The sequence below is a fragment of the Leucoraja erinacea genome, chromosome 3 (assembly GCF_028641065.1).
Source record: "Leucoraja erinacea ecotype New England chromosome 3, Leri_hhj_1, whole genome shotgun sequence".
Taxonomy (NCBI): Eukaryota; Metazoa; Chordata; class Chondrichthyes; order Rajiformes; family Rajidae; genus Leucoraja; species Leucoraja erinaceus.
In genome coordinates, this window is record NC_073379.1 from 10092248 (window position 1) to 10164336 (window position 72089).

General features: G+C 45.6%; 1 protein-coding gene across 1 annotated transcript; it reads right to left on the minus strand.

Annotated features, from left to right (window-relative positions):
- Positions 1 to 7886: 7886 nt before the first annotated feature.
- LOC129695261 (uncharacterized) lies at positions 7887 to 42666 on the minus strand. Its single transcript, XM_055632054.1, has 8 exons — positions 35790 to 42666; positions 31713 to 31824; positions 27378 to 27541; positions 22101 to 22208; positions 19368 to 19490; positions 15160 to 15211; positions 11211 to 11284; positions 7887 to 9838 (listed from the first exon to the last, which is right to left on the minus strand). Exons 1-8 carry the CDS (start codon positions 41928 to 41930, stop codon positions 9614 to 9616), a joined length of 6999 nt encoding a protein of 2332 aa, XP_055488029.1. The 5' UTR covers positions 41931 to 42666; the 3' UTR covers positions 7887 to 9613.
- Between the last annotated feature and the right edge of the window lie 29423 nt (positions 42667 to 72089).

Below are 72089 nucleotides of genomic sequence, written 5' to 3' on the forward strand. Positions count from 1 at the left end.
CATGACTGATGTGGTCAACCTTGCCCACAGGCAAGGAAGGATAGGCCAAATCGATTCATGGAGGTATACAGTTTGGAAACAGGTCTTTTGGCCCACCGTGTCCATGCAGACCAAGTTGGCATACTTGACAAGCCCCATTTATCTGCATTTGGCCCATAGCCCTCACCCACAGCACGGTGGCGCAATGGTAGTTGCTGCCTTCCAGCACTTACAGCGCCAGAGACCGGGTTCGATCCTGACTACGGGTGCTGTCTGTACGGAGTTTGCACATTCTCCTCCTGACCAAGGTGGCACCAGCAACAGCCGCCTCGCCAACAGTCTCAGTCCCTTCCTTCTTTGGTGTTTTTTTAGTATAAATATATGTTTTCATTGTTCTTTAGCTTGTTTTACGTGGGGGGTGGTGTGGGGGGTTGGAGCAACACTTTTTTTTCATCTCTTACGTCGACGGAGATGCAATTTTTTTTCGTATGGTATCTGCGGCCTAACATCGAGGAGCTGGAGGCCTTTGCTGGAGACCATCGAGAGCTCCACCATGAGGAGCCTGCAGAAACTTACTCAGCTTTTTCCTATGGTCGTTAGTATCAGGTTTCTTCACATTTGATGTCATATTTCACAAGTTATAGATATTTAAAGTTTTACAAAAGCCAACTTTGAAAATAACAACTGCCTGTGAGTGGGAGACTTTTTCTAGCAGCTTCCAGTGATGATGTCACAATGCCATCTCACTGTCCACCAATTTATGAGCTGCAGAGTCATTGTTGCCAACTGGGCCACTCCCCGGGGGGGGGGGGGGGGGGGGGGGGGAGAGAGAGAGAGAGAGAGAGAGAGGGAGAGAGAGAGAGAGGGAGAGAGAGAGAGAGAGAGAGAGAGAGAGAGAGAGGTCCGATAGAGAGGGATAGATAGATAGGGATAGAGTAGATGGGAAAGAGAGATGGATAGATAGAGAGAGAGGGAGACGAGGGAGAGAGAGAGAGAGAGAGGTGAGAGAGAGAGAGAGAGGGAGAGGGAGAGAGAGAGAGAGAGAGAGAGAGAGAGAGAGAGAGAGAGAGAGAGAGAGAGAGAGAGAGAGAGAGAGAGAGAGAGAGGGAGACAGAGAGAGAGACAGAGAGAGAGAGAGAGAGACAGAGAGAGAGACAGAGAGAGAGACAGAGAGACAGAGAGAGGCAGATATGGAACTGGAGAGACAGCGAGATACAGAGGCTGACAGAGAGACAGAGATGCAGGGGAGGTTAGTGTGTGTGGGCGGGCGGTTAGTGTGTGGGGAGGGGTTAATGTGTGTGAGTGGGTGTTAGTGTGTGGTGGGGTTTAGAGTGTGGACGGGGGGTTAATGTGTGTGAATGGGGTTACTGTGAGTGTGTGGGGGGGGGCTAGTGTGTGTGGAGGAATTACGTCACAGCGGGAACCCATCAACCGTGCCTACTCAGTTGTGGGCTCTGGGTGACTGGTGGAATATTATGTACGGGGACCAGCCCCCCCATGTGAAGCACACCACCCCCCACCCCCCCTGCCCGCGTTGAGGGACAGGGCCAAACGGGTCCTACTTGGTCTAGTCTATATTACTAAAAGTCTGCAGGACAAGAGGATTTTTTCCATTGATGAAAAATAAAAGAGTTATTAGTGCTTAAAGAATGTTGAGATTCTCTCTCCTGAATGCCACGCCCCTTCCGGAGGGACTATAAAACCCGGAAGTGTTGAGTGCCTCAGTCAGTCTCTGCAAGATGGGGAAGAGCGAGAGGGTCACGTCTCTCGGTCTGAGATGTGAATAACACTGAACACATGTTTACTGAACTGTGAGTGGTTTTACTGACCAGTCAGTGCCCTTAATGTGGTTTGAAAATATAGTTTGGAAATGCTAAAGCTGCATTGCCTTAGGTTTGGTTCAATGGCAGCGCTTTGCAGCAGTGGCCCATTGCAGTCCGTCTGTCCTTTTTTTTTGTTTTTGTCCCATTTAATATGTATTTATATTGTTTTTGACTGTGTATATGTGGGGGGCGGGGATGGGGGAAACTTTTAAATCTCTTCCCTGCACGGGAGACCCGACCTTTTCCCTGTCGATTTTCCGTTCTCGTTGGGGCCTAGCACCGTGGAGTAGCCTCCAGCCGGAATGACCTGGGGGCTCCAGCGGCAGGCCTGTGGACGGTGACATCGGGAGCTCGCGGGTCCCTGGTGGGAGAACGCATTTCGGAGCTTCCGTGGCAGTAGCTTCTCCCGCCCGAGTTGCGGGGCTAAAAACGCCCCGGAGTGGGGCCTGACATCGCCCGGCATGGACTTAACGGCCGCGGGACTTGCCATCGCCCACCGGGGGCTCCAACATTAAGACACGGAGCAGGGCCTTACATCGCCGGCGCGGCCTTAACGGCCGCAGGACTTGCTATCGCCCGCCGGGGGCTTTAACATTGGGAGAGGAAGGAGAGGAGTGGAGAGACAAGACTGCCTTCCATCACAGTGATGAGGAGGAGATTCACTGTGATGGATGTCTGTGTGAATTGAGTTGTAAAATTGTTTCGTTTTGTTGTATGGCTGCAGAAACCAAAGTTCCTAACAGAAAAATAAATTTAATTTGAATTTGAATTGAATTTGAATTGAAATGCTAAAGCTGTGTTGCCTGTGGTTTGGAAATGCTAAAGCTGTGTTACCTGTGGTTTGGAAATGCTAAAGCTGTGTTGCCTGTGGTTTGGAAATGCTAAAGCTGTGTTACCTGTGGTTTGGAAATGCTAAAGCTGTGTTGCATTTGGTTTGGAAATTATGAAGCTGTGTTGCCTAATTAAAGTTGCCTTGCCTAATTAAAGTTGCTTTGCCTAATTAAAATTTCCTTGCTTAATTAAAGTTGCCTTGCCTTCTATATATTTATAAGTTTAATCCTGACCACTTCATGCTTGCGCTTGATATTGATTTTAGAAAAAACTCTACCACATACGGCTGTGATTCTTGGCCATCTTACTCAGAATTCACCTCCGCTCATCAGGTGCCGAGGATTTTTCCCATCGATGAAAAATAAAAGAGTTATTAGTGTTCAATCACGCCATGAAGGTCATGCCCCTTCTGGTGGGAGGGGGAGGGACTATAAAACCTAGAAGTGTGGATGTGGCTCAGTCTCTGCAAGATGGAGGAGGGAGAGAGGGCACTATGCTTGAAATGGTATGAAACTGCACTTGGATTTGGTGGCCTTGCACCCTGCTTGAAATGGTAAGAAACTGCACTTGAATTTGGTGGCCTTGCACCCTGCTTGAAATGGAATTTCAAGGAATGGCCGTGAGTCAACTGCCAGCCCACCAACCGTGAGTCAGTAAGCTGTCAGCACAACAGGCTTGAGTGACTGAGCCGCCAGCCCACTAATCCATTCGGCCCACAATATCCATACTAGCCCTCTGGAAACCAGTCCCTTCAACCCATAACATACTAGCGCTCCAGAAAGCCCCCTCCCCATTGGCCACCAATATTGGAATTGGTGGAGAGGTGGAATATTGCGTTGGTGGACCAGCCCTCCCATGTGATGCTGGGACCCAACGTGTCCCACTTAGTCTAGTATATTACTAAAACTCTAATTTTGTTTGTTTCTATCTATCTACGCGCACGTATGTGGACCCGGAACTATTCCAAAACAGTACATGAAGTGCTAAAATCTTTGCACCACCTTACTCACAATTGTCCTGTGGTCGTTTGTGTCAAGTTTCGTTCAGATTGATGTTATGTTTTACAAGTTATTGACATTTTTAGATTTACAAAACCCCAATTTGAGAAAAGATTCTTACCCTGTGCTTACAGCTATGACGTCACAATGGGATTGTAGCCCTGCTCGCAACATTGTTGCTATCCATGTACACTGAGGCCTGCTAGCTAGCAAGTGCAATTGCATTTTTTTTAAATTTAAAAATGAGGGAGGGTGAATACGGCGAAATGAGCAGCCCCTGCGCAGTGGGGGGCTATGGGTGAGTGGTGGAATATTGCATTGGGGGAACGGGTTACATTGGGGAAACAGATGAGTGCTGGAATATTGCCTTGGGCAACGGGTTGCGTTGGGGGACCAGGCCTCCCGTGGGGGCTATGGGTGAATGGTGGAATATTGCGTTGGGTGGAATATTGCCTTGAATAAGGCAAAATGAGCAGTGCCTGTGCAGTTGGGCCTATTGGTGAGTCGTGGAATATTGTGTTGGGGAACGGGTTGTGTTGGGGAACAGGTGAGTGGTGGAATCTTACGTTAGGGAACGGATTGCGTTGGGGGACCAGGCCTCCCGTGTGACAGGGACCCAATGCGTCCCACTTGGTGTAAAACTCTCATCTTGTCTGTTACTACATGTGTGTGTGTCTGCCTGTGTGTACATGTGATTCTGGACCTATGCCACAACGGTAGTGCTACCATTTTGAACCACCTTACTCACAATTGTCCTGGGTATCAAGTTTCAGTCAGATTGATGTTATATTTTACAATTTACATTTTACATTTCTAACTTTAAAAAATAAAACAGTGCCCCCACTAGTGGGGTACCGCAAGGCTCGGTGGTGGGACCGCAGCTATTTACAATATACATCAATGATTAGAATGAAGGGATTCAAAGTAACATTAGCAAATTTGCAGATGACACATAGCGGGGTGGCAGTGTGAACTGTGAGGAGGATGCTATGAGAATGCAGGGTGACTTGGACAGGTTGGAGGAGTGGGCAGATGCATGGCAGATGTAGTTTATTGCGGATAAATGTGAGGTTATCCACTTTGGTAGCAAAAACAGGAAGGCAGGAAACATGTTCCCCCACGTGGGAAGGATTGATTGTCTCCAGGGAGCGCTGACGCCGATCCAAAAGTCGAGTCCATTCATTGGCTCTGTGAAGCGCCAACGGCCCCCCCATGGGAAGAATTGATTGCCTCAAGGGAGCGCCAACGCCGATCCAAAAGTCGAGTCCATACATTGGCTCCAGGAAGTGCCGACTGCCCCACCCCCCCCCCTCCCCCCCAGCGGGAAGTATTGATCGCGTTAGGGGAACAGGTTACACTGGGGGAATGGGTGAGTGGTGGAAATGGGTTGAGTGGGGGAAATTGTTTTGGGAAAACGGGGCCCAACGGAAATGGGGGGTAGGGAGGAAAGAGGGGTTATGGGGGGTGGGAGGGAGTGACTGAGGATAGGGGAAAGGAGAGGGAGGTAGAGGTGAAGGTGGGAATGGAGGAGGGGAGGAGGTTAGTGGAGCAAAGAGGGAGGGTGAAGTGGAGGGGAAGGAAGTGTTGGAAGGTCATGTTTGACTAATCTTCTTGAATTTATTGAAGAGGTTACTATGGAAATTGATGAGGGTAAAGCAGTGGATGTTGTATATATGGACTTCAGTAAGGCCTTTGACAAGGTTCCACATGGAAGGTTGGTTAAGAAGGTATTGTTGGGTATTAATGGTGGAGTAGCAAGATGGATTCAACAGTGGCTGAATGGGAAATACCAGAGAGTAATAGTGGATAACTGTTTGTCAGGTTGAAGGCCGGTGACTAGTGGGGTGTCTCAGGGATCTGTGTTGGGTCCACTGTTGCTTGTCATATACATCAATGATCTGGATGATGGTGTGGTAAATTGGATTAGTATGCAGATGATACTAAGATAGGTGGTGTTGTGGATAATGAAGTACATTTTCTAAGACTACAGAGAAATTTAGACCATTTGGAAGAGTGGGCTGAAAGATAGCAGGTGGAGTTTAATGCTGATAAGTGTGAGGTGCTACATCTTGGAAGGACTTGAGGAGAGGGATAGACAGAGTTAACGTGGATAAGCTTTTTCCATTGAGAGTAGGGGACAGGGCCCAACGGGTCCCACTTGGTCTAGTATATATAACTTTGGTTTAATGTTTATTTTATTAGAAGCAATTGTACAAGAATAAAGCAATCGGCATAATAATTATACAATTTTCGTACAGCTTCATTTTTAACATTTTATAAATTGATACATAAATCGGGAAAAAGAGTAAAAGGGAAAGAATGAAGAAAAAGAAGAAAGATACAAAAAAGAGAGAAAAAACGGAGATATGTCCCACTATCCTTCAGAAGAAATTCAGTGAAAGGAGACCATGTTCTGTAGAATTGGTCTGATTTGTCAGCCAAAACAAGCCTAATTTTTTCTAAATGTAGTGCCTCGGTCATTTCAGTGATCCACATCTTCACTGTGGGAACTGTTATCCTTTTCCAGAATTTGAGTATGTTTTTTCGCTGTTATTAAGCCGTAGTCAAGGAAACGTCTTTGGAATGTCGTTAACTTAGAACTGCTCTCTGACATTCCTAAAATTATTAGTTTTGCGTCCGACTCCAGCTGAATTTTAAGTGTTTTACAGATGATATCGAATATTCCCATCCAGAAATTATGTATTTTTATACAGGATGCAAAGGAATGGGTTAAGGTAGCTTCTTGGAGGTGACATTTATCACAGATAGGGGAGACAGTTGGGAAGATCTTATTCAATTTAGTCTCTGAATAGTATAACCTATGCAATATTCTGAATTGTATCAGGCAATGCCTGACTTTTGAACATGAACAGTAATATATGTATAGTCGGCTTTCCTCCCATATATCTTTTGAAATAGATAAACCCAACTCGTCTTCCCATGCTCACCTATACATCTCAGAAGGTGGGGTATCAACATTTAAGAGAGTGTTATAAATGTAAGATATTAACTTACTTGTATCGGCATGTCTATCCAGAAATCGTCTAATATATCTGGACCCATAAAAGGACAATCTTTTGTGTATATTTTCACATAATCTCGGATTTGAAGGTATCTAAAAAGATTGCTTGCTTTAAAATGATATTTCTCCTGTAATTCTTGAAAAGAAAAGAAAGTCCCCTTCTTATAGAGGTCTCCCACAGTATTAATTCCTAGGTTTTTCCATTGAACAAACACCCTATCTAAAGTAGACGGGTTTAAACAAGGGATTGTTAGCAATAGGCAGGAGAGACAAATTTCTCAGTTGAAGACTTAATTTCAACTGTCTGTTAATTTTAACTAAAAGTCTCATCTTGTATGTATGTAATTTCCCGAAATACAGCCAAAATGATACAGAATAGCGCAACAATTTTAGGGGCACCATACTCACCATTCACCTGTGGTGTGCAGTGGCAAGTTTCATTTGATTTTACAAATTAATTCCCATAATAAACTTTAATTAACCGCTTGCCGGGCCCATCAGCCACATCACAATTGAAACTTAAAGAAATCAATATGCATACTATAAAGGTAGTAAGGCTAAAATTACCCTCCCCCAACTGTGCAGGTGCGGCTGACAGGATGAGATTGTCATTTTCACATTGCCATTTTGATTTAATACTTCCGTGTGTCCTTGACTGGTATCACAACGGGGACCCAACGGGTCCACAGGCCATCTAGTATCGTTCAAAAGCAATAACTATCCATTTCTATAGCTTTCTCCGGTAGCTCATTCCAGATACAGATTACCCTGGGTTACACAGAAAAGCTGGAGAAACTCAGCGGGTGCAGCAGCATCTATGGAGCGAAGGAAATAGGCAACGTTTCGGGCCGAAACCCTTCTTCAGACTGATCAGGGGTGGGGGTGGGTGGGGACAAGAAAGGGAAAAGGAGGAGTAGCCGGAAGGCTGGAGGGTGGGAGGAGACAGCAGGGGAGCTGAGGAAGGGTTTCGGCCCGAAACGTTGCCTATTTCCTTCGCTCCATAGATGCTGCTGCACCCGCTGAGTTTCTCCAGCTTTTCTGTGTAACCTTCGATTCTCCAGCATCTGCAGTTCCCTCTTAAACACAGATTACCCTGTATCCTTTGAATCCTTTGATCCTTTGAATCTCTCCCCTCTCTCGTAAACACTCGAGTTTTACAATCCTCTACCCTGGGATAAGGACTGTGTTGAGTTTCCCTTTGCCTCCGAGACTGTCAGATGGTGGAAATTGAAGGGCAACACGTGGTTTTGAACATTTTAAGAGCACTCGTTGGCGACAGAAACAATAAAGGCACCTGCCATCATCTCTGTTTCAAAACATGCATTTTCCTGTTGCACATAATTTATTTCAAGAAATTAACATAACTAAAACTAAATGTTCAATACATTCGTTACAGCTTAATTTTACAAAGGTCTCATCTTGTCTACCGAAAAAAGGTCAAAATTTAAAAAATATAACATTCATCTGAGGATATTCTAAAAAATACAAAAGCAAGTGTTTTTGCAGCTGTGAAACCTGATTGTGTTATTTGATAAATGGTGACAAGAGTTCCATCATCCTTCCTTCAGCCAAACCTCGCCCATTTTGTGTAAGAACAAACTGCAGATGCTGGTTTAAACCAAAGATAGACACAGGAGTAAGAGACTGAGTCAGAGGAAAGGGAAATGAGAGATATAGATGGTGATGTAGAGAGATATAGAACAAATGAATGTAAGATGTTAAAAAAAGTAACAATGATAAAGGGAACAGGCCATTGATAGTCATAAAGTTATAGAGTGATACAGCATGGAAACAGGCCCTTCGGCCCAACTTGCCCACACTGGCCAACATGTCGCAGCTACACTAGTCCCACCTGCCCTTGTTTGGTCCATATCCCTCCAAGCCTGTCCTAGCCATGTACCTGTCTAACTGGTTCTTAAATGTTGGGGTAGTCCCTGCCTCAACTACCTCCTCTGGAAGCTTGTTCCATACACCCACCACCTTTTGTGTGAAAAGGTTACCCCTCAGATTCCTATTAAATCTATTCCCCTTCACCTTGAACCTGTGACCTCTGGTTAGCTGTGTGCTAGGTGAGAACGAGTACAGTCAATGAGACTCAACAAGACAACTTTGACTAGGAAGGAACTGCAGATGCCAGTTTATATTGAAGATAGACACAGAATGCTGGAATAACTCAGAGGGACAGGCAGCATCTCTGGAGAGAAGGAATGTTTCAGGTCGAGAACGTTTCGGGTCGAGACCTTTCTTCAGGCTGAGGGGTTTGAAGCTGGTATGACTCGGGTGGGTGATGGATGGGGAGAACGGGAACATAAGGGTTAGTTGAGTTGATTGTATTTATGTATAGTATTGGATACCATGCAAAACAAAGCTTTTCACCGTGGCTCGGTACGGTAATAAACCAAAACCTAAACCTAGAGTCGATTAGTCATAAAATCAAAATAGAGCAGGAATTGACAAATATATATTGATGCAGAGTAGATATGCATGCCAGCCAGCACCTTTGTTTGTGTCTACATATAAGCAGTGCCTGGCATAACTGCAGTTGTGAAGGGATATTTGTAATGTACATGATACTCCAGCAGACTGCCTGTGTTGCACTGGGCTGAACTATGACGTCTGGTACTAGAATGTCCCATCTCAGAGCTATGCTGCGGCTGTCAGTCTCTGCTGACATATTGAAATTTACACTTTTGACCAACTGAGATTGGCATGTTTCCAGAAAAGAACAAGATTTATCAGAAACTTTGATCTGTCATGCAACTATGTCACTAGATTTTTCACAAACTGGTTCTGAACCACACAGAGGAGAAAAAGTGAACAGCACGGATTTATTCAGCAACTATGATTTCACTACCACTCACACCGTTTGAAAGCCACTGTCCCTTCAGGCAGCTGTCCAGATTCTCTTTGTCCTTTTTGTTAAACGGGACGAGGAGCCTTGTCCGACCTTTTTGCACCGGTCACTTCTCCAGTTCCGAATCCGTGCAGTTGCTCATCCTACACCGGCAGGAAACCGGCTCGGCAATGGTGTGCCTGCGGGTTTTGCCGTTGGTGCAGGTCAGGATGACCTCCGTGGATTTGGCCATGTTGGGCAAGCAGCAGCTGCACTCTGTCGCCATGCGCTCCAGTGCTGGGTTGTAGCAGGTGATGGAGGAGCACTGCCCTTCACAAACAGTGATGACCACCTGCACAGGTACACAGCAGACGATGAGCCCTCAGCAAAACCTGCACTAACAGCGCAAATCGTTCCCCCATAGGATGGAACTGCAGGCGCTGATTTACACCGAGGATAGACACAAAATGCTGGAGTAACGATAGGATATGGTAGAACTTTAATTATTGTTCCCAGGAGGGAAATTGGTCGGCCAAAAGTTATAAATACCCAAATTACATGAAATTAAAATGATGAGTGGAAAGGATTGATGATGTGCAGAGATTGGGAAGGGTGGCGGGGGGGGAGGGGTTGTGGTCGAGGGAGAGTCAGGCACGACAGGAGGTGGAGAAGGTCACTCAGCGGGTCAGGCAGCATCTCTGGAGATAAGGAATAGGTGATGTTTCGGGTTGGGATCTTCAGACTGAGAGTCCAGAGCGAGGGGAACTAGAAGTATGAAAAGGTTCAGAACAAATCAGAGCAGGTGGAGGAAAGGTGGAGGAAAGGTGGAGCCCACAATGGTCCATTGTTGGCAGTGGAAAAGTTGATATCGCAGGGATACTAACAATGAAACTAGCAGGATGATTGGGGAGGGGGAGGGACGGAGAGAGGGGGAATGCAAGGATTATTTGAAATTCGAGAAATCAATATTCATACTAAAGATAGTAAGGCTAAAGATATTCTTACAGCTGGATTATAAACTGGCAAGTGAAATATGAGGTGATGTTCCTCTGATTTGCACGTAGCCTCATGCTGACAGTGAAGGAGGCCCAGGACAGAAAGGTCAGTGTGGGAATGGGAGGGGGAGTTAAAGTTAAGGCTCAGGAAGTTTGGCATGTCTTCAACAACTCTCGCCAACTTCTACAAATGCGCCATGGGAAGCGTTTTATCGGGATGCATCACAGCTCGGTTTGGGAACAGCTCCATCCAAGACCACAAGATATTGCAGAGTTATGGAAGCAGCCCAGACCATCACACAAACCATCCTCCCTTCCATTGACTCCATTTATACCTCACGCTGCCTCGGCAAGGGCGAGTCTCTCGATGGACACTCCCTTTCCTCCCTGTCTCCCATCAGGCAAGCAGCACAGAAAACGCACATCTCCAGATTCAGGGAGTTTCTTCCCAGCCGTTATCAGGCAAATGAAATATCCTATCACCATCTAGAGAACAGTCCTGACCTACTATCTACCTCATTGGAGACACTCGGACTATCTTTAATCGGACTTTGCTGCAATTTATCCTGAACTAAACCTTTTCCCCATTATCCTGTATCTGCACACTGTGGACGGCTCGATTGTAATCATGTATAGTCTTCCCGCCGACTGGATAGCACGCAACATAAAAGCATTTCCAGGCATTTTGGTACACGTGACATTAAACTAAACTAAACTAAACTAAATTACCTGTGCAGAACAGGACCCATCCGTCAGTTTGATGCTTTTCATCATCGTACCACACTGTGAGATCATCTGTTTATCTGGAACCAGAACACAATGCATCAGAAATGGAAGCAGGAGTTGGCTGAGGCAAGCAATCATTTCACCGTTCCATCGCCGGTACACATTGCAATTAATATCTTGACCCTCTTTCCATTCTTGATTTGGCCCCAATTGCCTGGTCTAGATTTCAAATAGATCCATGGCTGATCGCACCCAGGAACCACTTTTCCACGCTCTCACCATTCCCTGACTATTTTAAAAGATGGACTCGCGCGTGCTGATCGTTTGCCCTTCCAGCAACATTAAAACCGAGAGTTACATAGAAACATAGAAAATAGGTGGAGGAGGAGGCCACTGGCCCTTTGAGCCAGCACCGCCATTCATTGTGATCATTGTGATCATGGCTGTTTAATTTATTGAAAGCTTCTGCTGTAGAAATGCTTCAAACTGTTGAGGATGTCTCCAGGATTTGCTGCACATAAAAACAAACACAATCACCCTCCCTTCCTGAGTTCCCGACTTGGCAGAGATTGCTGGCGAGTGTGTCAGAGTAGACAACCCTGACACTAGTGGACAGGGGTGCCTCAGTAGATGATTGTCCAAGGTGATGGATGGGGGGGGCTGTGGATAGGGACCTGTGGAGACAGTGATGTGTAGGAAGGAACTGCAGATGCTGGTTTAAACCCAAAGATAAACACAAGATGCTGGAGTAACTCAGCAGGACAGGCAACATCTCTGGGGAGAAGGGATAGGTCACCTTTCAGGTCGAGAACTTTCTTGAGTCTGAAGTAGGGTTTCAACCCATTCCTTCTCTCCAGATATGCTGCCTGTCCCGCTGAGTTTCTCCAGCATCTTGTGCCTATGGTGCAGTTCCCTTCCTACACATGATAAAAAATGAGACTGATGTTGGGTTAATGTAAATGGACGCTTGATAGTTGGTACAGATATGGTGGTCTGAAGGGCCTATATCTCACATGACTCTCCCTGCCTTAACTCCCTCTGTGCATGCTGCCATCCCAGCCCTGGTCTTCATTCCTTTTATTATTCCCCCCAACTTTATCCATGACACACAATAGGGTCATAGAGTGGAGTTATACTGCATGGACACAGGCCATTCAGCCCAACTTGTCGATGCCAACCAAGCTGCCCCATCTACACTAGTCCCACCCAACCCCGCATTCGCCCCATATCCCACTAAACATTTCCTGTCCATTTATCAGTCCAAATGTCTTATAAATGTTGTTACAGTGTCTGCCTCAACTACCTCTGCTAGTAGCAATGTTACAAAACTTTGAGATTTTAAAAATCAAGTCTGCAATTTATCTCAATTATCAACTCGGTGGCTAAAATCCTCGAGAAACTAGTGTTCAACCAGCTATCACATTATGTCTCAACTTTCAACATTCTATCTCCATGCCAGTCTGGGTTCAGACCTAATCACTCCACAACTACAGCTCTGTTAAAACTCACCAGCGATGTGTTCACTGCTTCTGAGGATGGTAAACTCACCGGTGCCATCTTTCTTGATCTAACCAAGGCCTTTGATGTTGTTGACCACTACCTACTGCTTGATAAACTTTACTCTATTGGTCTTTCTCAAAACAATCTACTGTGGTTTAACTCATACCTTCATAACAGACGCCAATGTGGCACCTTTAATGGAAGTCAATCCAATTCCTTAATTGTTGAGAAGGGGGTCCCGCAAGGTTCGTCCTTGGGACCACTCCTTTTCTCTATTTTCATAAACGACTTCCCTAATATCTGTTCTGACTGTCAAACACAACTATATGCCGATGATGCGGTGCTATATACATCTAGTACTAGCAAATCAGAAATTGAAAGAATCCTTCAATCAGATCTTTCTTCTGTTCAGAAATGGCTATTATTTAACAAATTAATTTAAAATAAAAATAAATCATGCAGTATGTTATTTGGTACCAGACAAGGCCTTGGTAATTCTGTAGATCTGACTATATCATTTAATGAAGGATCACCATTAGAACAAGTATTGAACTTCAAATATCTTGGTGTTTGGCTCGACCCAATGCTTTCATTTACGCAACATAGTGAGACGATTACTAAAAAATTCAGCTGTAATCTAGCTATTCCTTACCGCCATATGAATTGTTTCACCTTTCAGATGAGAAAAAGAATTGTCTCTCAACAACTACTACCAACACTGGATTATGCTGATATTCTCTATCAGAATACATTTGATATACATCTTCAACCCCTTAATGTAGTTTATAATAGTCTTTGCAGATTTATTTTAAGGTGTCCATATATAACTCACCACTGTTCTATGTACGAAACTCTAAACTGGTTATCCCCCCACGCTCGAAGATGCTACCACTGGTTCCAGTTCATCTTTAAATGCATCCACCTCAATTACCCTTCTTATTTAAAACAAGACCTATTACCATACACACCCTCATATTCACTAAGACATATTACCATATATAACCATATAACAATTACAGCACGGAAACAGGCCATCTCGGCCCTACAAGTCCATGCCGAACAAATTTTGTTCCCCTTAGTCCCACCTGCCTGCACTCGTACCATAACCCTCCATTCCCTTCTCATCCATATGCCTATCCAATTTATTTTTAAATGATACCAACGAACCTGCCTCCACCACTTCCACTGGGAGCTCATTCCACACCGCCACCACTCTCTGCGTAAAGAAGTTCCCCCTCATATTACCCCTAAACTTCTGTCCCTTAATTCTGAAGTCATGTCCTCTTGTTTGAATCTTCCCTATTCTCAAAGGGAAAAGCTTGTCCACATCAACTCTGTCTATCCCTCTCATCATTTTAAAGACCTCTATCAGGTCCCCCCTTAACCTTCTGCGCTCCAGAGAATAAAGACCTAACTTATTCAACCTATCTCTGTAACTTAGTTGTTGAAACCCAGGCAACATTCAGCAACATATTCAGCAACCCTTCTTTTTCATTCCCCCCCCCAAAGGTGCAAAAGTCCCACACACGGCCAGTGGCAGAACTGCAGCGCTGCTGAAGGTAAGTTTTGTAACATCGCTTCCTCTAGCAGCTCGTTCCATACACCCACCACCCTCCATGTGAAAAACTTACCCCCCACGTTCCTATTAAATCTTTCCCCTCTTACCTTAAACCTATGCCCTCTGGTTCCTGATTGCCCTGCCCTGGGTAAAGTCCCACATGATTATATGCATCTCTATAAGATCACCCCTCACCCTCCTGCACGTCAAGGACACAGATACTACATCTCCTTTCATCACATTTCTTTGTTGCTGGCACAAAAGAAAACAAGTTGGATTTATGAGACGTGATCTCTCGTGCTGACTGCCCCCGATCAGTCTCTGCTTTTCCAAATGGACACAAATCCTGTCCTTCGGAATCTTTCCCAATAACTTCCCTAGTGCTGATGTAAGGCTCACAGGCCTGTCTGTAGTCTCCAGACTTGTCCCTACTACTATTTTTGTTTTGTACAGGTTAGCACGGAAACAGGCCCTGCGGCCCACCGAGTCCACGCCGACTAACAATCACCCCGTACACCCATCATAATAGGGACAATTTACTGAATCCCATTAACCAACAAGCCGGTACGTCTTTAGAGTCTAGGAGGAAACGGGAGCACTCAGAGAAAACCCACGCGGTCACAGGAGGAACGTGCAAACTCCATACAGACAGCGCCCGTGGTCAGGGTGTAACCTGGGTCTCTGGCGCTGTGAAGCAGTAATTCTACCGCTGTGCCTCTGTTGATGCACAGTTCCAGAAGGATCAGATATATAAATAGGCCAGGTTTGCAGACCGTGAGGACAGATCAGAGAGTGGGACTAATTGGAGTGGGACTCAAGGGATAGTACTGGCTTGAAGGAGTAAAAGGCTGCGTGTGGTGCTGTATAACTTGAATAAAAAATGTATTTGCTTACAGATGCAATATCGACAACAGCCGAAGGTATCGTCAACCACCTCGCCGCCAGACTGGGGAGAAAATACAGAAGTAACAGGTTATTTATTTATCTGCCTCCTCAGCTAGTCCCTTTGCCAATCATTATTCTTACAGACCCTCCTCCGTGAATCCATGGTAAACACAGCAACACAGAGTTGTACGCACTGCCCTAGGGAATCATAGAGTGATACAGTGTGGAAACAGGCCCCTCGGCCCAACTTGCCCGCACCGGCCAACACGTCCCAGCTACACTAGTCCCATCTGCCCGAGTTTATTCCTTGTCCCTCCAAACCTGTCCTGTCCTGTTTCTTAAATGTTGGGATAGTCCCTGCCTCAACTACCTTCACTAGCAGCTTGTTCCATACACCCATCACCCTTTGTGTGAATAAGTTACTCCTCAGATTCCTAATAATTCTTTTCCCCTTCCCCTTACATCTATGTCCTCTGGTCCTCGATTCACCTACTCTGGGCGAGAGACTCGGTGCATCTACCCGATCTATTCCTCTTGTGATTTTATACATGTGGTGGTGAAGGCTAGATTGCAGACAGAGTATAAGATGATTATTGATGAACATTTGACCCAGGCATAAAGGGCTGTGGACCAAGTACTGGGAGATGGGATTGATACGGATGTTTATTGGTCTGTGTGCACGGGTTAGACCGAGTGTTGAAACGTTCGGGTTGAAACCTGGAAATGCCTCAAACTGCGCATGGACACCTCTAACACAACGGGGCTCAGCTAACAAACAGCAGGAGACTCACAATCAAATGTACATCTCACCTGAGACCTGAGGAGTGGGACGTAGAACTGGAACTTTAATATGAAGGAAGTGACTGCAGATGCCGATTTAAACTGAAGATTGACACCAAAAGCTGTAGTACCTCAGTGGGACAGGCAGCATCTCTGGAGAAAAGTAACAGGTGACGTTTTGGGTCAAGACCCTTCTTCAGACTGAGAGTCATGGGCAAGGGAAACGAGAGATATAGATGGTGAAGTAGAGAGATATAGAACAAATGAATGAAAGATATGCAAAAAAGTAACGATGATCAAGGAAACAGGCCATTAGCTGAGGGCTAGGTGAAAACGAGTTACAAACAATGAGACTCAACAAGACGACTTTGGAGCTATTACGACTTGGGTTGGGGAGGGACTGCAAGGAGAGGAAATGCAAGGGTTACGAAGTCAGAGAAATCAATATTCATACTGAATATTGTCTGACCCGCTGAGTTACACCAGCTTTTTGTGTCTATCTTTGGCACTTTAATATGTCAGTGTCAAATTAGTAAAGAGTTTGAAAAAGATCAAATATGACACCATTAAGGCAGGAAAGTATTGGGTGGTGACGATTGGATTAAATTTCCCCCTCTCTTATAGCAGTTCACTCCAAATTACAATCTACAGTCATAGAGAGCCATAGAGTGACATAGCTTGGAAACAGGCCCTTCGGCCCAACTTACCCACACTGGCAAACATGTCCCAGCTGCACTAGTCCCACCTGCCTGCGTTTGGCACATATCCCTCCAAACCTGTCCTATCCATGTACCTGTCTAAATGTTTCTTAAACATTGCGATCGTCCCTGCCTCAACTACCTCCTCTAGAGAAAAATAATATTGATTACATTCAAATTATAAAATTCAAAAATTATAAATAGCCATTGGTAAAATAAGTCCTATAAAATAATTTAAATTATGATGAACAGGGTGATTTACATCAACCAGATTTGCCCGAAGGAAATTCACCTCAGAGTTGATGTTGTTGGATCTGTGGGCTATGTGATGTATCAGGGAGAGTTCATAAATGATAGGAGCAGAATTAGTCCATTTGGCCCATCAAGTCCACTCGTTTAGTTTAGTTCAGAGATACAGCGCAGAAACAGGCCCTTCGGCCCACCGAGTCCGCACCGACCAGCGATCCCCGCACACGAACACAATCCTACACACGCTAGGGATAATTTACATTTATACCAAGCTAATTAACTTACAAACCTGTACGTCTTTGGAGTGTGGGAGGAAACGGAAGATCTCGGAGGAAACTCACGCAGGTCACGGGGAGAACGTACAAACTCTGTACAGACTGAGCACCCGTAGTCAGGATCGAACCCGGGTCTCTGGGGCTGTAAGATGGTAACTCTACTGCGGCGCCACCGTGCCGCCTGATCTATCTCTACCTCTTAACCCCATTCTCCTGCAGAGAGAACATCACCTGGATACTTTGCTTCAGAATACAGTCACACACTTTAGATTAAAGACTGTAGGTTTTACCATTGATCCTGAGCAGGAGATGATGAAAGTGTGACAGAGAGGGCAACAGGAATAGAGCTTCATAAAGCAGAGCTGGGGGCGCCTCAGCCCATCCAATAGTTTCTTGCAGGACGGAAAGCAAACTGACCATAGGTTAGTGAGAGATGGGGTATTCACGTGGGCGAGTGGGAACGAAGGTGGGATGCAAGTGAGGGAGATATCAGTCTGTGCATCCTGGAGTCCCAAAGGTTATGTTGTCTCTTGGTGCTAGGTTTGAGGTCAGCTCGGATGAAGAAACAGACGCTGCCCAGAGTTTGATGATTGTCGATACTGTGAGCCATGGGTCTGGCTGGAAATCTAATTAACCAACAAAGCATAGAACAGTGCAGCACAGGAACAGGCCCTTCGTCCAACAATCTCTGTGCTGACCATGATGCCAATTAAACTAATTTCCTCTGCCGGCAAATCCCTCCATTCCATGTATATCCAAGTGCCTATATAAAAGCCTCTTAAAAGGCACGATTGTATCTGCCTCCACCACCACCCTGGCGCCCACAACTCAGTGACTAGTGGGGTACCGCAAGGCTCGGTGCTGGGACCACAGCTATTTACAATATACATCAATGATTTAGATGAAGGGATTCAAAGTGACATTAGCAAATTTGCAGATGACACAAAGCTGAGTGGTAGTGTGAACTGTGAGGAGGATGCTATGAGAATGCAGGGTGACTTGGACAGGTTGGGTGAGTGGGAAGATGCATGGCAGATGCAGTTTAATGTGGATAAATGTGAGATTATCCACTATGGTACCAAAAACAGGAAGGCAGATTACTATCTAAATGGAGTGAAATTGGGAAAAGGGGAAGTACAATGGGATCTGGGGTCCTTGTGCATCAGTCTATGAAAGTAAGCATGCAGGTACAGCAGGAGGTGAAGAAAGCGAATGGCATGTTGGCCTATATAACAAGAGAAGTTGAGTATAGGAGCAAAGAGGCCCTTCTTCAGTTGTATAGGGCCCTAGTGAGGAATTTGAGGAAGGACATTCTTGCTATTGAGGGAGTGCAGCGTAGGTTTACAAGGTTACATAGAAACATAGAAACATAGAAATTAGGTGCAGGAGTAGGCCATTCGGCCCTTCCCCGGGACTGTCATATGCTGAGAGAATGGAGCGGCTTGGCTTGTGTACTCTGGAGTTTAGAAGGATGAGAGGGGATCTTATTGAAACATATAAGATTATTAAAGGTTTGGACATGCTAGAGGCAGGAAACATGCTCCCGATGTTGGGGGAGTCCAGAACAAGGGGCCACAGTTTAAGAATAAGGGGTAAGCCATTTTGAATGGAGACGAGGAAACACTTTTTCTCACAGAGAGTTGTGAGTCTGTGGAATTCTCTGCCTCAGAGGGCGATGGGGGCCGGTTCTCAGGATACTTTCAAGAGGGAGCTAGATAGGGCTCTTAAAGATGGCGGAGTCAGGGGATATGGGGAGAAGGCAGGAACGGGGTACTGATTGGGGATTATCTGCCATGATAAAGTTGAAAGGCAGTGCTGATTCGAAGGGCCGAATGGCCTTCTCCTGCACCTATTGTCTTTTATCTATAGTCTCTCTGAATAAAAAAAACTTGCTTTGCACAACTCCTTCAAACGTCCCTCTTCTGATTTTAAAGCTATGCCCTCTAGTCTTTAACATTTCCACCTTGCCGATCAATGCCTCTCGTAATTTTATAGACTTCTATTAGATCTCCCCTCACCCTCTAGGACTTCAGAGAAAACATTCCAAGTTTTTAAAATTTGAGGTCCTAAAGCCTCTAATCCAAGCAGCATTATGGCAAATCTCTTCTGCACCATCTCAAAAGCTTCCACGTCCTTCCTGGAATGTTACAGTACAAATTTCCTGCTTTTGTTCAGTTTATAACATGCAGTTAAAGATGATCACCCTCATCCTTACCACTCTGCAGACTGCTTCATCTAGTTCCGGGCAAAGGGCAGACTCCACTTCTGTGACAAGGTAACCATCAAATTCCTTACAGATGATATGGGTGCAGTTATTGATTGTGTGTTTCTGATGCAACTGAAAGAACAGGCAGAAATTCCAGTTTAGTTGAATAGTTTTAAGCATTAGGTTTGCAAATACATGGCTCCATTAAAAACAATCTTGGTTTAAGAAAACGTGAATGGTTCAGAATACATCATCTTTATTTACTGAAAAGCAACTTTCACCGATATGTAACTTGTTACTGACAGCTCTCAAGCATTGTACTAGTCACCACATTGCCCCAACCAAGATATCTCCAAAGTTAGTGGCTTGAAATAGTCTGTGTAGGAAGGAACTGCGGATGCTGGTTTACACCATAGAAGGTGTAACAAATTGCTGGAGTAACTCAGCAGGACAGGCAGCACCTCTGAAGAGAAGGGTGAGGTCTCAACTCAAATCTGAAGAAGGGTCTTGACCCGAAGCGTAACCAATATCTTCTATCCAGAGATGCTGCCTGTCCCTCTGAGTTACTCCAGCTTTTTGTATCTATCTTAGCTGGAAATAGGTAGCTTGTCTGTGTTCAGGGCCCAAATCGGTGTTGGCCAAGGTTCACCGAAAACTGATTCCAAGCATCATTTGAGGAATGGAGATAAGCACTAATGCCTGTCTCTCTTCAAGGGTGACTCACTAGACACAGTGGATGACATTCACTCTGACAGTGGCTCATCAATCACTGTATACTATTTCTAATACCATCCAACCCAAACAGAACACCTTCTAAAACCACAAATCCCTTAGCGAACATCCTCAAACAACATGTCCCCACACCGAAGATAGTGGTGTACTGAGTAATTTCCTGGTGAGCATGTCTAACATAAAGGGCCTGTCCCACTTGCGTGTCCTTGGCACGCTAATTACACGACCTCGGCGTCGCCTTGAGCCACGACGGTCCCGCGAAGGTCGCGTGCAATTACATGCTTCCGCACAGCCGTCTGGAGCGCGTGATGTCATTTGAAGATGGACACAAAATGCTGGAGTAACTCAGCGGAACCAGCAGCACCGCTGGAGAGAAGCAATGGATGACGTTAAGTGTCGACTCGCTTCTTCAGTCTGAAAAGAAGGGTCTTGACCCGAAACGTCACCCATTGCTTCTCTCCAGAGATGCTGCCGGCCCCGCTGAGTTACTCCTGCATTTTGTGTCCATCTTCAATTTTCTTGGCCCTGCTCTGGGAGTAGAAGTGGGGGCGGATCCGGACCGCAATGGCTGTGAGCCCCATACACCCACCATCTTTGTATTAAAAAGTTACCCCTTAGATTCATATTAAATCATTTCCCCTCCACCTTAAACCTTTGTCCTCTGGTCCCCAGTTCACCGACTCTGGGCAAGAAACTCTGTGCATCTACCCAATCATCCTGGTCCATCAAGTCCACAGTGACCATTGATCACCCAGACACACAAGTTCTATTCTATCCCACTTTCGCTCAGTGGGCAAAAGGGTTCCAGGCTGTAACTTTCAATCCATAAATAAATGCAAGTTGCCATTCCAGTTGGATTAAGCATTGCTGGAGGAAAGTCGTCTCTTCCGTGCAACATGACATCCTTGGCACTTGTTACTGTTGCTTCCCACGCAGTCTGCTCTGTTCTCCACCTACCGCAGGAATTCTTGACAAATTGCAAGATGTCTTTTGCTTGCCTTGTGATTTATTATGTAAATCCCCACTAAGGTCCAATACCAGGATTGGGAGCCATTCCAGCACATCGATCGCACAGACTGGACTTTGGACGTTTGTAAATGGTGCCAAAATGTGACACCTCATGCATGTCCGATCTATGTTGTACACACGTGACAATAGACCATCACTGAACCATTATCTAACATCAGTGGGTATTTTTGTGGCAAACTAGAGCCAGTGCAATTATCAATGAAAAATTAGGCTATATTTATGCACAACTTTATTTCATAAATATATCCATCTTTGAAGCAAATTTAACGTAGTATAAGAGCTCAACTCTGTTTAAACTAATAAATAGAGTCATAGAGTGATACAGGCTCTTCAGCCCAACTTGCCCACATCGGCCAACATGTCCCAGCTACACTAGTCCCACAAGCCAGCATTTGGTCCATATCCCTCCAAACCTGTCCTATCCATGTACCTGTCTAACTGTTTCTTAAATGTTTGGATAGTCCCTGCCTCAACTACCTCCTCTGGCAGCCCCTCAGATTCCTATTAAACATTTTCCCCTTCACTTTAAACCTATGCCATCTAGTCCTCAATTCACTTACTCTGGGCAAGAGATAGTGCATCTACCCGATGTATTCATCTCATGATCTTGTACACCTCTATAAGATCACCCCTCATCCTCCTGCGCTCCATGGAATAGAGTCCCAGTCTACTCAACCTCTGCCAAAAGCCCAGTCCTGGCAATGTCTACGTAAGTATTCTCTGTGCCCTTCTAATGTTTTGATCCATTCACACGCTATCCGTTAGCTAAGCACAACTAATAAACATGCGTGTCAGAGGAGCAGGCATGTTGTACAAGCATTGTCTATGATCATATCCAGCACACCTTGATATCCACATGTGTTGCAGTCCCAATTGCTTCCTCCAACCAAATGTTTTACAAGTCCTTCCTCCTCCCACACTGGGGTTAGAATTTCTGATCTATTAGCAGTGTTGTTGGATAGCCTGGGAGTAGAATCATACCTTGATCACTATGTCTTCAGCAGATGGCGACGCGGTGTATACACAGCTTTCTTGGACACATTCCGAACAACATACATTAGTGTCCTTAGACCTCCTTAACTCAAAACCCTGGGGGAAAATGAGCAAATCTTGAAGAAGTTATCTGTATTTATTTTTCTTGCAGAGTTCTGTTTTCGTCATGTATGTTTATCTAACCATGCTCCAGAAGAGAATTTTGGGATTGTTCGATCATACACATATTTGGTTTGAATATTGATTTCTCTAACTTCAAATAACCCTTGCATCCCCTCTCTCGCCATCCCTCCCCCACCCATGTCATACCTGCTTCAGTCATCTTGTTAAGTCTCATTGTCTGTAGCTCATTTTCACCTAGGCCACATCCTTTTTCCTTTATCATCACTACATTTTTTTGCATATCTTTCATTCACATGTTCATTATCTCTCTACATCACCATCTATATCTCTCATTTCCCTTTCCCCTGACTCTCAGTCTGAAGAAGGGTCTCGCCCCGAAACGTCAGCTATTCCTTTTCTCCAGAGATGCTGTCTGACCTGCTGAGTTACTCCAGCTTTTTGTGTCCATCTTCACACATTTCCAAATTGAATACAGCATCCAAAAAAGAGCAATGTGAATGAAACAGGGTGGCAGCAATAACAAGATAGTGCAGGAAGTTACAGAGGCAGCTACAAAATAACATTTAAAAGATCAGTCTGAAGAAGGGTCTCGACCCGAAACTTCACTCCTTCTTTCTCTCCAGAGATGCTGCCTGTCCTGCTGAGTTACCCCAGCATTTTGTGTCCACCAACATTTAAAAGATATTTGGAGAGGGATGGGTTGGAAAGGTTCAGAGGGATATGGGCCAAACGTGGGTAAATATGATTAGCTTAGATGGTGTGTTTCAGTCAGCATGGATGCGTTAGGTCGTAGAGCCTCTTTCCATGTGTAGGAAGGAACTGTAGATGCTGGTTTACACCGAAGATAGACACATAAATGGAGTAACTCAGCGGGACAGGCTGCATCTCTGGAATGGGTGATGTTGGGTCTTGACCAGAAACATCACCCATTCCTTCTCTCCAGAGATGCTGCCTGTCCCGCCGAGTAACTCCAGCATTTTGTGTCTATATTCGGCTTCTTTCCAAGCTGTGTGAGATTGTGGCTAAATGCTGACAAAATTCTTTAAAAGATCCATACAACAAGTAACCTGGAAAGTCGACAGCCTCTGTGGTTAAAAGGAGAAATTGGTGCTAGTGCCCTAGGCATGAATCAAATTTACCCACAGTGTTCCTGAACCTCTACATGTCCTTTCCAATGAGCACAGAATGATATATCTCAGACATAAGATGCAAACGTTGTTTCAAATTCTTAGGGACTCAGGACAAACCCTAAGCATTCACAGGTGCATGCTTCAATGCAACCACAACATACAGAGACACTGTGATGTTCTGAAGGAGAAAATAGGCTTTAGTGATTCCATGCAGTTTCAACTGAGCGAATGTGAAGTGCTGCACTTTGGGAGGTCAAATTGGAGCGGAGTATGGGGCTTGTTTATATCCTGACTACTGGTGCTGTCTGTATGGAGTTTGTACGTCACCTCCCCAGACCTGCATGGTTTTGTCCGGGTGCTTCGGTTTCCTCCCACACACCAAAGATGTACAGGTTTGAAGGTTAATTGGCTTGGTAAAAAATAAATATTGTCCCTAATGTGGATAGGATAGTGTTAATGTGCGGGGATCGCTGGTCGGTGCGGGCTCGGTGGGCTAAGGGGCCTGTTTCAGTGACGTGTCTCTGAACTAAACTAAACTAAATGTAAGGGTAAAGCATACAGTTAATAACAGGACGCTTAATAGCATTGAAGTGCAGAAGTATCTCAGGTTTTAAATCCATAGCTCCCTGAAGGTGGCAACACAAGTAGATAAATTAGTGGTAAAAGAGGCATATACTATGCTTGCCTTCAGAGGTCGGGGCGTTGAGGATAAGAGTCAGCAAGTCCTACAGTCGTTTCATTGGGATTTTAGTTAGGCTGCATTTGGAGTATTGCTTGCAGTACTGGTCAGCCCTTTTTTCCACGGTGGAAAGACTAGTCCGGCACAGGCTTAAGATCAGAGGGGGAAAGTTTAAGGGAGATGAGCAGGGGCAGATTTTTTTACATAGAGGGGTGGGTGCCCGGGACACGCGGCTAGTGGTGGCGTTTACAGGTACGGTAGTGATGTTTAAGAGCCTATTAAATGGGCACATGGGTGTGCAGGGAATGGAGGGATAAGGATCACCTTCAGACAGAAGGATTAGTTTAACTTGTGTAGGAAAGAACTGCAGATGCTGATGTAAATCGAAGGGAGACACAAAATGCTGTATTAACTCAGCGGGCCAGGGCAGCATCTCTGGAGAGAAGGTGACATTTCGGGTCGAGACCCTCCAGTCTTCGGGTCGAGACCCTCCAGTCTAAAGAAGGGTCTCGACCCAAAACGTCACCCATTCCTTCGCTCCAGAGACGCTGCATGACCCGCTGACCCACTGAGTTACTCCAGCGTTTTGTGTTTATCTTAGTTGGACTGTGTTCAGCTCAGACATTGTGGCCTGAAGGGCCTGTTCCTGTGCTGTACTGTTCTATGTTCTATGAAACAGGAATGTGCTACTGATCAAGACCATTGATCCCTTCTGGGTGAGACCCAGAGGATGTTCAAATGACACTGATCAGGAAATCATCTGCAATTATGATGTAGGAGGAGGCTGTTTGGAGCATGACCATTATGGACGTATGTGAAATGTGTGGGAAGGAACTGCAGATGCTGGTTTAAATCAAAGATAGACACAAAAAGCTAGAGTAACTCAGCGGATCAAACAGCATCTCTGGAGAAAAGGAATAGGTGACATTTCGGGCCGAGACCCTTCTTCAGGATGAGAGTCAGGCGAAAGGGAAACGAGAGATATAGATGGTGGTGTAGAGAAATATAGAACAAATGAATGAAGATATGCAAAAAAGTAACAATGATAAAGGAAACGGGCCATTGTGAGCTGTGGGCTAGGTGAAAATGAGTTACAGACAATGAGACGCAACAAGACAACTTTGAAGCTGGTATGACTTGGGTGGGGGAGGAGGGATGGAGAGAAGGCGAATGCAAGGGTTACTTGAAGTTAGAGAAATCAGTATTCATACCACTGGGGTGTAAACAGCCCAAGCGAAATATGAGGTGCTGTTCCTCCAATTTGCATTTGGCCTCACTCTGACAGTGGAGGCCTTGGATAGAAAGGTCAGGGCAGGAATGGGAAGGGGAATTAAAGTGCTTGGCAACTGTGAGATCTGGTAGGTCCAGACGGACAGAGGCAGACTCCAGCTTTTTGTGTCTATCTATGGAGGTAAGTGATCTGTAGTTACTTGATGAACATGGGGAGAGTTTCTCCCTCCATTGCCCTTCAGGCAGAGAGTTCTAGTTCCTCACCCCCTTTGGCAGAAGAGTTTTTTCATCAACTCCCTGCTGATCATCCTCACACATAATTCCCATCTCTGTTCCTTATTTACCAAGGGAACAAGATCTTGTTTACTCTCATAATTTTATACATCTCAATTAAATGTCCCCCAGCCTTCTTTGCTCTTAAGAAAACAACTCCATGGTGTACAGTTTTTCTTCATAACTAATTATGGTGAATCTCCTCTGCAGCGCTCCAGTGTAAGTGTTGAATCAACTGAAGGCCAGTGAACCATCCTACTGCAACTGAAGTCCAGTGCTGAACTACTATCTACCCCTTTGGAGAACTTCGGACTATCCTTGATCAGACTTTGCTGACTTTATCTTGCCCTAAACGTTATTCCCTTATCATGTATAGGTTAAGGGGGGACCTGATAGAGGTCTTTAAAATGATGAGAGGGATAGACAGAGTTGATGTGGACAAGCTTTTCCTTTTGAGAATAGGGAAGATTCAAACAAGAGGACATGACTTCAGAATTAAGGGACAGAAGTTTAGGGGTAATATGAGGGGGAACTTCTTTACTCAGAGAGTGGTAGCGGTGTGGAATGAGCTTCCAGTGGAAGTGCTGGAGGCAGGTTCATTGGTATCATTTAAAAATAAATTGGATAGGCATATGGATGAGAAGGGAATGGAGGGTTATCGTATAAGTGCAGGCAGGTGGGACTAAGGGGAAAAAAATGTTGTTCGGCACGGACTTGTAGGGCAGAGATGGCCTGTTTCCGTGCTGTAATTGTTATATGGTTATATGTTTATATGTATCTGTACACGGAGGATTGTTCGATTGTAATCACGTATTGTCTTTCTGCTGACTGGTTAGCACGCAATAAAAGCTTTTCACTGTACCTTGGTACACGTGACAATAAACTAAACTAAACTTATTACACAGAGAGTGGTGAGTATGCGGACAAACTACCAGAGGAAGCTGTAAAGGTGGCTACAGGTGGCTAAAGCTATGACAATCCCTGTATGCATGACAATAAACTCATTCAAGTAATGTTATCTACAGCTAAATTATCACTCAATATTTTAGTTCAGTTCAGTTTATTGTCATGTGTACAGAGGTACAGTGAAAAATCCTCCTTGTCGCAGGCTATCCAGTCAGCGGAGAGATAATACCTATTTACAATCAAGCTGCCCACAGTGTTTAGTTAAAGGATAAAGGGAATAACGTTTTAATGCAAGATAACGTCATAAAGTCTTAAAGGACAGGAGTATAATTGGGCCAATCGGCCCATCAAGTCTACTCTGACATTCAATCATGGCTGATCTATCTCTCCCTCCTAACCCCATTCTCCTGCCTTCTCCCCATAGCCAAAATCCAGGAAAGTCCGATTAAGATAGTCCGAGGGTCTCCAATGAGGTGGATAGTAGTTCAGGACTGCCCTCTGGTTGCAGTTGGATGGTTCAGTTGCCTGATAACAGCTGGAAAGAAACTGTCCCTGAATCTGGAGGTGTGCGTTTTCGCACTTCCGTACCTTTTGCCCCATGGGAGAAGAGGGGAGTGGCCAGGGTGCGACTGGTCTTTGATTTTGCTGCTTACAGTACATCCTTGCGAACGGTGGAACTGTTCAACTGACTTTTAGTGGAGGACTGGGGGTTGGTCAGAACCTCTCTCCATTGGTGATAGGATGGTTGCATTTTGGTGGAATCTCCTCTCCAGTGAACTTTTATTGTTTTATGTTTTATTGAGATCTAGGCCAATAGTTATGTGTCCAGTGCTAGGACCATGGCGTAACATGCCATGTGACGTTTTCTCACTGAGCAAGTTGACAGCAGCAGCGTTGCCGGAGAATGAGAGCATACCACTGTACCTGTTTACAAGCTGTCTCACAGCTCTGCACAGATACGTTGAGGGTCAGGAATCCACCACTGCTGATCTCGTTGGTGCAGGTGAATGTCATACAGTTTTGGCTGTCCTGGTGTTGTATGGTTTGGCCGGGCAGCATGTAGGTGTTGTTGAAGGAACACACGTGGCCTGTGGGAAGAAGAAACATGCTTCATTTCTCTGTGAGTGGGGCCCAGTGCAAATTGGAGAAACAGTATCTCATATTTTGCTTGTGTAGCTAACACCCCAGCGGTATGAATATTGACTTCTCTAACTTCAAGTAACCCTTGCTTTCCCTCTCTCTCCATCCACCCTCCCCCTTCCCAGTTCTCTGACCATTTTATCCGTTTGCTTTGATGTTACCAAGCTGACAATGATCTATTCCACATTTTCCTTGAACCTCATCTCTTTTGATGTATTTTTTTCACACATTACCCTTCCTTATCTTTGTGTATCCCACTCGCCCGACTCTCAGGCTGAAGAAGGGTCTCGACCCGAAACGTCATTCATTCCCTCTCTCCAGAGATGTTGCCTGTCCCGCTGAGTTACCCCAGCATTTTGTCTGTCTTCATTTCCCTGCCTCTTGCCATGCTGTGTGAACAGATCAACAGACTGGGAAATGTGGGAAGTGTACGCATTGTCTTTCCAAATCGTAATTCCACATTTGAATTTAGTTCAACAGGGAGCGATTCAGAAGATGGCACAAGGAAAGTGTTCCTCCTCTGATGGACAAAATAAAAAAAATACTGTAACAGCAGCAAAAGGCTAGGAGCAAGGAAGACACTCAACACTCTCTTCACAGACGCTGCCTGGTTTGTTCAGTATTTCCAATATTGTCAGTTTTTATTTCAGGTTTGCAGCAGTTGGAGTTTTTGATTTTCATTTACGAAGCAGAAAGCTACCTCTTTGCAGTGAGAAAGGTTTGGTGGCAGGTAGAGGTGGGCAAGAAATGTGGGTAACATAGTATATGAGTGTCTCTCCCACTATTGCTTACCACCGTACCAAACTGGAAACTATTGGTGTGCTGAGGAATGGCTGAAGGCAGGCATGAGTGACAAGGTGGTACAGCGGTAGAGTTGCTGTCTTACATTATGCTGTGCTTATCACCATCTGCACAGGTAGACTGTATACTCAGAGCCTGTAATGCCTAAAATACAGGCTACGTGCTGGAGTTTAGAAGGATTGAAACTTACCGAATAGTGAAAGGCCTGGATAGAGTGGATGTGGAGAGGATGTTTCCACTAGTGGGAGAGTCTAGGACCAGAGGACACAGCCTCAGAATTAAAAGGCATTCGTTTAGGAAGGAGATGAGGAGGAATTTCTTTAGTCAGGGGGTGGTGAATCTGTGGAATTCATTGCCACAGAAGGCTGTGGAGGCCAAGTCAGTGGATATTTTTAAGGCAGAGATAAATAGATTCTTGATTAGTACAGGTGTCAAGGATTATGGGGAGTGGGCTGTAGAATGGGGTAATAGGGAAAGATAGATTAGCCATGATTGAATGGCGGAGTAGAATTGATGGGCCGAATGGCCTAATTCCATTCCTATCACTTAAGAACTTATGAACTTCTTCCTTTCGTTTTCCATTGGGCTGCTGAGACATTTGGACAGATATTGGGATAGGGAGGGTTTAGAAGACTTCGAGCCAATGTAGATCCATAGTCCTCTAATCAACATCTGATTCAGATAGACACAAAAAGCTGGAGTAACTCAACGGGACAGGCAGCATCTCTGGAGGCAATGATTGGGTGATATGTCAGGTCGAGATGAGAAAGTTTAAAGATTTAATATTTACAAAATGGATTCAGCTGTAGATTTATAAGCAATAAAATGAATGTTTTCACCTTTCTCCTATTGCACTAGCAAGGCTGCTGTTCAAGAAGGAACTGCAGATGCTGGAAAATCGAAGGTAGACAAAAGTGCTGGAGAAACTCAGCAGGTGCGGCAGCATCTATAGACCGAAGGAAATAGGCAACGTTTCGGGCCGAAACCCTTCTTCAGATGTTCAGACTCTTGGCTCGTACTCTTTACTCTATAAGATTATAATGTGCGTCAATTAGGTAAAAAAAACAAATGCTAGATCTGCAGAAAATAGCTTCTTCAGCAAATGGGTTAACCTTTCCTCTCTCGGAAGAACCGGTCAATCTAAACAGGCAAGAGGCTGTAGAATGCTCTGAAGAAGGGTTTCAGCCCGAAACGTTGCCTATTTCCTTCGCTCCATAGATGCTGCCACACCCGCTGAGTTTCTCCAGCACCTTTGCCTACACTAGCAAGGTTAACAGAAATGCTTTTACCTTTCTCCCATAACACTAGCATGGCTAACAGAACTGTTTTCGCCTTTCTTCCATTATACTAGCGAGATAACAGCACAAATACATGAATGTAACAAGTAACAAGTAGCCTTTATTGTCATTCAGGCCTTGCGGTATGAACAAAATTTAGTTGCCTTGCAGTCCTACATATAGTAAAAATGACAAAACACACAATAAACACAAATTAACATCCACCACAGTGAGTTCACCAGGCACCTCCTCACTGTGATGGAAGGCAAAAGTCTTAAGTCTTTGTCTCATCCCTTCTTATTCTCCCTCTGTGCCGAGGCCGCTGCCGCTGTCCCAGCCGCCGCTGTCGTTCCACTGGGCCCGCGGTCGGGTCGAGTGGCCGCTGCTGCCGGAACGTACCCCAGCTCCGAATTCTGGTCGCCACTGTCCCAGCTCCGAGGCCAGGCCGCCGCTGCCGCTGCTCCAGCTCCGATGCCGTGTGGCCGCTGCCGCTGCCCCCGCTCCGAGGCCAGGCCGCCGCTGCCGCTGCTCCAGCTCCGATGCCGTGTGGCCGCTGCTGCTGCCACTGCCCCCGCTCCGAGGCCAGGCCGCCGCTGTCGCTGCTGTTGCTGTCCCCGCTCCGAGGCCAGGTCGCCGCTATCGCTGCTGCTACCGCCGTCCCAGCTGCTGCCGCCGCCGTCCCAGCTCCGATGCCGGGTGGCCGCTGCCGCTGCCCAGCTCCGAGGCTGCCAGCTCCGCCATTAGACGGGGGATACGACAAATGAAGTCGCATCCCTCGAAGGAAGAGACCAAAAACGTGTCCACCCACCCCCCCCCACCCCCTTTATATCCCCCCACATACACAACATAATAAACCAAAAATCAACTAAACAGGACAAAAGAACAACACAAAAAAAGAAAGAGAAAACAGACAGACTGCAGATTATAATGCGAGCCGCAGTAAAATAAAACAAATGCTCAATCTGCAGAAAAATAGTTTCTTCAGCATAACCATATATAGACTAACCTTTCCTCTCTCGGAAGAATCTGTCAATTTAAACAGGCAAGAGGCAGTACAATGCTCTGTAAGATAAAGTATTGCTGAATCTCTGATTATTGGGGTATAAATATATCTGATTGAACATTACCTCTTTGTGTGTGGAGTGAACCTATAGTCTGTATTTTACATACTGTAAGTGTTTACTGCCATACCCGCCTGGCGAAATAAAGATATTAATGCTTTATTACTAATCTTTGTTTTGTTATCTGTTTGAAGTAAAAACTAACCTTTACAGAGACCCTTCTTCAAAGTCATCCATTCCTTCTCTCCAAAGATGCTGCCTGTCCCACTGAGTTACTCCTGCATTTTGTGTCTATCTTTGGTGTAAGCTAGCATCTGCAGTTCCTTCCTCCACTCTTCAGACATCCGATTGAAGAAGTGTCCTGACCCAAAACGTCGTCTGTCCATTTACATACCCTCTGCAGTTGCTGCCTGACCAGCAAAGTTCCCCCAGTACTTTGTGTTTTACTCAAGATGCCAGCATGGGCATTCTCCTGGCTCCCCATGTTACTGATCATGCCTAACTGCGGGATCCCATAATTTTGTCCACAGAGCACTGTTGAAGCAACAGCTCGTACAGGAAGAAATACTAGAAGCATGCAAGTCTCCTACTTAAATTTAGTTTAGTTTAAAAATACAGAATGGAAACAAGCCCCTCAGCCCACCCAGTCCATGCCGACCATCGATCACCCGTTCACGCTAATTCTATGTTATCCCACTTTCTCATCCACTCCCTACACTCCACGGGAAATTTACAGCAGCCAATTAAACTACAAACCCGCACGTATTTGGGATGTAGGAGGAAACGGGAGCACTCGGAGGAAACCACGCGGTCACAGGAAGAACATGCAAACTCCAAACAGACAGCACCTGAGGTCAGGATCGAACCTGGGTCTCTGGCGCTGTGAGACAGCAGTTCTACCAGCTGCGTCGCTGTGTTGCCAATTTGTGTTAACCAACAACCTATAGTTGAAACATATAAATGTAAAAAGTAATATTTACCGCAGACTGTGACATTGCAACAGGGATCGCTGGCGTTCACATATACAATGAGGGCCTCACCATGTTTATCACATGTGGGAGGAGGGGGGCACACACGGTCTTCACAGCAAAGCTGATGAAAGAGAAAAGAAAAGAACATTTACTAGAGCCAATGCATTTCTATTGCACCTTTCACTAACTCAGAATTCTCCAAAGTGTCGTCCTGCCACTAAAGTGCAGACATGGTTATGAGGCAGCAAATGCAGCATGCGATTTAAGTGCAGCAAACTGCCACAAACAGCAATAAGATGCAGGAACATGGATGAGGTGCATTGAGAGATGGACCGAGTGCTGCTGGAAGGTCATCAACTCCGTGAAAGATGCCCTTTGGTCTGCCCGAGCTTTGTTGATCTCCCAGCAGAGCAAGATGTCCGTCGGGGGAATGTTGCTGAATGGCCCGCTGCAGACTGCAGGAGTACGTGTAGAGGGACACACTGAAGCTTGGTGCAGCCAATGCCAAGGCTCTGTGGGGGAGGATCACAGTCTAAGGTCCTTCCGCTGCTGGACATGGGGGGCAGGATGTGGTGGAGATGCCCCTCAAAATAAGGGAAGGGATTTCACGCCAGTGGGCCACATGAGTGGTAAGGGTGTGGGGTAAAATTGCGATTTGGGTAAACAGTATTGTATGTATGTATAGCCTCTGAGAATGTCAGATGAAGTTTTTTGCACGGTTCCTGTATTGTATATATTTATGTACTTGAATAAAGTCTATTTTGAAATATTAAAACAATGTTGGATGAGATGCATCTTGTCCTCTATCACAGAGGTCTTGGAGGACAGCAAGCGGGAGAGTCTGGACCAACCACTGACCCTAGAGGAGCTGACTGGCTCCATCCGTTCCTTTGACTCAAGTAAAACTCCCGGAAGTGATGTCTTACCGGCCGAGTTGTATTCGGCTCTGTGGGACTGGGTGGGCCCGGACCTGCTGGAAGTGTACAATGACATGCTTCTAGCAGGCAGCATGTCAGACTCTATGAGGAAAGGCAGCATCACCCTAATCTACAGGCAGAAGGGGAAGATTAAGGATATAAGGAATTGGAGACCCATCGCATTGTTGAATGTTAATTACAAGATCCTGTCTAAGGCCATCGCCAACCGGGTCAAGTCTGCTCTGGGACGGGTGATCCACCCGGACCAAACCTGTGCTGTACCTGGCAGGAAAATCTCAGACAGCCTGGCGCTGCTGAGAGATACCATCACCTATGTGCAGGACAGAGGGGTGGAAGCCTGCCAAGTCAGCTTAGACCAGGAAAAGGCCTTCGACAGGATATCACACTCGTACATAGAAACATAGAAATTAGGTGCAGGAGTAGGCCATTCGGCCCTTCGAGCCTGCACCGCCATTCAATATGATCATGGCTGATCATCCAACTCAGTATCCCGTACCTGCCTTCTCTCCATACCCTCTGATCCCGTTAGCCACAAGTGCCACATCTAACTCCCTCTTAAATATAGCCAATGAACTGGCCTCGACTACCCTCTTTGGCAGAGAGTTCCAGAGATTCACCACTCTCTGTGTGAAAAAAGTTCTTCTCATCTCGGTTTTAAAGGATTTCCCCCTTATCCTTAAGCTGTGGCCCCTTGTCCTGGACTTCCCCAACATCGGGAGCAATCTTCCTGCATCTAGCCTGTCCAACCCCTTAAGAATCTTTTAAGGTTCTATAAGATCCCCTCTCAATCTCCTAAACTCTAGAGAGTATAAACCAAGTCTATCCAGTCTTTCTTCATAAGACAGTCCTGACATCCCAGGAATCAGTCTGGTGAACCTTCTCTGCACTCCTTCTATGGCAATAATGTCCTTCCTCAGATTTGGAGACCAAAACTGTACGCAATACTCCAGGTGTGGTCTCACCAAGACCCTGTACAACTGCAGTAGAACCTCCCTGCTCCTATACTCAAATCCTTTTGCTATGAAAGCTAACATACCATTCACTTTCTTCACTGCCTGCTGTACCTGCATGCCTACTTTCAATGACTGATGTACCATGACACCCAGGTCTCGCTGCATCTCCCCTTTTCCTAGTCGGCCAACATTTAGATAATGGTGCATGAGGGACGTGCTCTCCAAAATGGGCTTTGGGGAGGGAATCATTAATTGGATCCAACTGTTCTACACCAATATCTGTAGTGCAGTCCAAATCAATGGGTGGGAATCAGACAGCTTCCCCGTCAGGTCTGGAGTCAGGCAGGGTTGCCCTCTCTCCCTTGTCTTGTTCATCTGTTGTATTGAACCTTTTGCCGGGTCCATCAGGAAGGATGCAAGCATAAGAGGAGTGACATTGCCAGGCAGTGTGGGCACTCAAGTCAAAACCTCCCTGTACATGGACGATGTCGCCGTCTTCTGCTCGGATCCAGAGACAGCCCGCAAATTGATGAGTGTCTGCGACTATTTTAAGAGGGTAAAGGGAGCCAGGGTGAACCGCAGGAAGAGCGAGGCCATGCTCGTTGGCAACTGGCCCGACCGATCTTCCGTCCCCTTCACCATCAAGCCTGACGTCTTGTGGTTGCTGGGGAGCTGGTTCGGGGGGGCTGAGGTGTGTGACAAGAATTGGCTGGAGCGGATAGCCAAGGTGGGGAAGAAACTGGAGCTGTGGAGGCAGCGCTCCCTCTCTTAGGGGAAACAATTTGGTCATCGGGTGTGAGATGCTCTCTGGGCTGCTGTACTTGATGCTAGTGTGGCCTGTCCCTCCCTCCTACATCACAGGGAACACCCGGGCTGTCTTCCAGTTCACCTGGGGGTTGAGGATGGACCGGGTGCGACCGGCCACAATATACGTCGGCAGACAATGGGGATAAAAACGTGCCCAACATCGCCCTCACCCTGATGGCCACCTTCGTGTGTGGCTGCATCAGGCGGAGCATGGAACCAAGGCACCAAGTGTCCCTACCTGCTGAGGATCTACCTGTCCCTGGTGTTGCGAAGGATGGGCTTGGCGCAAATGCCACGCAATGTGTCAGTCAGCTGGACACTGCTGCCCCATCTGTCATTCGTGGAAAAGTTCTTCCGGACCAACACCTTTGACCACAAGTCCATTGGGCAGTGGTCAGCATGGCATTGCAGGGAAATGACTCCATGGATCCGGTGGCGTGGTTCCCAGAGCAGACTGCCCAGCTTGTCTGGCAAAATGCCTCCTCGCCAGAACTCACCAACAAGCACCAAGACCTGGCTTGGCTGGTGGTGAGGGGAGCCCTCCCAGTTAGATCCTTCCTGCACCGTCGGAACCTCACTACCAGCACACGCTGCCCTTGGGATGGCTGCCATGGAGAGTGCGGATTGGCAAAGAAAGTCTGGAGTGGTTTGCAAGGGTCCCTGTCACGGTTTATACTGAACAACTCCGTAACAGAGGACTCTCTGATTTACAGACTGTTCCCAGGAACACGTTTGGATGTGGAGTGTTGGCAGAAGTTCATCAACTCGTTGAAAGATGTTCTTTGATCGGCCCAAAACTCGTTGACCTCCCAGCAGACCAAGATGTCCGTCAGGGAATGTTGCCCACCAGCCCGCTCCACACAGGGGGCGTGCTGAGGGACGCACTGAAGCTTGGTGCAGCCAATGCCAAGGCTCTGCACGGGATGACCACAGTCTAGGGTCCTTACGCAGCTGCATATTGCGGGGGGTGGGGAGGGGGCAGTGGAGACGCCCCTCGAATGATGAAAGGGATATCACCCATTCCTCCTCTCCAGACGTGCTGCTTGTCCCGCTGAGTTACTCCAGCATTTTGTGTGTTTCTTAGGTGTAAACCACCATTTGCAGTTCCTTCCTAAACAACTCCTTAGCCCCGGGATCTATCTATCTTTCTCAGATCACTTCACAATGGCAGTGAAGCATGATTTTGGTCTATTAACTGTGTCAGCATATTTCTAGAGAACATAATGTTCTGGTCAATCTGAAATTCTGCAGCAGCTTGCCCATGAAAATATACTAAATTGATCTCAGAAATTGTTACTTCAGTATTGAAACATGTACTTTCAGAAACTGCCACTTAAGATGCCAATGTCTCCAGTACCTGGAGTGGTCAAACTGATCTTAATACTCACAGTTTCAGGAGTTGTTGTATTGGTGGAGATACCGCTAGTTCCATGAGTGGTTGAGTTAGTCTCAATATCCATAGGCTCAGTTGTTGTGTTGGTGGAGATATCTCCAGGTCTAGGTCTGGTTGAGTTGGTCTCAATGTCCACAGGTTCAGTTGTTGTGTTGTTAGATATATCATTAGTTCCAGGTCTGGTTGAGTTGGTTTCAATGTCCACAGGTCCAGTTGTTGTGTTGTTAGAGATATCATTTGTTGCTGGGCTGGTTGAATTGGTCTCAACATCCACAGGTCCAGTTGTTGTGTTATTAGAGATATCATTTGTTGCTGGGCTGGTTGAATTGGTCTCAACATCCACAGGTCCAGTTGTATTGTTGGTGGTTATATCACTAGTTTCAGCGGCAGTTGAATTGTTCTCAATGTCCACAGGTTCAGTTGTGTTGGCGGAGATATCACTAGCTCCAGGGCTGGTTGAGTTGGTCTTGATATCCATAGGGTCAATTGTTATGTTAGTGGAGATGCCTATAATTCCAGGAGTGGTGGAATTCGTCCCACTGGCTGTACTTTTCGGGTTATTGTCCATTGTAATAGGACTGTTTACGCCAGTGTCACTGTCTATGGTGTCTGTCATTGGTGTTTTGGGCTGCGTGCATGGGGCGCCAGATATCATTGTATCATTGCTGATCCCCGCAGGTTCAGCAGTGGTTCGGTTAGCGTTGATGCCCATCGACTTCACAACAGTTACATTGGTGTTGGTGCCTATAGACATGTTTGCACTCATGTTTTTAGATGCTACAAAGCCAATAGTTTCAATCAGGCTTGAACCACTGCAATTGCTTATGGTTTCCACGATGGTTGCATTGAACGAAACGTCCTTCATCTGTGAAGAAGCTCTGTCGATTGTACCAGGCAGAGTGTCAACTGCAGATGCATTGATGGTGTTAACTGGTGGCTCTGTGGTGGCAGGTATGACCACAGCAGTGTCATTACCTGCAGGTGGCACAGCGTATGGGTTTGGCTGGGGATCACTATTGGTGGCATTATTCATAGATTCCGGGGTGGTTTTGTTTGCTTCTTTAGAACAAGTTGAATTTGTGATGGTGTTTGCAGCCTTACGAGAAGTTGAATTGATCTTGGTCTCGCTAGTTGCAAGAGTGATTACTTCAGCGATATTGTCTTTAATTGCACGGATAGCCCTATTGCTATCAATGCCTACGGCACTTAATCCTTTGCGAATGTTTCTGGTTGCACGAGCCGCTAAGGTATTGGTTCCCACCAGCTCATCGTCCGTTGCCTCAGGAGCAATGGAAATGCTATTATCTCTAGTTTCTGGGGTAGTCGACTTTGGACTGGAGCCCTCGGTCTCAGTGGTGCTTGCATAGATTTGGACGGCTGCAGCTTTATGTCCTGCTTGCACCGGGCTTGTATACTGCAAATCCAGTGTGGTCACGTTGGGCCTGGCTTCCCTTGAATTCTGACCAATGAAGGTGATGAGGTTGTTCATAATTAGACGGATGCTGGTGTTCCTGTGGTCACTGAGAATGTCGTGAAATTTCACGTATGAGGAAGGGTCCCTGACTTCAACATCTACTGCATTGCTGTCGATGCTAAAACTTTCACGAACCTTCGCATTAATGTCCATATACTCCGTCCTTTGATCTGTGGTACTGAGCTCATGGTCCATAGTTTCAGGGGATGATGTATTAGACGTTCTACTCAAAGGAACCGAGGCCGTTTTATTCGCACCAACTTCTTTTGGGTCAACAGCTGCCAGTCGGTTGTTAATGTCAGCCATTTCACCAGGAACCTCAAGGTCCTTAATGTCAGGGGCACGCATCTTGACAAAGGCGTTCTTACTTTCAGGAGCTGTTGTGTTGCTGTGGTTGAACCCAGTTTCCTGAGCAATCACGTGAATCTGGATGGAAGTGGTTTCAGGATCAGTTGCACTGGGGCGCACGATACAAGATTCAGAACTGGTTGCATTGGTGTGGGTGACATTAGCATCAAGAAAGGTTGCATTAATGCTCATTTCACCTCCTGTGCATGCGATGCTATTTTTTGGACCTGTTACATCGGTGTGTGTGATATTCATTTCAGAAGACGTTGTATTAAGGAAAGTGATACTAGTTTCAAGAACTGTTACAGTAGCGCCATAGATGGTAACTTTAGTAGCAGTTCCATTCCTGTCAGGACTGATAGCTTCAGGAGAACTTGTGTTGATGTCTTGGATATTCATTTCACTGGTTACGTTACTGTGAGAGGATTTGGTCTTAATAACAGCTGCATCAGCATCAATGACATTGGAATCAAAAGCTGATGCATTGGTCTGCGGACTGCCGATCTCAAGAGAGCTTACATTGATGGGAGTGAGCCCTTTATCAGGTGCATAGCTGTGGGAGACATTAGTTTCAGGAGCTGATGCATTACTGTGGGGTGCATTAGTTTCTGGCATTGGATTGTTGCTGGTGATAGTTTCAACTTTACTTGCATTGGTAATTTTAGGACTGCTTGCATTGGCAGAGGTGGTACTATTATTGAAAACAAGTGCTTTGCTTTGAAGCTGGTTACTTTCAGCATTTGCATTGCTTTCACTTTTTGCTGCATGGTTCTGACTTTGAGATTCACTTGAGGATGTATTGCTGTGCGTAATGCTAATGTCAGGATCAGAAGAATTGGTGTGGGTGACATTAGTATCCTTAGCACTTGCATTATTTTGCATTGCATTCATTTCAGGAGCCATTGCATTGACATGGTGATCACTAGATTCAAGAGCAGTGGCGTTAGTGTGGATGAAACTCATTTCGCCAGCAGCTGCCCCGTTGTGATGGTCTCCCATTTCAGTAGAATTCCCATTGATGTGGGCAGTGCTGTTTACAAGAGGGGTCACGCTGACAATGAGATCATCAGCTTTTCCATCAGTCTGGGTTACTATAGTTGCAGGATCTGTTACATTGGTCTGAATAAAACTAGTTTCGAGAGCTGTAGTATTGGTACGGTTGGTTTCAGTATCAGGGACATTTGTATTGCTATGGGTGGTGTCAGTATCAGGTGTGGTAATATTACTATGGGCGGTTTCGGTATCAAGTGCTGTTGTATTACAATGGGTAGTTTCAGTATCAGTGGCCGTTGTATTACTCTGGTTGGTTTCAGTATCAGAGGCTCTTCCATTACTGTGGGTGGTGTTGGTATCAAATGTTGTATTACTATGGGGGGTGTTGGTATCAAATGTTGTATTACTGTGGGTGGTGTTGGTATCAAATGTTGTATTACTATGGGGAGTGTTGGTATCAAATGTTGTATTACTATGGGGAGTGTTGGTATCAAATGTTGTATTACTATGGGGGGTGTTGGTATCAAATGTTGTATTACTATGGGTAGTGTTAGTATCAGAGGCCGTTGTGTTACTATGGGTGGTATCAGTATCAGGAGCTGTATTATGAGTGGTGTCTGTATCAGGTGTTGTGTTACTATGGGTGGTGTTGGTATCAGGGGCTGTTGTATTACTGTGGGCAGTGTCAGTATTAGAGGCAGATGTATTACTATGGGTGGCGTCAGTATCAGAGGTCGTTGTATTACTGTGGGTGGTGTTGCCATCATGTGTAGTTGTATTGGTATTGGTGATAGTAGCTTCAGTAGTATTCGTAGTGGTGTGGGTGATGTTGGCCTGAAGGACACTTGCATTGGTGTGGTTAAAGCTTGTATCGGGAGGGGTTGGGCTGGAATGGATAAGTACAGCGTCAGTTCCATTAGTGTGCATCATGTTTGGTTCAACAGGCATTTTAATGGTGTTGGGGACTAGGGTTTCAGGAGCAGTAGCATTGAAGCTGGTGATGGTTTCATTAGCAGCTGGATTGTGAGTGATGCTGGATCCAGGAGCAATTGCATGTGTCTGGGTGGCATTAACTTCAGGGGCAGATGAATTAGTAGGAGCAACACTAGTATAAGAAATATTTTCATTGGTGTGGGTGACATTAACGTCAATGGTAGCTACTCTTGTGTGGTTGGCACTAATTTCAGGAATTTCTGTTTTGTTATAAGTGTGGTTTGTATGAGTGATGTTAATATCAGAAACAGACACATTTGAGCCTGCGACGCTGATATTACTCGCAGTTGTATTGGTGGGGGGAATGTTACCTGCACAGCTTTTTGCTTTGGAGTGGATGACACTTGGTTTAGACGCTGTAGAGTTGCCATTAATTATCTGACTGGCATTGATTTCTATAGCTCCAGCCTCACATCCCAATGTGCCTGGGTCAATCCTATCTGCTGTCCCAGGTTCAATGTCTGTTGTATTGGTGTTAATACTGTCTGTTTCCTGAACAGTTGACTCACTGTCAATATTCACATGAGGGTTGGTGTCTCTGGATTCAGAAGCCGTTGTGTTGGCCTCAGTGCTAACAGTTGTATTTAGTATTACCTTGGTATAAATCCCCACAGTATTTGGGGCTGTTCTATTACGGTCAGGGGCAGTTGTAGTTGCGTGGGCAACACTACTTTCACCACCTATTGCATCATGGCGAGTGACATTATTTCCAGCAGTTGTATTAATTACAACAACACTTGTTTCAGGAGTTGCACTGGTGACGGCGATGTTCGGGTCAGGTATAGTTTCTGTTCTAGTTCCCCTTGCGTGGGCTTCACTGATTTTAGGCTGGGCTCCACTCTTTTCTCGACTAGATGTGTGTGTTTTCTTCTTCCCAGGAGCGGTTATATTAGTGTGCCTGACCCTCTTGGTGGTGGTTTGCACAGACCTGGGGGTGATCTTAATTAGAACTGTCTTCCTTGACTCTTCGGGAGACAAGGCAGTGACGAGACTGGGTGGTCTCAATTCATTTGAGACTGTCGCCAAAGTTTCCACAGTAGTTTTACGGCCCAGGATCGTTTGCCGAGCTTCACGAAAAGTCATATTGGTGTTGACTCTTTCAGCACCCCAAATGACCAGAGTGGCATGGTTCCCCGTTCTGTAACCAGTGAGTGCATGAGGGCCACGCAGGTCCCTCTGTTCGGATGCTGCTGGGTCAACCTCTGTGCTCCTAGTTTTGGGAACTGGTGTAGCTGTGGGAGCATGTGGTCTGGTGCTCCCGCTTTCAGAAGCAACCGCATTGACGGTGGTTTGAGTATTGGCTGCAGTCACAAGGCTGCTATTTTGCAAGGTAGAGGAATTGCAGGAAGCACTGCTCCTCGTCCCAGCTGTGCCATCCCCCACACTGTCCACCAAATGGTGGTTGGTGCCCTGCATGCCCAGCCCGGTTGCATTGCTCTGTGTGTCCTGCGTTTCAGCAGTTGTTGGGATGGGTCCATTTCCCGTGATGTGGGGGAAGCTGCCGTTTGTGTGGCCGCCAAAGGCGGGGCGGGCCGACGCGATGGTGTTGACTGCCGCAGCTTTGGAACTGTTGGCATTGCTGCCCCTTCTCGCCATTTCCCTGGCGTTTGTCTCTGAACCCGCGTTGCGAGAGCCGGCAGCTGTCCAGCGAGGGGCAATGCTGCGACGTTCAAGGGACACGGAGCCCGTGTCGTTGCCCGTGAGTGTTGTTGCAGGAGAGGAGTTGGAATTTTCTGAACTATTCCTCAGAGGCGTGTGGGTTCTGTCAGCTTGGGGAAATGTTACGTTGGCCGTAGTGGCCTGCGATTCAGGATTGCTTGCATTGCTTGCATTGTTGCTGCCTTTTCCAGCCTCAGGTTTGTTTGCATTGTTGCGAAGCACTCCTGCATCGGGATTTGTTGCATTGGCGTCGGGCGCGCTAGTGACAGGATGGAGCACATTCGTTTGAAGATCGGTTGCATTGTTGTACATATCTCCGGCTGCGGAAGTGGGTACTCTCAGCTGCATGGCTTCAGTTTCTGGAGTGGCAGCAATTGTGTAATTTCCCACAGGAGAAGAATAGTTGCTGGCTTCCATCTCGGTTGTATCAGTAGGCAGGGTCACATTGACGCGGTTGCCCGAAGTTTCAGGAGCAGATGCATTGCTGAGGCTGTTTGCTGGTCGGTAAATGGTACTCGTTGTCTGGTCATCCCCAGTTTCAGGTTTCGTCGTGTAAATCGTGTTTTCGATAGCATCAGCACTGGAGTCGATGCTCATTTTTGAAGCAGCAGTTTTGTTGGTGAAGTCCTCCTTAGCTTCTGCACCACTTACACTGGGTAATGTTGCCATGGTTGGCGGAACAGATTCAATCGTGTTGTTAGCTGTGATTGCAGAAAAGCTTGTATGGTTGTCGGTGAATTTGGGTTCAAATGTGTGTGAAATGGAGCCAGGCGTTTCAACTGCCTCGGTTGTGGTTTCTTTTGATGGCAAGGATTCGTTTTCAACAATTCCTGGATCCTTTGCATTCGATGTGGTCGATGATTTGCCTAGAAGAAAGGAAGTAAATTATTCCAATGGTTTGAATTTCTGTTCAGTTTCAGTTCAGTTTAGTTTATCGTCCGGTATACTCGAGGTACAGTGAAAAGCTTTTGTTGCGCGCTAACCTCGGGTCAGCATGATTACAATCGATCCATGCACAGCGTACAGATACATGATAAGGGAATGTTCAACAAGGAACTGCAGATGCTGGAAAATCGAAGGCAGACTTGGCAAAATTGCTGGAGAAACTCAGTGGGTGCGGCAGCATCTATTGAGCGAAGGCTACGTTTAGTGCAAGGTAAAGCCAGCAAAGTCCGATCAAAGATAAGGGCATCAAAAATTAGACGGCATAGGTTTAAAGTAAGTGGGGAAAGGTTTAGGAGGAACCCGAGGACAACTTTTTCGTGGTGGGTGTATGGAACAAGCTGCAAGAGGAAGAAGTTGAGGCAGGTATTGTAACACGATTTAAAAGACATTTGGAAGGTACAAAGGAAAGGTTTTGAGGAATATGGATCAAACACGGGCAAATGGAACTGGTGTCGCTGGGGAATCTTGGTTGCCTTTACTGGTTGGGCTGTCGGGCCTGTTTCCATGGTGTATGTCGCTATGACTCTAAGCCAAAACTACCATGTCTTATCTACGTCCATGTTGGTTTTAAGGCTCGACCGGGTGGAACGATGATGCAGCTGAAGGGCCTGTCCCACTTGGCAATTTTTTTGGCGACTGCCGGCGTCATATCAGCGTCTCCAAAAGATTTTGAACATTTCAAAATCCAGCGGCAGCAAAAAAAATGTTGCAACGCTTGAGGAAACACCGCGCGTCAATATGTCATCACGCCACGTCACGCCACAACTTTTTCGGTGACTTCATACGTCAGTCAATGATGCCGGCAGTCACCGAAAATATTGCCAAGTGGGACAGGCCCTTCTCATGACGTGCTTCGGTTTTCTCTGGGTGCTTTAGTTTCCTCTTACATTCCAAAGACATACAGGTTTGTAGTTTCATTGGCTTGGTGTAAATGTAAATTGTCCCTAGTGTGTGTATGATACTGTAATGCCCCCGTCCCACATAGGAAACCTGAACGGAAACCTCTGGAGACCTTGCGCACTACACAAGGTCTCCGTGCGGTTCCCGGAGGTTTTTGTCAGTCTCCCTAATGGTTGACTGTGGTTTCTGCTTCTTCTATGTTCCGGCGATTATTTCAAAAAATTCAAAACCTAGTTATGCGATGTTAGTTGAAGGCGGTTGCCGGAGGTTGCAGGTAGTGGAAGGTAAGACCTTCCACTACCTGCAACCTCTGGCAACCACCTTCAACTAGCATCGCAACCGGCTTTCACTAAAAATTTACCGATTTTTAAAACGGCAACCTATTTTTAGTCGCAGCCGATTTAGAATTTTTTGAAATAATCGCCATAGTTTCCGTTCAGGTTTCCTAAGTGGGACAGGGGCATTAATGTGCGGGGATCGTTGGTCGGTGCGGATTTGGTGGGCTGAAGGGCCTGTTTCCACGCCGTGTCTCTAAACTAAACTGAACTAAATTGCATTAATAGAATTCCGTGCCATGCCAGATCTGTTGTTACTGACATTTAAATCAGATCCTGCCGTGCCACTGAGAGGGAAGTTTGAAATTAACTGGTGGGCTCAGAATACTAAGCAGAGAAATGGAGGAGGATTGACCGTCATTTCAAGGTTCCCAAACCACTTCATGTTGCATGAGAAGAGCATGTGGTCTCCCTGCAGGGCCCTAGAAAGAGCTCGATCACCACCAGCTGCCCACCCAGCTTCAGTCACCCAGGTTCATAAGATCATCTTCATAAGTGATAGGAGCAGAATTAGGCCATTCAGCCCATCAAGTCTACTCCGCAATTCAATCATGGCTGATCGATCTTTCCCTCTCAATCCCATTCTCCTGCCTTCTCTCCATGGCCTCTGACACCCGTTCTAATCAAGAATCTATCTACTGTATCTCTGCATTGAAAATATCCATTGACCTGGCCTCCACAGCCGTCTGTGGCAAAGAATTCCACATGAATTCCCATGGGGTCTGTGTGGAGTATTCATACTCTTTGTGCACCCACATGGGCTTCCTCTCGTTCCTACCACATCCATGATGCTGGAAGGCATCATGGAAGCAAGCCATGTAGGAAGGAACTGTAGGTGCTGGTTTACACTGAAGATAGACATAAAGTGCTGGAGTAACTCAGCGGGTCAGGCAGCATCTCTGGAGAGAACATGCCCTTCAGCCTAACTCGTCCATGCCAACTAAGATGGCTACCCAAGCTAATCCTGTTTGCCTGCATTTGACCCAATGCTAAACCTTTCCTATGTATGTATCTGGCCATTATTTTTTAAATGCATTTGTACCCGCATTTACCACTTCCTCTGGTGGTTTGTTCCATGGACCCACCACCATCTGAGTGGAAAACCTGCCTCTCGGGTCCCCTTTATTTATTTCCCTTCATCTTAAATCCCTTTCAATTCCCTCCATCGTTCTGTCAGAGAGTCATCGTGTGATACAGCTTGGAAACAGGCCCTTCGATCCAACTTGCCCATAGCAACCAACATACACCATAGCAACCACTACACTCGTCCCACCTGCAGGCATTTGCCCATAGCAACCAACATATCCCAACTTGCCCATAGCAACCAACATGTCCCAGCTACACTCGTCCCACCTGTCCTAACCATGTACCTGTTTTAACTGTTTCTTAAATATTGGGATAGTCCCAGCCTCAACTACCTCCTCTGGCAGCTTGTTCCATCCATCCACCACCCTTTGTATGAAAACATTCCTATAAAATTCCTTTAAAATCTTTTTCCCCTTCACCTTAAAGGTTCTGCCGTCCTTGCTATTGGATTCCTCTCCAGCCCAGCAATGCCTTACAATTGGGGTATCCCCATTCGATCATCTTGGACATCCTGAACTTACTAATAATGTTTCTGACAGGTGAATATCCAGCTACCAAGAAGCATTTCATTTCTTTTGTTAAAGCTTTCAATTTTGTGCCCCCCCCCCCCCCCCCCCCATCTTCCTCCTTATAATACTGTCCCTAAAACCCACCATTTCATTACCTTTGGTCACTGGTCTAATATTGTAGTGGGGTAGGATAGACAATTTACCACCTTTCACCTACCGGGACCTGTCACACCCCATCTCTCTTTATACTGGCTATCTTCCCTCTCCACTTTCAGTCCTGAGCAAAGTCCTGACTAGAAACGTTGACCACCCACCCCCCCCCCCCCCCCCCCCCCCCCCCCCATAAATGCTGGTCGACTCGCTGAGTTTCTCCAGCAGTTGTTTGCTACTCAGGATTCCAACACCTGCAGTCTCTTGTGTGTCCAGTATTACATTTGGTTTGATAATCTTGTGAACTGCTGGAAGACATTCCATTGTACTGAAGGTGCTGTATGAATATGTTATTATTGATTCAATGAAGAGTTAACATAATCTCTCATCAGGATTAGATGAAAATTTATACTTTATAATTTACGAACCAATCTCCAATGATGTATTATTAGTAAATCATTCCATTCTTTTTTTATCCTGACATTTTTTTTTTTTTTTCTTTCTTTCTTACTCACTATAATAAAAAAAAAACTAGCAGAATCAATCCACAATTGATAATATTAATAATGTACGACTGATATACATGAAATGTTTTCACCATAATATGTGTTTGCTTCTAATAAAAATATTATAAAAAAAACATAATCTGAAAATATCCGTAGCCAATTTTCGCATTTTCTGTTAAGTTTAGACCGTGTGTGGGCGTGGCGTCGAAGGACGAGAAGCCGAAGCAAAGAAGTTGAAGCCAAATAACCGAAGGGGTGGTACGCCTACATGCAAAGTAACCGAAAATGTGGGACGCCAAAAAGCCAACTAACCGAAAGGCTGCATCGCCTGAAAGCAAACTCACGGAATGGCCGCTCTGCCGAAACGCCACCTACCCGAAAGGCGGCGTTGCCTACAAACCAACGAACCGAATGGCGCTCAACCTAAAAGTCAAATAATGAACCTGATGTCGTCAGGGGTCCAGACCCCCGCATCCATCACGTCTGACTACACTTATGCAGAGCGGCTATGGAAGTTGAGAAAACTGGTACTGACAGCGGTCCATGTGAAAGGACAGCACCTACCAACAATGAAGGCACGAGGTGTTAACTCGGCATTAAAAATCAAAAACGAGTTACATTGATTTAAAAACAAAAATGTTACGTATAAATAGTTTTTACATTCGGGAAGCTAGTTAAATAAGTGGTGGGATTATTTCCCTGTCCTAACTATGCCTTTGCTTTATCCGGTGGTCACATCCATTTCATCCCTCTCTCGCTAGTGAATAGATGCAAGCGGCATGTAAAACGTCTCTTCCATGCGCGCAATACATGAAGCCGATGAAATGAGACAACTGTCACACCAAAGATAGACACAAAATGCTGGAGTGACTCAGTGGGACAGGCAGCATGTCTGGAGAGAAGGAATGGGTGACATTTCGGGTCGAGACCCTTCAGACTCAGTCTCCATTCCTTCTCTCCAGAGATGCTGCCTGTTCCGCTGAGTTACTCCAGCTTTTTGTGTCCATCTTTGGTTAAAGCAGTTTACAGAATATCTGGTGTTTTGTGCGTGGGAGGAGATAAAATTGTTTGTTGCCATGCAAACTTGTCATCGGCCCACCAGGAAATTTGTGGTCCCCCCCCCCCCCCCCCCCCATGTTTTAAAAGCGATTTGCTATGGCTGCCAATGCCCCGAGCCGTCTATCCCCACGGCCGGGGTGTTGGTAAATCACCTGGTGTTGGTGTCAGGGGGTAAATCACTGTTCCGGGAGTCCGTGGGTCGGGGGGGAGAATCACCCTGGTGTTGGGGTCCGATGGCGGTGCATTGCGGTCAGTGACTCTGAGAGGGACCAGCCTGTCCCACACCTCTGCTCCACCTGGCGCTGCCGACACACAACCCGTCACAGTACGGTCGAACGGGGAGACGAGGCGGAGGGTGGCCGTGGCCGTGGGAGAGTGGGGGCTGTCCCGAGGGATGCGCTCCTTCGCCCGCTTACAACTTTGTGCTCGGGTTCAGAGTGGCCAGTTACCTATGGCTTGTGTGGGAAAATGACCCCCACCATCCCGTCTCCACCGGCCAGTGATGTGATAGATACGGGGGTCAGGACCAATCACTAACATGTCGTCCCCCCCCCCCCCCCGGCAACGTCATGTCTGTTATTTGACTTTTCGGTTGAGTGCCGTTTGGTTAGTTGACTTGTTGGCGACGCAGCCTTTCGGTTAGTTGGCGTTTCGGCTTCGTACGTTTTCGGTTATTTGGCGTTTCTGCTTCGTTTCCATTCGGTTTTTTGGCTTCCACTTCTTTGCTTCGGCTTCTCGTCCTTCGACGCCACGTCCGGCTACCAAGTTAGACAACTTCACATCCCAGTTAAATCACTACATTGAAGGACGTTCCTTTAGGAAGGAGATGAGGATGAATTTCTTTAGTCAGAGGGTGGTGAATCTGTGGAATTCTTTGCCACAGACGGCTGTAGAGGCCAAGTCAATGGATATTTTTGGATAGTTGATGAGTACAGATGTCAGGGATTATGGGAAGAAGGCAGGAGAATGGGGTGAGGAGGGAGAGATAGATCAGCCATGATTGAATGGAGGCGTAGACTTGACGGGCCAAATGGCCTACTTTTGCTCCCATCACTCATGAACTTATTTTCAATATACATTAAAAAAGAAATTGCATACGTTTTGTTTAGAGATACAGATACGGCATGGAAACAGGCCCTTCAGCCCATGGAGTAAGCGCCGACCAGCGATCACCCCGTACACGAGCACTATCCTACACACTAGGGATAATTTACAATTTTACTGAAGCCAATTAACCTACAAACCAGCATGTCTTTGGAGTGTGGGAGGAAGCCGGAGCACCTGGTGAAAACCCAGTGCTGGTCACGGGGAGAACGTACAAACTTGGCACAGACAGCATCCGAGGTCGGGATCGAACCCAGGTCTCTGGCGCTGTAAGGCAGCAACTCTACACACTGCAACACCATGCTGCCATATATAGGATTGGCCTTTTCAGAATTTCTCCATCAGCACAGAGGAAGAAATGAAAGATAAGGAGTGACGACCATTCTGTGGGGGTTGAAAATGGAGCGTTGCAAAGTATAAAACAATTAATAGAAACATAGAAACATAGAAATTAGGTGCAGGAGTAGGCCATTCGGCCCTTCGAGCCTGCACCGCCATTCAATATGATCATGGCTGATCATCCAACTCAGTATCCCGTACCTGCCTTCTCTCCATACCCTCTGATCCCCTTGGCCACAAGGGCCACATCTAACTCCCTCTTAAATATAGCCTTATATATAGCTCTTAATAATTAATCAGCAGCCTGAAGAAGAGAATTAACCCAAGATATTGACCACACATTTCACTGCACCAATTGGTACATGCGACAAATAAATGTATCTTGCACTTTGTAGATGTCACCTGCCTATTCCCTCACAGATGCTGCCCGACCCGCTGTTTCTCCAGCAACCTATCTTTTATTCAAGATTTCAGCGTCTGCAGTCTCCTGTGTCTTAATAAATCCAACACATTTGCAGAACTATCTGTAAACCCATTCAATGTCTCGTATCATGTAGACACACTTCTTTGGTGGTAAGATTCAACCATCCTTCGAAAACACTGACAAAAGCAACAGTAGAAACACGGAACTGCAGATATTGGTTTAAACCAAAGATAGATGTGGAAGTAACTCAAGCGGGTCAGACAGAACTGGTCTCAAGAAGGGTCTCGACCCAAAACATCATCTATTCCTTTTCTCCAGAGATGCTGTCTGACCACGCTGAGTTACTCCAGATTTTTGCGTCCTCCGTGTCCATCTTCGGTTTAAACCAGCATCTGCAGTTCCTCCGTGGACGGAAGGGTCTGATGGGTCCCGAAGCGAAACGTTACCTATCAATATTCTCCAGAAATTCTGCCTGACCCGCTGAGTTACTCCAGCACTTTGTGAAACGTCACCTATCCATGTTCTCCAGAGATACTGCCTGACCCGCTGAGTTACTCCAGCATTTTGTGTCTTTCCTGTCAGAAACATTATTTGGTTTGAGGCACCCGAGCTCTCATTAAACAAACTTACAGTCTGCCAGGTGGACACATCTGTATGTTGTTTCATCCAGCAGTCTCTTTTCTGGACAATACGGAAAGCAGCCTTCAATTCTGCCAAAGAAAAGGGTCAGATGTTATTATATTCAGTAGAACAACCAGCACTTTGTTGGAATGATGTAGGAATTACACTGGTTAGTAAACTAATCCTCCACTGACATTGGAACGCCATAAATACCTCATACACTACCATAGACAATTTCTAATGGTGTCTTTTTGCAAAATTATGGGGTTTTTTGCACATTTACCGAGATCTTGCAGAATTTGTGCATATTGTTTTGTATTATTTATGCTTTTCTGTGTTTTCTGAGTCTTATCGGGCAACAGATTGTCTGAGGTTATCAGGCATCTAAACCATCCTACCAGAGAGCAATGTTGAACTACCATCTACCTCTTTGGTGGCCCTCGGACTATCCTTGATCAGACTTTGCTGGCTTTACCTTGCACTAAACGTTATTCCCCAAACATGTATCTATACACTATAAATGGCCCAATTGTAATCATGCATTATCTTTCCACTGACTGGTTAGCACACAACCAAAGCTTTTCACTGTACCACGGTACATGTGACAATAAACTAAACTGTTTATTGTAACTATGCGCCTGTGATTTTGCTGCAAAACTGCTTCCACCGCGAATGACAGAGCCATTAATTAATGTTTTATTTCAACTACACAAGTAACCATTGTGTCACGAGGGTATAAAAAATCTTGTAGTTACTATGGCTTGTTGAAGCAGTTTGGGTTTGCTCACGCTGTTTTCCGATGTACATCGCTAAGGCGTTTAATAAACCGACTTCTTCTATGGAATCACCACTGGTCCATGAGTTGTTTTACTTTGTGTCTGTGCCTATCTGAGTAGAGTCAGATATAGGGTACGGGTATAGTACAAAATTCCCTCCTACACATCGCATCTTTTAAACCCAATGCCATGAATGATGAAGGCCAGAGTACCAAAACCTTCTTGACCACCTGATCCACTCATGACGCTACTTTTAGGGAACTACGTACCTGCATTCCTAGATTCCTTTGCTCAACAACACACGCAGGGCCCTGCCATTCACTGTGAAGGCCCTGCCATAGTTTGACTTTCCAATACCTCGTCATTGTCTGCATTAAACTTCATTAACCATTCCGCGACCTACTTGTCCAAATGATCAATATCTTGCTGTGATTTTTGATAACCATTGTCACTATCCATGATACTGCCCACGTCAGTATCACCTGCAAACTTACCGTGCCCATTCTCTTCCAAATCGTTGATATCACTTACAAACAGCAACCGGCCCAGCTCTGATCTCTGAGGTGCGCCACTAGCCACAGGCCTACAGTCTGAAAAACAACCTTCAACCATCACCCTCTGTGTCCTTCCATGAAGCCATTTGGCTAGCTCTGCCAGGATCCCATGCAATCTAACCTTGGCCACCTCCTGTGACTCCACACAGAGATGGCGGCTTTAGTTTCTATGGGGCACAATTCTGTCACCAGTCTATCAGTCTGAAGAAGAGTCTCAGCCCGAAACGTTGCCTATTTCCTTCGCTCCATAGATGCTGCCGCACCCGCTGAGTTTCTCCAGCATTTTTGTCTACCTTCTATCATCAGTCACTCTCTTTCCCTTAATATACATAAAATCTATTTTGATTATCCTTAATATTATCTGCCAGAGCGACATCCTACACCCTTCTTGCTCTCCTGATTTTCTTCTTAAGTATACTCCTTGGTTCCTGAAATTCCTCCAGGGATACATTTGATCTTGTCTTCCTCCTTTTTCCTTACCCGAGCCTCAATTTCTCTCACCATCCAAGCTTCCTTACACCCACCTGCCTTGCCCTTCACTCTAACAGGAACATGCGTCCCTGGACTCTTGTCACCACACTTTTTAAAAGCATCCCACTTTCCGGACAGTCGATTCCGAACCAGCGATCCCCGCACACTTGCACTATCCTACACACACTAGGGACAATTTACAATTATACCAAGCCAATTAAACTGCAAACCTGTACGTCTTTGGAGTGTGGGAGGAAAATAAGGCCCCTCAGAAACCAAAGCAGTCATCTCTGTGTGGAGGCACATAGCCAACTTACCACAATCAACTTGAGCAAGTTTTTGTCTAATACCATCAAAGTTGGCTGACCCCAAATCAGAATTTTAACATGGGCCCAAAACTATCTTAATGCTAATTGAACAGTCATCACCAGTTGCAAAAGGGTTGCCCATGGAGATTTCAGTCACTTGCGCTTCACAATTTTATAAGAGGAGCTCGACATCTTGCATGATGAAACTTTCCTGAGCACATTTGACAAATTCTACTCCACCCAAGACCTTGGCACAGTGACAGTCCCAGCCAATATTGGCAAAGTTAAAATCCCCAAAGAAGATTAGATGGAACAGCAGCAACAGCGGTAGAGTTGCTGCTTACAGCGCCAGAGACCCGAGTTTGATCCTGTCTACGGGTGCTGTCTGTGTGGAGTTTGTACGTTCTCCCTGTGACCTGCGTGGGTTTTCTCCGGGAACTCTGCTTTCCTCCCACACTCCAACGACGTACAGGTTCGTATGTTAATTGGCTTGGTATAATTGTAAATTGTCCTTAGTGTGTGTTGGATAGTGTTAGTGTGCGGGGATCGATGGTCGGCGCGGACTCTGTGGGCCGAAGGGCCTGTTTCCACGCTGTATCTCTAAATTAAACTAAACTAAGATAACCTTATTAGTCTTGCAGCTGCCTGCAATCTCCAGGCATATCTGTTCTTTGACTTCCCATGGACTACTCAGGGGCCTATAGTACACTTCTAACGAGGTAATCATCCCCTTTTTGTTCCTTCGTTCCATCCATATGAACCCAATCCTATTGATTTGATTGTATTAGTTAAGTTTAGAGAAACAGAGCAGAAACAGGCCCTTGTGCCCACCGAGTCCGCACCGACCAGCGATCACCGCACACTAACGCTACCCTACACGCAATAGGGACAATCTTTTAGAGTTTTATACCAAGCCAATTATCATACAAACCTGTACGTCTTCGGAGTGTGGGCGGAAACCGGGCCACCTGGAGAAAACCCACGCAGGTCACAGCGAGAACGTACAAACTCCGCACAGACAGCACCCATAGTCAGGATTGAACTGGGTCTCTGGTGCTTTAAGGCAGTAGTTTTACCGCTGCACCACCGTGCCGCCCTGTTTTTGGATAAATAGTACTCTGTGGAAGAATATGCACTTACTTTAACATATGTCTGCACTTGGTTCCTTGTGGATCTTGGCAGGTTTTTGTACAAGGATTATCACATGGGTGATATCGCCACTCACATGGAATATAGTTCATCTTTCCCGCGTCAGTCCCTGTAAATATTATAGATACGTTGCGATTGTTTATTCAAACGACCAGCCCTGCATAATCGCTCTACATTACTGCTTCTTTACTTAAAGGTTCAAAATATATTAATTCCTTGAATTAACAAACAACATTGCATCTTGAATTGATAAGGCAGTGTCCTAAGAAGATTGGGTGGCTAGGTGGCGCAGTGGTAGAGTTGCTGCTTTTACAGTGCCTGACACCCAGGTTCCATCCTGACTAAGGGTGCTGTCTGTATGGAATTTGTACAATGTCCCCGTGACCTGCGTGGGTTTCTCTGGGATCTCCGGTTTCCTCCCCACTCTCTAAAGACATTCTCAAGATAATAGGTTAATTGGCTTGGTGTAAATGTAAATTGTCCCTAGTGTGTGTAGGATAGTGTTAATGTAAGTAAGTAAGTTTATTGGCCAAGTATTCACATACAAGGAATTTGCCTTGGTGCTCTGCCCACAAGTAACAACATGACATACAGTGACAGTTACGAATGACTCAGAAAACACTAAACATTAATGCTAATAAAACATTAATGATAAAACACCATTGATCAAGCATGTGAACCAACAAAATACCGGATCAAAGGGAGACTACAGATTTTTGGCTGTTGAGTAGAGTAACTACTCGTGGATAAAAACTGTTTTTTTGTCTGGCTGTGGTAGCTTTGACAGTCCGGAGTCGTCTTCCAGAGGGAAGTGATTCAAAGAGTTTGTGGCCAGGGTGAGAGGGGTCAGAGATGATCTTGCCCGCTCGCTTCCTGGGCTAATGTGTGGGCATCGCTGGTCGGCACAGACTCGGTAGGCCGAAGGGCCTGTTTCCATGCTGTATTTCTAAACTAAACTAACTACTAAACAACTCGGTCTTCGGGTTTAGTAGTGAAGAGAAACTATGCTGACGCACAAGAAAACACAGCATGAAGCCGTCAGCCACCAGCAACAGGACACAACATTCTGTAGGAAGGAACTGCAGATGTGGATTGTGGATGTGTTTAGGGAGACGTGTGTTGGATATACGGATGACATGGCCAGTCCATCGAAGTTGGTGCTGCATTATTGTGGTGGTGATGGTGATGCTGGTCATGTTGGCTTCCTCCAAAACGCTGATGTTGGTGCGTTTGTCCTCCCAGCTGATCTGCAGGATCTTTCGTAAGGATCTTTGATGGTATTGTTCCAGGGCTCTCAGGTGGTCCATGACTCGACTCCATATAACAGGGTGGAGAGGACAACGGCTCTGTAGACCAGCAGTTTTGTTTGGGCCTTTAGGTCTCGGTCTTCAGATTCTTTTCCTGAGTGGTGTAGGCTCTGCTGGCACAACTCAGGCGATGGTTGACCTCAGAGTCGGTGTCAGCTTTTGAGGAAAGAATGGCCAAGGTCAACGTTTTCAAGAGTGGTGTCGTCCACTTTTATAGTGGGCTGGGTCGACGGCTGGCTGGGTGGATGTTGATGTAGGACCTGGGTCTTCTTGATATTTAAGGCTAGGCCCATGGCTCTGTATGCCTTGGCAAAGGCATTCAGGATGGCCTGGACGTCATCTGCAGAGTGTGCTGCAACGGCGCAGTCGTCCGTGTACTGAAGCTCCATGATGGCTTTGCTCTTTGGCCTTCAACCTATTAAGGTTGAAGAGCCCACCATCAGTTCTGTGCAGGAAAAATGTTCCCAATGTTGGGCGATCCCAGAACCAGGGGCCACAATCTTGGAATAAAGGGGAGGTCATTTAAGACTGAGGTGAGAAAAAACTTTTTTACCCAGAGAGTTGTGAATTTATGGAATTCCCTGACACAGAGGGCAGTGGAGGCCAAATCACTGGATGGATTTAAGAGAGAGTTTGATAGAGCTCTAGGGGCGAGTGGAGTCAAGGGATATGGGGAGAAGGCAGGCACGGGTTATTGATAGGGGATGATCAGCCATGATCACAATGAATGTCGGTGCTGGCTCGAAGGGCCAAATGGGCTCCTCCTGCACCTATTTTATATGTTTCTATGTGTTGGACATTCCCACTCTGGGGGAAAGGTTCTGACTGTCTACCCTATCTATGCCTCTCATAATTGTATATACCTCCATCACATCTTCCCAACAACCTCCAATGTTAATTAGTTGAATTCTAGGTAGTGTTTGGGTGATTATTCAGTGCAATAAAGATGTATAGCAAGTGTTTCTAGTTTAGCTTAGTTTAGTTCAGAGATACTGGCCTTTTGGCCCATCGAGTCCTCACTGACTAGCGACCCCACACAATAACACTATCCCACACACACACACACACACTAGGGATAATTTATAATTGTACCAAGCCAATTAACCTACAAACCTGTACTTTTTTGGAGTGTGGGAGGAAACCGAAGATCTTGGAGAAAACCCACGCGGTCACGGGGAGAATGTACAAATTTCATAGTGAGGGTCTAACTTCAGATTCAGATTCAGATTCAATTTTAATTGTCATTGTCAGTGTACAGTACAGAGACAACGAAATGCATTTAGCATCTCCCTTGAAGAGCGACATAGCAAACGATTTGAATAAAAAAAAATAATAAGTGTCCGGGGGGGGGGGGTGGTGATTGGCAGTCACCGAGGTACGTTGTTTAGTAGAGTGACAGCCGCCGGAAAGAAGCTGTTCCTCGACCTGCTGGTTCGGCAACGGAGAGACCTGTAGCGCCTCCCGGATGGTAGGAGGGTAAACAGTCCATGGTTGGGGTGAGAGCAGTCCTTGGCAATGCTGAGCGCCCTCCGCAGACAGCGCTTGCTTTGGACAGACTCAATGGAGGGGAGCGTGGAACCGGTGATGCGTTGGGCAATTTTCACCACCCTCTGCAATGCCTTCCGGTCGGAGACAGAGCAGTTGCCATACCATACTGTGATGCAGTTGGTAAGGATGCTCTCGATGGTGCAGCGGTAGAAGTTCACCAGGATCTGAGGAGACAGATGGACCTTCTTCAGTCTCCTCAGGAAGAATAGACGCTGATGAGCCTTCTTGATCAGAGTAGAGGTATTGTGGGTCCAAGAGAGGTCATCGGACTCCCAGGAACCTGAAGCTAGAAACACGTTCCACCTCCATCCCGTTAATGTGGATGGGGGTGTGCGTGCCGCCTCTGGACTTCCTGAAGTCTACAATGAGCTCCTTGGTCTTCTTGGAGTTAAGGGACAGGTTGTTGTCAGCGCACCATGCTGCTAAGTGCTGGACCTCCTCCCTGTAGGCCAGCTCATCGTTGTTGCTGATGAGGCCAATCACCGTTGTATCATCTGCATACTTGATGATGGTGTTAGTACCATGTACAGGTGTGCAGTCATAGGTGAAGAGGGAGTAGAGGAGGGGGCTCAGCACACAGCCCTGAGGAACGCCGGTGTTCAGGGTGAGGGTTGAAGAGGTGTGCTTGTCTAACCTCACAGACTGGGGTCTGTTGGTTAGAAAGTCCAGTATCCAGTTGCAGAGGGAGGGGTCGATGCCCAGGTTACCGAGTTTGGTGATCAGTTTTGATGGAATAATGGTGTTGAATGCTGAGCTGTAATCGATGAACAGCATTCTTACATAAGTGTCTCTGTTGTCAAGGTGGGAGAGGGCGGAGTGAAGTGCCGTTGAGATGGCATCCTCCGTACTCCTGTTCTTGCGGTAGGCAAACTGATAGGGATCCAGTGTGGGGGGTAGGCAGCTTTTGAGGTGTGCCAGGACCAGCCTCTCGAAGCACTTGGTGATGATGGGGGTAAGTGCAACTGGGCGGAAGTCGTTGAGGCTTGCCGCAGTGGAGTGTTTTGGCACTGGCACGATGGAGGTGGCTTTAAGGCAAGTGGGGACAACTGCTTGGGCAAGTGACAGGTTGAAGATGTCAGTCCAGACGTCTGTCAGCTGCGCAGCACAGGCACTGAGCACGCGCCCGGGGATGCCGTCAGGGCCAGCAGCCTTAACTTGGTTCTCGGGCGATGCAAGCGCTGTAAGGCAGTAACTCTGCCACTGCGCCACCGTACCGCCCCATGTGTAGCGTGATATGCAATGGGTAGATATATAAAACAAATGCTTCTGACTCCCACATCACAGTCTATATCTCTCGTTTCCCTTTCCCCTGACTAGTCTGAAGAAGGGCCTCGACCTGAAACATCATCTGTTCATTCTATCCAGAGATGCTGCCTGCCCCACTGAGTTACTCCAGCATTTTGTGTCCATCTTCAGTTAATACCAGCATCTGCAGTTCCTTCCCTCACAAATGCTTCTGATTTATAGGCTGCCTCTGGATTACAAGCACCTGACCTTTGACTCCCCTACACACCAAACAAGATTCCATAACATTATTATATTCAATGTCTGTAGTATACACATATATTTGTCTCTTTAAATGGCAGAACTAGTTTCCTCTCTCTCCACTAATAGTAATTGTTCTTTCTTGTGCATTTTTCATGCCATTCGTTAGAATACTGTCGAGGTCTGGTCATCACATCGCGACTATCAACCTCATTGATCACCCTCGGACTATCTTTGTTCAAACTTTGAGTCTGAGGAAGGGTTTCGGCCTGAAACGTCGCCTATTTCCTTCGCTCCATAGATGCTGCTGCACCCGCTGAGTTTCTCCAGTGAACACTTTGATCAAACTTGACTTGCTTTACCTTGCACTTATCATGTATCTGTACACTGTGGATGGCTCGATTGTAATCATGTATTGTCTTTCCGCTGACTGGTTAGCACGCAACAAAAGCTTTTCACTGTACCTCGGTACACGTGACAATAAACCAAACTGAACTGAATCAATCCTAGTTATGTTATCTCCAGCTGAATGAGCGCTTAATATGTTAGTAAATTTAGTTTAGTTTATTGTCACGTGTACCGAGGTACAGTAAAAAACCGCCTTGTTGCGTGCTAGCTAGACAGCGGAATTATTATAATCAAGCCATTTACAATGTACAAATATATGATAAGGGAATAACGTTTAGTGCAAGGTGAAGTCAGTAAAGGCCGATCTAAGATAACCGATGGTCTCCAAAGAGGTATGGATGAACCTCAGTTGCAATGAAACGAAAACTGACTTTAGTCTATTTTCCGACTTAGGAACAAAATCGACCAATGGATGTCTTGAAAAAGGGAACCCGTTGATTACCCGGAGTTGCCCTTGACTGAGAAATCAGCTCACAAATGGTTTCTGAGGGGCAACTTGTAACAGAACCCGAGGACTGACTGTACACCTCAGCCAAAGCCTGGAGCAGCTTCAATTCTGAGATTAAAACGTACCTCTAAGCATAAAACTCATAAGCTCCTCCTTGCCAGCACTGTAGCCTTTCATTGACAATGGTCCTCCTAGAGTGGCAGTCAGATGCTGGTTTGGAAAGATGTATGATTCGAATGCATCATAACCAGTGAACCACCGATTCTTGTGGACCACAAATGAGGCTTGTTTTAGAAACACTTCCACCATTTGCCACTGCTCCAGAGAGACGGTCCCATTATCATAATAACGGACAAAATAGTTCGGGTACTTCACAGATTCCAGTGAAAGATAGTTAGGTGAAACTGAAAAATTGAAGAAAATATATAGATCAGACAACAGGGACAAGACAAATGCTAGCCTGTATGTAACAAATATACAACAAGGGAATAAAAACAGAAAGTACTCAAAAACCTTAGCAGGGACGGGACGGGATACAAACAGGACGGCTTACACCTTAACTTGAGGGGGGACCAACGTTCTGGCAGGCAGGTTTGCTAGTGCTACACGTGTGGATTTAAACTAAATAGTGGGGGGAGGGATTGACAAATTGGGAGTATAAAGATGAAGTTAAAGGGGAAGTGACTGCAGGAAAAATTACAAAAGACTCCCAAATAAATGGGAAGGAAAATTCGAGAAGGGATGAGAGAGTATGGTCAGGGCCAAATGTGAGCGGTGTGAGAGGGGAGGTGAATAACAACGTCAAAGTGCTGTATATGAATGCACGAAGTATAAGAAATAAAGTGGATGAGCTTGAGGCTCAATTAGAAACTGGCAAGTATGATGTTGTGGGAATTACTGAGACATGGCTGCAAGAGGGCCAGGGCTGGGAACTGAATATTCAAGAGTATACCTCCTATCGAAAAGACAGACAGGTGGGCAGAGGGGGTTGGGTGGCTCTGTTGGTGAGGAATGAAATTCAGTCCCTTGAAAGGGGTAACATTGAAATAGGAGATATGGAATCAGTACGGATAGAACTAAGGAATTGTAAGGGTAAAAATACCCTAATGGGACTGATCTATAGGCCCCCAAACAGTAGCCTGCACATAGGGCGCAAGTTGGATCAAGAGTTAAAATTGGTATGTTGTAAAGGTAATGCGGCAGTTGTTATGGGAGATTTCAACATGCAGGTAGACTGGGAAAAATCAGGTTGGAACTGGACCCCAAGAAAGGGACTTTGTGGCGTGCCTCCATGATGGATTCGTAGAGCAGCTTGTACTGGAGCCTACCAGGGAGAAGGCAATTCTGGATTTTGTATTGTATAATGAACTGGATTTGATAAGGGAACTCGAGGTAAAGGAGCCATTAGGAGGTAGTGACCATAATATGATACGTTTTAATCTACAATTGGAGAGGGAGAAGGGTAAATCGGAGGTGTCGGTATTACAGTTGAATAAAGGGGACTATGGAGCCATGAGGGAGGAGCTGGCCAAGGTTGACTGGAAAGATACACTAGCAGGGATGACAGTGGAATAACAATGGCAGGTGTTTCTAGGAATAATACAGAAAGTGCAGGATCGGTTCATTCCAAAGAGGAAGAAAGATTCCAAGGGGAGTAAGGGGCGACTGTGGCTGAAAAGGGAAGTCAAGGACAGTATAAGCATAAAAGAGAAATATAATATTGCAAAGATGGGCAGGAAGCCAGAGGATTGGGTAATGTTTAAAGAGCAACAGAAGATAACTAAAAAGACAATACGGGGAGAAAAGATGAGGCGCGAAGGTAAGCTAGCCAAGAATATAAAGGAGGATAGTAAAAGCTTCTTTAGGTATGTGAAGAGGAAAGAATTAGTTAAGGCCACAGTTGGACTTCAAGACTGAAAAGGATAAATTTATTATGGGGAGCAAGGAAATGGCAGACGAGTTGAACAGGTACTTTAGATCCGTCACTAAGGAGAACACAAACAATCTCCCTGATGTTCTCGTGGCCAGAGAATCTTGGGTGATGGAGGAACTGAAGGACATTCACATTAGGCAGGAAATGGTGTTGGGTAGACTGATGGGACTGAAGGCTGATAAATCCCCAGGGCCTGATGGTCTGCATCCCAGGGTACTTAAGGAAGTGGTCCTCGAAATTGTGGACGCATTGGTGATGATTTTCCAATGTCCTATAGATTCAGGATCAGTTCCTGTGGATTGGAGAGTAGCTAATGTTTTCCCACTTTTTAATAAGGGCAGGAGAAAGGAAATAGGGAATTATAGACCTGTTAGCGGTGGTGGGGAAGGTGCTGGAGTCAATAATAAAAGATGAAATAGCGACACATTTGGATAGCAGTAGCAGGATCGGTCCGATGGATTTACGAAGGGGAAATCATGCTTGACTAATCTTCTGGAATTCTTTGAGGATGTAACCAGGATAATGGACAAGGGAGAGCCAGTGGATGTAGTGTACTGGACTTTCAGAAAGCATTTGATAAGGTCCCACATAGGAGATTAGTAGGCAAAATTAGGGCACATGGTATTGGGGGTGGAGTGCTAACATGGATAGAAAATTGGTTGGCAGGCAGGAAACAAAGAGTAGGGACTAACGGGCCCCTTTCAGAATGGCAGGCAGTGACTAGTGGGGTACTGCAAGGCTCGGTGCTGTGACCGCAGCTATTTACAATATATATTAATGATGTGGATGAAGGGATTAAAAGTGACATTAGCAAATTTACAGATGACACAAAGCTGGGTGGCAGTGTGAACTATGAGGAGGATGCTATGAGGATGAAGGTTGACAGAGAGGTTGGGTAAGTGTGCAGATGCAGTTTAATGTGGATAAATGTGAGGATATCCACCTTGGTGGCAAAAACCGGAAGGCAGATTATTATCTAAATGGTGTCAAGTTGGGAAAAGGGAAAGTACGATGGGATCTTAAGCATGCAGGTACAGCAGGCAGTGAAGAAAGCAAATGGCATGTTGGCCTTCATAACAAGAGGAGTTGAGTATAGGAGCAGAGGTCCTTCTGCAGTTGTACAGTGTGCTAGCGAGACCACACCTGGAGTATTGTGTGCAGTTTTGGTCTCCAAACTTGAGGAAGGACATTCTTGCTATAGAGGGAGTGCAGTGTAGGTTTACAAGGTTAATTCCTGGGATGGCGGGACTGTCATATGTTGAGAGATTGGAGCGGCTGTGATTGTATACTCTGGAATTTAGAAGGATGAGAGGCAATCTTATTGAAACATGTAAGATTATTAAGGGTTTGTATTCGCTAGAGGCAGGACCCGAGCTGGGTGACGATTTGGGTCGAGAGCAATTCTTCAGAGACCAATTCCTTCTCTCCAGATATACTGCCTGTCCTGCTGAGTTACCCCAGCATTTTGTGTCTGCCTTCGATTTAAACCAGCATCTGCAGTTCTTTCCAACACAGTGTAGCAAAGTGTGGAGTCATGCATTTTGGTAGTAGGAATAAAGGTGTAGACTATTTTCTAAATGGGGAGAGAATTTAGAAATCAGAGCTGTAAAGGGACTTGCTGGTGCAGGATGTAAGCGGAAAGTTAATGGCAGGATCCTTTACAGTCCATATTTCATTGAGAGTGGCAAAAACAGTAGATAGAGTGGTACAGAAGGCGTATGGAATGCGTGTCTTTATGGGTTGGAAAGTCTTGTTACAGTGATGGAGCCAGATATGATAGTGGCATTTACAATAAGCTGCTTTTGGACAGGCACATGGATATGCAGTGTATGAGGGGATAAGGATCGTAAGGATTTGTGGAATTCCCTGCCACAGAGGGCAGTGGAGGCCAAATTACTGGATGGATTTAAGAGAGAGTTCGATAAAGCTCTAGGGGCTAGTGGAGTCAAGGGATATGGGGATAAGGCAGGCACGGGTTATTGATTGGGGATGATCTGCCATGATCACAATCAATGGCGGTGCTGGCTCAAAGGGCTGAATGGCCTCCTCCTGCACCTAATTTCTATGTTTCTATGTGCAGGCAGAGGAGATTAGTCTAACTTGCCGTCATACCTGGCACGCACATTGTAGTGTTCATAAGTGACAGAAATAGGCCATTCGGCCCATCAAGTCCTCTCTGCCACTCACTCATGGCTGATCTATCTCTCCCTCCTAACCCCATTTTCCTGCCTTCTCCCCACATCCTCTGACACCCAAACTAATCAAGAATCTATCTGTCTCAGCCTTAAAAATATCCATTGACGACCTCCGCTGCCTTCTGTGGCAATGAGTTCCACAGATTCACCACCCTCTGATTAAAACGCCTCTGGTCCTCGACTCTCCCATTGGTGGAAACATTCTTTCCACATCCATTGAATCCAGACCTTTCACTATTCGGTAAATCTCGACGAGGTCCCCCCTCATCCTTGTAAACTCCTGTTTGTTCCTGTGTTGTATTGTTCCATGAATTCCTGCTCTTGCCTCACTAATTTAGAACACAGTTTGTGCCACTCACTATCTACTGACCCGAGCTGCAGGCTGGGTCCACGATGTACCTTGTACCACTCTCCAATGGTTGAGCATGACGGAGGTCATTTGCCAGGACCTTGCATGCAATGATGGCATTTAATTCCCCCAGCTGCACTTGGCCAGTTTTGGGAAAGTTGGGCCGAAGGGCCTGTTTCCACACTGTATCACTCTGACTGTGGCAGGCACCATCTGCCTGGTCCTATACTTATCTAGATCATCTGGATTACAAGCAAGTGCAATAATGTCAAACTCTATTGACTACAGGAACCAAGTGACCCAAGACAAGATTCAAGTAACCAATGAAATAGTGTCACACAATGTAGGCACGGGGTACTCACTTTGTGGGTCCTTAATGGCAATGCCTTTATAAAGAGCCGGTGTGACCATAAAACTCGTCCACAGCTCCTCCGAGGTGTGATCCTCTCCCACTGACAGACCTTTGGTGGAATGCTCGATGGAAATGGGCAGACCATTCTTGTTAACAATGAAGAATGGCCCATAGCCCCGTGCTTAAAGGAAGAAGAACAACATGTTACTTGCATAGGAAGGAAATGCAGATGCTGCTTTACACCGAGGATAGACACAAAATGCTGGAGTAACTCAGCGGAACAGGCAGCATCTCTGGAGAGAAGGAATGGGTGACGTTTCAGGTTGGTCATACCTCACAATCCAACCCCACTAACTTCATAATCTCAAAGTGCTGGAGCAACACAACTGGCCAGGCGGCATCTGTGAAGGGAACCAACAGGCGACATTTTGGGACGGGAGCTTCTTCAGGCTTGGCCGAGATGTTGTCTATTCATTTGCCTTGCAGAGCCAGAGACTCGGGTTCAATCCTGACTACGGATTTTGTTGTCTCTGTACTGTACACTGACAATGACAATTAAAATTGAATCTGAATCTGAATCTGTCTGTATGAAGTTTGTACGTTCTGCCCGTGACCACGTGGATCTTCTCAGAGTTCTGCAGTTTCCTCTCACACTCCAAGGACGTACAGGTTTGTAGGTTAATTGACTTTGGTATAAATGTTGTCCCTAGTGTGTGTGTAGGGTAGTGTTAATGTGCAGATATCACTGGTCGGTGCAACTCAATGGGCCGAAGGGCCTGTTTCCGTGCTGTATCCCTAAACTAAACTAAATATTCCCTCCACAGGTACTGTTCGACCCAATGATTTCCTCCAGCAGATTTGCTCAAGAATATAGCCTCTGCATTTTCCTGTGTCTTATTTTCATAATCTCATTCCATGTAGTATTGTCTTTTGTATTCCTGGACAGGGAGCATAAGGAGAAAATCCATAATGTTACTTGCAAGTAACGGAAGCTAAATATTTTGGTAAATTGGAAATGGTAAAACAGCATTTTATATTTAAATAATTCAAAGTTTTCCAGTCCTCCAATCAACCAGCAATGAACTGACATTCATTGAACTACAACAGGCAAAGGTAGACAATTGTGAAGGGTGAATCGGAGTTAACTTTTCAAATTGATCATAAGGCTATAAGGAATAGGAATAGAATTAGGCAATTTGACCCATCAAGTCTCCTCCGCCATTCAATCGTGACTGATCTATCTCTCTCTCCCAAGCCTTTTCTCCTGCCTTCTCCCCATAACCCCAGGCAACCATACTAATCAAGAGTCTATCTATCTCTGCCTTAAAAATATCCATTGACGGCTTCCACAGCCTTCTGTGGCAATGAATTCCACAGATTCACCACCCTCTGGCTAAATAAATTTCTCCTCATCTCCTTACCAAAAGAATGTCTTTAATTTTGAGGCTATGACATCGAGTCCTTGACTCTCCCACTCGTGGAAACATTATCTCCACGTCCACTCTATCCAAGCCTTTCTCTATTCTGTATGTTTCAATTATGTCCTCCCTCATTCTTCTAAACTCCAGTGAGTACCAGCCCAGTGTCGACAAACGCTCATCATAGGTTAACCTACTCATTTCCGGGATCAGTTTTAAAAACCTCCTCTGGACCCTCTCCAGAGCCAGCACATACTTCCTCAGATTTGGGGCCCAAAATTGCTCTCAATACTCCAAATGCGGCCTTCCCTGCGCCTTATAGAGACTGACCATCACATCCCTGTTTTTGTATACCAGCCCTATTGAAATAAATCCTAGCATTAAGTTTGCTTTCTTTGCTACCGATTCAACTTGCAGATTAACTTTTTGGGAATCCTGCATCAGCATCCTTTAGACGTCCTATTTCTGGATTCTCAGCCCAAGAGAAAATAATCCTCGCTTTTATTCCTACTACCAAAATGCATGACTCCACACTTTGCTATACTGTATCCCATCTACCACTTCTGATAACCGTCTATTTGTTGAAAAGTTACCTCCGTTTCCATTTCCTCAAATGTTGTCTGACGTGCAGAAACTTTTTAACCTATTGTATTAACCTTAGTGTGTAGGAAGGAACTGCGGATGCTGGTTCACACTGAAGATAGACACAAAATGCTGGAGTAACTCAGTGGGCCAGGCAGAAACTCTGCTGAGAAGGAATGGGTGATGTTTCGGGTCAAGACCCTTCTTCAGACTGAGGATCGGGGGAGAGGTAGGCACAGAGATAAGGAATGGCAAGGTGTGAAAATGACAGATCAATGGGGATGAAGCTCAAGGAAAATGTAGAATAGATCATTGTTAGCCAGGGGAAGGTGATAACGAAGCATAGAAAGATATAATCTAATTTAGATTATTGGTGATTATATGGAACGAGCTGCCAGAGTTGAGGCAGGTAAAATAACAACATTTAAAGGACATTTGCACAGGTACATGGATCGGAAAGTTGTAGAAGAACATGGGCCAAACAAGACAGGTGGGACTAGTGTAGATGGTGCATCTTGTTTGGCAGGGTTGAGGAGTGTTTTTGTGCTGTAGGACTCTATTGAATATGCCAAACTGTAAGTTCCATGTTACAGGCAGAGAGCTGGGAAATTGGGTAACCTCAGCAACTATATTTAGGAGGACTGGACCCAGGCCAAGTGACCTCCTCCTCATTGTAACTTTGCACGATTCTGTGACGTCAGCATCCATCAGTACAGGATTTTCATTTTAAGTCTGCAGTCCTTTCAGGTTAGGCAGAAGTTCACTTGCACTTCCTCCAACCTCATCTACTGTATCTGCTGTTCAAGATGTGGACTTGTATCTCGGTGAGACCAAACGCAGGCTGGCCGATCGTTTCACTGAGCACCTTCGCTCAGTCCGCCTGGGCCTATCCGGTTGCTAAACCTTTTAACTCCCACTCCCATTCCCACACAGACCTTTCTGTCCTGGGCCTCCTCCATTGTCAGAGTGAAGCCCAACATAAATTGGAGCAACAGCACCTCATAGGGCAGCTTACGACTGAGCGATATGAATATTGATTTCCCCCACCCAAGTCGTTGTACCAGCTTCAAAGTCGTCTTGTTGAGTCTCATTGTCAGTAACTCGTTTTCACCATGCCCACAGCTCACAATGGCCTATTTATTTTATCATCGTTACTTTTTTGCATATCTTCCATTCATTGGTTCTATATCCCTATACATCAACGTCGATATCTCTCATTTCCCTTTCCCCTGACTCTCAGTCTGAAGAAAGGTCTTGACCTGAAAAGTCACCTATTCCTTTTCTCCAGAGATGCTGTCTGACCCGCTGAGTTACACCAGCTTTTTGTGTCTATCTCCAGTCCTGAACTATTCACTCAGAGTCAATCTGTGTGGGGAACGCCGAGACGAATGTTTATATTGATTGTAATTCAAGGTAGAATAAAAACACATTTGTACAATGTTTACATTTACAACAATGAAAATCTTCACCAAATATGTGCATGTTTAATTATTAGAAACTCAGCACAAATTATTCTCTTCAGTTTTCTCTACGCAACACGGCAACATGCGCAGATTACAGGATTAGTCACTAACATTAGACAAAGACATAATCACATACCTCTATTATAACTCTCACACAGTGATGCTGAAACAAAGAAAAAAAAAATTATAATTCATTTTTGGTTAGAAATATTACATACAAAACGTGATTGAGATGTGTACTACAGTAGTTCTACTGTTACTTTTATATATGGAGTTCCAAAAATCAGTTCTAAAGCTCCCACATTTGATCTGGTGGAGTAACTGTGATGCTTATTTGTGCCATGATAAATTAGTCAAGAGTCGATGGCTAGATTGCTACATGAAACCCCCTGTGTGATCTGGCCAACACCAAACAACTCTTGGTGACAGAGGGCAGATACTATCACCATTGATAGCAGGTTGGCTAGATGGCAGAAGGCAAAGAGTGGTAATAAATTGTACTGATTGGCAGCCAGTAACTAGCGCGAGTCCGCAGGGCTCCGTGCTGGGCCGCTACTCTTCACATTGTATTCCAATGATTTGGACGAGGGAATCTAAGGCATTGTGGGCAGGGTTGCAGATGCTACGAAGATCGGTGGAGGGGCAGGTAGTGTAGAGAAAGCAGGGACTCTGCAGAAGGACTTGGGCAGGTTGGGAGAGTGGGCTGAGAAGTGGCAGATGGAAGACGGTGTAGCAAAGTGTGGAGTTATGCATTTTGGTCGTAGGATTAAAGGTGTAGACTATTGTCTAAATGGGATGGGGATTCGGAAATCAGAGGTGTAAAGGGACTTGGGAGTAGTGCTGGTGCAAGAATCCCGAAAGGTTGATTTGCAAGTCGAATTGGTAGTAAAGGAGGCAAATGCAACGCCAGTATTTATTTCTAGAGGACTGGAATATAAAAACAGGGATGTAATGCTGAGGCTCTATAAGGCGCTGGTCAGGCCACATTTGGAGTACTGTGAACAGTTTTGGACCCCAAATCTGAGGAAGGATGTGCTGGTGCTGGAGAGGGTCCAGAGGATGAGAATGATCCCAGGAATCAGTGGGCTGACATATGATGAGTATTTTAATGCACTGGGCCTGTACTTGATGGAGTTTAGAAGGGGACCTCATTGAAAATTACCAAAGGACGGGATAGAGTGGATGTGGAGAGGATGTTGCCACTCATGGCAGAGTCTAGGACCAGAAGCCACACTCAGAATAAAACAACATTCTTTCAGGAAGGAGATGAGGAGGAATTATTTTTGTCAGAGGGTGGTGAATTGGTGGAATTCATTGCCACAGATGGCTGGGCAGGCATGTCAGTGTATATTTTCAAGGTGGAGATTGACAGATTCTTGATTTGTACAAGTGTCAGGGGTTATGGGGAGAAGGCAGGAGAATGGCATGAGGAGGGAGAGATAGATCAGCCATGATTGAATGGAGGAGTGGACTTGATGGGCCGAATGGCCTATTTCTGCTCAAGTTCAATAAGAAGAAGTTATCTTATGAGAAAGCATTGGATGGGGTTGACATGTAGCTGCTGGAGTTTAGAAGGCTGTGAGGTGACTTGAATGAAACATGCAATATTCTAAGAGGTCTTCATGAGGTCGATGTGGAGAAGATGCTTCCACCTGTCAATCCATACTGAAATAGGGGTCGCTACTTAAATGGGTGACATTTTGGGTCGAGACCCTTCCTCAGAAGAGGTCTGAAGAAGGATCTTGACCCAAAACATCACCCATTCCTTCTCTCCAGTGATGTTGCCTGTCCCGCTGAGGTATTCCAGCATTGTGTGTCTACCTTTGATATACACCAGCATCTGCAGTTCTTTCCTACACGTCACTACTTAAATGTTGTCCATTTAAGACAAAGATGAGGTGTACAAAGAAGAGTAGATTCAGTGTGGAAACAGGCCCTTAGGCCCAACTTGCCCACACCAGCTAACATGTCCCATCTAAGCCAGTCCCACCTTCCCGCTCTCAGCCCATATCCCTCCAAACTTGTCCTACCCGAGTCCCTGTCTAACTGTTTCGTAAATGTCGTGATAGTCCCAGCCTCAACTGCCTCCTTCGACACCTACCACCCTTTGCGTGTAAAAGTTACCCCTCAGATTCTTATTAAATCTTGTCCTGTTTCCGCGCTGTATCTCTAAATGAAACTAAACTTCTAAACTAAATTAAAATACGGTGGAAATGAATTGTAATAAAAAAGAGGGTAATTTCCAAAACTATAATGGGCCTGAGAAAGTACAGTCGGAAAGAGATGTTCCTTACGACAATTGTCCGATTTCCTCCAGTCAATGATAATGCCTTGTCGACAACATGCTTGGCTGTATGCTGCGGCAGAGCCACAGAAACACTTATCACTTTTTCCATTATAGCACTTGGCAGTCACTGATTTGCAGGATTTGTAATATTGATCAACGTGGATCTGGAAAAAGAAGATTGGGACAGTGCCACATGAACTTCGGGGCAACTGAAGTCAGAATAAAGGACAAGACCATTGGCTTGAATCCAGCAGCCCCAAATACAAATAAACCTTGTTCCATTGTGTAGGCTGGAACCGCAGATGCTGGTTTACACCGAAGGTAGGCACACAATGCTGGGGTCACTCAGCGGGACAGGCGGCATCTCTGGAAGAAGGAATGGGTGATGTTTTGGGTCTATACCCTTCTTAAGGCAGATGAGTCTCGCCCCGAAACGTCATCCATTCCTTTTCTCCAGAGATGCCGCCGGTCCTGCTGAGTTACTCCAGCATTTTGTGTCTAACCTTGTTCCATTTCCTGTGTGATCGTCTATTGAGAGAAATTGATCTGTCGTTCAATAATTAGTGAGAGATCACAATACTGTACTGTACAACAGTATGATTATTATTTTCCATCAGGTTTGGGAGATAATGAGTATTTTACTCACAGAATAACAGATTGAACAGAGCATGAAATAAGTCCACCCTGCTCTTTCTATATGATCAACTCCCTGCTTTCTTCCCAATCCATCACTCTCAGATGGTCACTCCCTTTGATTGTCAGAATTGAATCTGCCTCCATTAACCCCCCCTGTATTCCATATGTCACCTACATGCTACTTAAAATGATCATCTTTTATGTTACTTTTGGTCCTTTTACCAATCACCTTCATTTTCTGTGCCCTGGGATTTGATCCTTGTGTTAGTGGGAGCCTTCTTTATACTTACTTTACCAGGATGTTGACAGGACAAGACGGTGTGAGCTATAGGGAGAGGTTGAGCAAACTGGGACTCAAATCCTTGGAGTGCAGGAGGATGAGGGGAGATCTTATAGAGGTGTATAAAATCAGGAGAGGAATAGATCGGGTAGATGCACAGAGTCTCTTGCCCAGAGTAGGGGAATTGTGAACCAGAGGATATATGTTTAAGGTGAGGGGGGAAAGATTTAATAAGAATCTGAGGAGTAACATTTTCACACAAAGCGTGAGAGGTGTGTGAAACGAGCTGCCAGAGGAGGCAGTTGAGGTAGGAACTATCGCAACATTTAAGAAACAGTTAGACAGGTACATGGATAGGACAAGTTTGGAGGGATGTGGGCCGAGAGTGGGAAGGTGGGACTAGTTTTGGTGGGACATGTTGGCCGGTGTGGGCAAGTTGGGCCGAAGGACCAGTTTCCACACTGTATCACTCTATGACTCAATGAAAACGTTAATCTTTATATTACCTCTGGTGCTTTTACCGATCACCTTAATTTTGTGTCCTTTTGCTCGTGGGAACCTTCCCTCTACCTACTCTGTCTGCACCAAGCATGATCTCCTCACTACCTCCTCTGGTCCAAAGAGAACAACTTTTACTTCTTCAGACTGAGGTCCCCCATCCTTGGAATGATTCCAGTGAATCTGCATCTTTTCCAAAGCCTCTAGGTGATTTCTTAGGAGCGGGGCCCAAAAACAGACACAATACTCCAGTTGTGGCCTAACTAGTGTTTTCTAAAGGTTCATTGTCACATTTCTCATTTTATATCTATTTTTTCTTTCCGTCCTGCGTACTTTCTATCCTATCAAAGCATTTTCTAATTTTCTAATAGTACCCGTCTCCCCAACTTCTTTTGGTAGTGCTTTCCATGTACCTACCGCTCCCATGGGTGAAAAAAGTTGGTCCCTTTTGAATGTTTCTCCTCGCACCTTAAACACGGTCACCAACCTATCCAGCCTCTACTAAAAGCTCAAACCCTCCAGTCCCGGCAACATCCTTGTAATTCTATATTGCACCCTTTAGCGAGCATCCAGAACTGAACTAAGTCCTCAGAATGTGGCGTTACCAACATCTTGTTCAGCTGTAATATGATGTCAGACACAAAATTGTCAGACATAGTTTTTTTTTTAATACAGTTCAGCATCTCTGGAGAGAAGAAATGGGCGACCTTTCAGGTCAAGACCCCTTTTCAGACTGAAGAATATGATGTTCCAACTCCTGTACTCAACAGTGTGGGAAGGTACTGCAGACAATACATAGAAGTACCTACTAGAGAAGGGGCGGTACTGGACCTCCTGTTAGGAAATGAGATGGGTCAGGTGGCAGAGGTATGCGTTGGGGAACAGTTCGGGTCCAGTGATCACAATACCATTAGTTTCAATATAATTATGGAGAGGGACAAAACTGGACCTAGGGTTGAGATTTTTGATTGGAGAAAGGCTAACTTTGAGGAGATGCGAAAGGATTTAAAAGGAGTAAATTGGGACAGTTTGTTTTATGGGAAAGATGTGGAAGAGAAATGGAGTACATTTAAAGGTGAAATTTTAAGAGTACAGAATCTTTATGTCCCTGTTCGGTTGAAAGGAAATCGTAAAAACTGTAAAGCGCCATGGTTTTCAAGGGAAATTGGACACTTGGTTCAGAAAAAGAGGGAGATCTACAATAATTATAGGCAGCATGGAGTAAATGAGGTGCTTGAGGAGTATAAAGAATTGAAAAAAGAATCTTAAGAAAGAAATTAGAAAAGCTAAAAGAAGATATGAGGTTGCTTTGGCAAGTAAGGTAAAAGTAAATCCGAAGGGTTTCTACCGCTATATTAATAGCAAAAGGATAATGAGGGATACAATTGGTCCATTAGAGAGTCAGAGTGGACAACTATCTGCAGAGCCAAAAGAGATGGGGGAGATATTGAACAGTTTCTTTTCTTCGGTATTCACCAAGGAGAAGGATATTGAATTATGTGAGGTAAGGGAAACAAGTAGAGTAGCTATGGAAACTATGAGGATCAAAGAAGAGGAAGTACTGACACTTTTGAGAAATATAAAAGTGGATAAGTCTCCAGGTCCGGACAGGATATTCCCTAGGACATTGAGGGAAGTTAGTGTAGAAATAGCAGGGGCTATGGCAGAAATATTTCAAATGTCATTAGAAATGGGAATAGTGCCGGAGGATTGGCGTACTGCGCATGTTGTTCCATTGTTTAAAAAGGGGTCTAAGAGTAAACCTAGCAATTATAGACCTGTTAGTTTGACGTCAGTGGTGGGCAAATTAATGGAAAGAATACTTAGAGATAATATATATAAGCATCTGGATAAACAGGGTCTGATTAGGAACAGTCAACATGGATTTGTGCCTGGAAGGTCTTGTTTAACTAATCTTCTTGAATTTTTTGAAGATGTTACACGGGAAATTGATGAGGGTAACGCAGTGGATGTTATGTATATGGACTTCAGTAAGGCCTTTGACAAGGTTCCTCAATGGTTGGGTATTAATGGTGGAGTAGCAAGGTGGATTCAACAGTGGCTGAATGGGAGATGCCAGAGAGTAATGGTGGATGGTTGTTTGTCAGGTTGGAGGCCAGTGACGAGTGGGGTGCCACAGGGATCTGCGTTGGGTCCACTGTTGTTTGTCATGTACATCAATGATCTGGATGATGGTGTGGTAAATTGGATTAGTAAGTATGCAGATGATACTAAGATAGGTGGGGTTGCGGGTAATGAAGTAGAGTTTCAAAGTCTACAGAGAGATTTATGCCAGTTGGAAGAGTGGGATGAAAGATGGCAGATGGAGTTTAATGCTGATAAGTGTGAGGTGCTACATCTTGGCAGGACAAATCAAAATAGGACGTACATGGTAAATGGTAG

Excerpts from the sequence above, each read along its gene's own strand:
- LOC129695261 (XM_055632054.1), bottom strand. The coding sequence starts at position 41,930 with ATGGCAACATTACCCAGTGTAAGTGGTGCAGAAGCTAAGGAGGACTTC. Across the intron at positions 27,542-31,712 it reads TTGCAATGTCACAGTCTGCG|GCCACGTGTGTTCCTTCAAC; the intron begins GTAAATATTACT and ends TTCTTCCCACAG. Across the intron at positions 19,491-22,100 it reads CTGAAGACATAGTGATCAAG|TTGCATCAGAAACACACAAT; the intron begins GTATGATTCTAC and ends CTGTTCTTTCAG.